Here is a 70,333-nt window from a genome sequence, read left to right as displayed (position 1 = left end):
AAAAATGATGAAATTCCAGAACACCCAAACAGATTCCAGCCCAATCAGGAAATAGTACTTTCTTAATTCTGCATGGTGCACAGACTCAGAGAGAGATTAAAGTGCAAAATTCATTAACTTCAGTTGCAGTTCAAAAAGGTCAAATCATCGTAACCGTTGACTACAGATTCCAATAAAAAAAAATACAGAACACAAAGGTTGATTTAACCAGGACGACAGCTTAAATCAAGGGGCAGCTTACCACAGTCACCCAAAGGGTGAATGTCCATGACGATGTGTGTGGGAGGGAGGGGTGGCGGACAGTTCAGTGTGTGCGTATGAGGGACTGGGACAGCAGTAGTGCCTATGGAAGCAGACATCTTTGCAGATGTAGGTGAAACCCATCAGACGTATTAAACCGATATGTGATGGATGCTTTTGTTTTGATGCTGTCTTTGTGTCATGGTCAGACCTTCATCAGCACTGTGGTATGTGAGATGTCCACTGTCTCCCCACCGCTGCCCTGGGGGGGTAAGTCCGCAGTGGGGGCCAGCCGTTCGGTTAGAGGCCCTGTCCCACAGCTCCTGTGGCAGGGTCTTTAAGAGCACGGAGGCAGGCAGCCCATTACTGCCAGGCCTGAGCAGGGAAGTTGTTGACCTCAGCCAGGTCTTGCACAGCAGACCCTTTGTGGGTGTATGTCAGCTTGACCCTCATTCGCAGTTGTTGCTGGAGAAAAAAGAATATGAAAACAAAATTAAATAATTAATTATTAAACGAAATCAAACTTCACCCATCCTGTCAAATGCCACCTGACAGTATGCACAATTAAGGCAGGCTACATTTGTAAAGGGAAGGTGCATCCATTAGCATACGATGGAAAACGTGTATGGATAGCAGTGCACAAACTGAGGACGTTCTGCACTGTGACCATGCAGGCGATGCAGCAGGAGACCTTACCTTCTGGGGGTTGAGCACTTTAATGACCTGTGTGACAGTGCCCTGCTTGAGTGCGGGGACGACGTTACTGCTGGGAGAGAGGAGCTGCAGCTGGAAAGTCTGACACACACACACACACACACACACACACACAGACAGACAGACACAGACAGCCTGCGTGAGCCTTTCCACAAAGTACACTGCACACTGTAACCAAAGCCCCCAGTCTCAATGCTGCAGCTGTTCTCTATGGAGTCACACCATTCACATCACATTCACTACTACGGCAGTTCCCCCCCCCCCCCCAACACCTCTCCTCACGTTTCTCTGCACTCACTCAGGAGACGGGGCAGACGGGTCTGTTACTGTATTAAAGTAAAGCCGCTCACCTTTGGTACTGCGGCCTGGAACACGAACTCGGTCATCTCTGCCTCAGTGCTGTTGGAGGCATGATTGGTGATAACAGTAATATTTGGATTCAGATTGGACCTTTCAAACGTGAACTCTATTATTAAGCCATTCTTATTGTAAGCTGTCATCGGTGGAATACCTGGAGGAAAAAAAATTCATTCAGTATTTGGTATTAGTCTGGAACTGCTCGCCCCAAAACCAGAACTGAAAATCTTAAAGGAGGAGTTAATTTCATCACAAACACAAGAAGAAATGCTCATGGCCTTGCAAAGGCCATTTCCAGATGTAAACATGATTTTAAAAAACACAGGCAGCACACAGCGGAGTCAGACTCTCACCTGCAGCTACGTCATTAAACAGGGTCTGTGAGGAGAGGCCGTCCAGCAGGAAGGCAGGCTGGGAAACAGACATGGGCGGGGCAGCCACAGGGGGAGGGGCTGGACCCCCTGGGTAGGGTGAGGGGAATGACAGGGGTTTACAGGAAAGGGAAAAGATTACAGGACACCATTTTCATTCAATTTTCTTGAGACAGTGTTTTGCACACATAAGCACTGTACTGCACCATCTTTTTATAATCGGTTACTTCCAAGATGCATGGATGTGTCTCGACTACTGTCATCTTTAGCTGTATATATAATCATCGATTAAACTGACCTTTAGTCATTCAGTGACCTCTATAACTCAGATTATCAATAAGACCATTACCAATTAACACTAATTATCATTAGTTAACAGAAGATGCATGGCTATAAACCGGCTTTTCACAATGCAACGAAGTAAACCTACAAGATCCTTCATAGAAGGAATCTCTTATTTATAAAAGGCAAATACCCATGCAAAGTTCAACACAGACTGCATCACGAGCTGTGGTATTTTACACTTCTGATCCTAGCTTAACCTGTACAGTGTGTGATCCATGCCATGTAGAGGAATAAACACATGTGAAGAAATGACATATCATGCCACAAAGTCTATCTGGACTGGATTAGCCTTGGGCTCTGAACAGGATTAGGCTTTGGCTCTGGACTGGATTAGTTTTGGGCTGTAGACTGGATTAGGCTCGGGCTCTGGACTGGAATATTCTGGCACTCTGGACTGGAATTTGCTGGGGCTCTGGACTGGATTAGGATCAGGCTCTAGACTGGATTAGGCTTGTGCTCGGGCCTACCTGACAGAGACAGATCCCCCAGCAGGTCTAACAGCTCTCCTCCAGCAGAGACAGGCTTTGTGGGCGGGGCCGTCTGGATCACAGGCACTACATCATTCCCTCCGAGGAGATCTAATAGATCATTAACCTGGAACACAAGGGGGAAGGACTGAATACCCCCAATATTTATGCATGCACTTTTATTTTGCAATGATGAATTCTATAAAATAAAATCTAGTAGAGTCTTATTCAAGTATACTTTTTCAAGTCATGCAAATAATTCTGTCCAACCAGCAGGTGTCTCCATTTGTTAAAAATATCTGCTCAGTGCACATTCACATGTTATGCAAATACTGCTTGGCATGAACATACACACCAAGATAAATGACCAATGTCTGGAGGCATTCTGACTCCACAAATCAAATATCGACAGAAAGCAGACCAGGGAGGCCTGATTATGCTTCTCATACCTGGCCAGTGGGCTGTGGGACACTGGGCAAGCTTTTTGAGTCCAGTGCTGAGGGCTCCACCTCCCCATTGGTCTGCGCCGCTTCTGTGGGACCATTGGCGGTGGTCTTCTCCATGATGGGCATTCTCTCAAGTAAGGCAGACCTCCAGAGTGGGAGAGGAGAGACTCAGTCCAGCCACTGCCACTGGGTACTTCAGCTTGTAGCTACCTTTTACTATACAAATGCTGTTGTGGCGTAAAATTCCTTAAACTTTACTTGTAAGGACTGGAGGCCTAATCAAAGCAAAGTGTTCAGCTGAACACATCAATTCACTTGGTACATACAAGAGAGGCCTCTCTGTGGGCAGGTCTCAGGTGAGAGAACATCACATTTGAACATATGGAAGTCCTCTAACACACGAGTATGATCCATCGCCAGATGGATCCTCTCACTGTCCGGCCACTGGGAATCCATGCATAGTGTGCTGTACTTACAAGCTTGTTTGAATGTCAATGAAGAGAGGCAGGAATAACCATCCTATCAGACTGGGGAAAAGCCAGAATGGGTGAAGTGTGAAGACAGCAGTTTGATTTCAGCTCACCTCATGTGATCGTACTTCTTGAACAGGGCATTGTATTCAACCGCTCGTTGCTGCAGCTCCACATCTATGCTGCTGCCATACACTGACACAACCTTCTTGATTCGACTGCAAAGCACAAAGTTCAGCATCAAAGTACAGTTTGGCAAAATGAGGGATACTGCAGATGCAACTTCAAATACAAGTGAGTTCTGCATACACGGTCAAATATGGCACGTGCTGTGCTTCCCTTCTCTGTAACAGGTCTGAAAACTTGTGGTCCTTCTGCTCAAGTCACACACGTTCGTTGGGGCGAGCCGAATGAGCTTACTTAACACCGCTGAAGCGTGTGGACAGCTTCATGATCGCAGTTAGGGCGTATCCCCGAGTCACCGTGGAGGACAAGCTGGACGCCAGAAGACCTTCCAAAACATCCAGGACTTCATCCTCCGTAACCTATCATGCAAAGACAAGCAAGCTTGTGTGTCAGTACAGAGAAATAAGACCAGCCCTTTATCATGTTGTTGTGTGCCTAACTGCGGAAGGTACCTGGATAGGCTCCTCCTCCTCACACTGTCCTGACACCAGCAGGTCTCCATACTCTCCAATGCACCAAGAGCCAACCTGCACCAGCGGTTGCTGAACAAACAAAAAGAAAAGCCCATGACTACACAGTTGTCATTCTACAAAGGCCACAAGTGTGACTTATTCCCTTTTTTAATTTAAATGGGAATTTGTTTTCGGTCATCAACCATAAAGTGCACAACAGACAAGGTAAGGACTTATTCCCTTTTTAGACAGACAGCCGATCTCCCACTAGGCCGAGCAGGCAGATGAAGACACAGACAGACAGTGAAGGCGCACACAGCTCACCTGGGAGACGTCATCCAGCAGGGCCTTGTAGAGTCTCTGCACGGTGTACGCATGCATCTCCATGCTGTTGGTGATCAGCTGGATGAGGTTGGGAACGGAGTCATCTCTCACATAGCTCCCTGCCTGTAGGAACCACAAAGGCCTCATTTAACACAGGACACACTGCACTAAAAATGACATCACAGCCAAGGGAAATACAGCTGATAAATATCTGGAATTTAATTCTGAACGGGCTTCGCACACAAATTATATTATCGTCAGTGCTTAAAGCTAATTTTTAACATCATGAATGTTCAAAAGCATTATCTAATGGAATATGAAGTAAGCAAGTCTTCCAAATAACATGCTTTGCACCATGCACCTGAAGAGGAACTTAACAGGTTTAAAGCATGCTGTAAAACTGTACAGTGCAAACTTTTTAATAAAGTCCTGATATTAATTTGCATACCGTTGTCAGGACCCTCATGACCGTGTCTATGTGCCATCTTTTCGAAGGTGCGTACCTGTGATCAAAGCAAGCGTCAGTTGAATTTACAAAAAACAGAAAAAATTTACAAATATATCAACCCCAAGCTATCCTTCCTTGTGGGACTTTACACCAAGACATTGAAACAGGTTTACAGGTTTATCTTCTTAGGAAAGAAAGTTTATGATTGTGTCTTCAACGCAGTTAGCAAAAGATTCATGCCATCAGAAAATGAGGGTGTCAGCAAAGTCATACTCAGACGATGGATCACTCATTTTTTCATCACACAGCATTTCAATACGCCATTCATTTTTACAGGACGATACATTTCAGCTCACCTTGACTTAAACCTTACACACACAGTATGTCTCTCAACTGCATATGGACAACTTACGTAACAGAAAATCCCTCACAAGGTTACCCATTTTTTCCATTTTTATTTCACATTTTATAATTATGCTAGAAGGCTCTGTGCACTAGTTCAGCCGGTCTTACTTCTCCGCAGCAAGGAAGATTCCGGATGCACAGTCTGCTTTGAATTCTGGGTCACAGGAGTCCAGGAAGTAGAGCAGCTCCTTCATCATCCCGCGAATGTTGTTCCCGTTCACAAGAGCGAAGCTGAGCTCCATGGCTCGCCTGGCGAACAAAGCACCAAAAGTGAGCTTACATTCCGTACTTCCTCATATCAGGTGTCAGACGTGAAAAACATTCGATGCTTCTCGGAAAAGAAGTCCCGCACCTCTTTATTGACACATCCAGGTCTTTCAAACAGTCCACAATGGTGCTCCTGTGTCTCTGCACCGCATTGTGATCTGTCTGTACCGTCTTCAGCAGTGATGTCAGGGCCACGTATCTGAGAGGGAAAGGCACTGACTCATTAGCACCATCTTAAATCCACACTCGGCTCGTCTCCCAGCTAAATATACAGGACGTGACTTTTGCACTGTTTTAACAGTTAACTAGGCAGAGTCAGCTTTGCCATATTCCGCGTTCAAAGATACCATTTGTGTGATTTCAACACACTAACAGAAAAGGACTCACCTAATATTTTTGTCGTTATTCAACAGGAAGCGCCCCAAGATGTTAATTGCTAGGACCTGCAGTGGGGAAAAAGCATTTCTGTTTAAAACAGCTTTCAGCAGCAATTACACGTTACACATTAACAATTACGTTACCAGGAAAATAAGAGCATAGTTAGTAACCACAAACAAATGAGCTGTGCCATGTGTGGGCCCATTTATTCCTATTGGTGTATTCCCATAAATGGAGATAAAAGAATTGCTGACGTACCCTCAGTCCACTTTCTGATTTGATGTCCATTATGGTAAGGACTGTTTCGTAAAGGATTGCATTGCCTACGTTTTTACTCGTCTCTGTGTTGGTTGCGACCTGCAGAAGGTGAAAAAAAAACAAAACGAATGTTTGTAAAACATACTAGACAATGCCCAAATGTATGCAAATTTTGCACAAACACACAGCAAAAACAACAAATGCAAGATTAAACAATGGAGAAAATCTCATGTTTTACCTGTGCAAGGATGTCATTCATTGCCTCACTGCCGTCGTCGTCATTCCTGCCGAGAATTCTGAGCAGCCTCAATATCCGCACCTGAAACAGAGATCAGTGCGCCATCAGCGATGAGCGAATCCTATTAAAGGCCGATGGAAGCACGAAGGCCAGAGGCCAGTGAACGCAGGGCTCGGACCTGCAGGAAAGGGTCGCTGATGCCCGACACGTCGTGCTCCGGGGAGTATCCCGACATTATGAGATTCTTCAGGATTCTGACCAGCTGCGGAACCAGCTGCAGGAGAAAAGAGAGGGAGATGGTCAGCATGGCACTGGAAAACAAGAGGAAAACATGAGCCTTTGTGCTGGAAAACCTCTGTATAACAATTATTTTTAAACTAATGTCAGCACTATAAAAAAAAACCTGCACTAATTTTAACAAATTGCCTGTTAAAGTTTCCATTCCAATTAGTTACTTTCATGTTTTCCTAAAATGTGTTTATTGTCTTTAAGTCCATTAAATAAAAATGACTACATAAACTTAAACCATGAGTGTTTATTATTTTTTGAGATGTTACTTTTTAATGCAAGGAAATCATAAATCCAACGCTCACTGATAATATTTTCTTCAGTAATGATGTTCAAAGCCTTCACTGAAAACGTATTCACTGAAGAGTAAGTCATGTATAAAACATAGGTATTTCACAACACCCTCTGTCAGAGGATGCACCATTTGCATTTCAGAAAGCAGCTATTTCAAGACTTTCGAGACCACAAGAGCAAAAGCTCCCATCCTAATCAACTTATACTCTTTAGGAATTCTCTTTTTAACACAATTTTTTTCACAAACTACTCAACCATCTCCCTGCTGCAGCACTTAACTACGACTCACTGCAGAATTTTAATGAGACATGACTACGATCAGAAATTTGCAATCATATCTACAGTGTATAAAGATGTGGTTCCTTTGGCTGGGATGTCTGTTTCTATTTAGGCATTTGCTTCTATTATGTGTATGCATAGGTATATAACTAATATACACACATACACAGAAAAATGTATGTATACAGATTCTTATTTTTGAATAATTTTCCTTTTTACTGCACATACAGTTCTGTGTCTAATATTGCTAACTGTCCCTTGTGCTAGATGTCAAAACCTGGGGTGATCACACTACAACACTTAAGCTTTTCAACACATTCGCTTCAGCTTTTCGACCCAAATGGTGAAAAACATGAACTATAAATCCAAACTTGGAACAGTTTAATGAGAAATAAACAACAGTGAGGTATACATCATAAAAAATATCCAGATAATCTTAAATAATACCAAAAAATATTTCGAAAGCAATGAAAAAACATGACTGTCATCAATGACCATGGTGAAATGATTCATGTAAAAGCATGCAACCAGCCATGAACCAGAATGCACGCTTACCTTCTCATTCTAACACAATGCAGGAATTGTAACAGACAAATGACAGAGAAAATATGAGGTAATGTTAGGACGTCCCAGAAAGAGATTCACTTCTGTAGATTAAAATAATGTCCACATTATGAATGTGAAGGCTGGGAGCATTGGCATATAGAAATTTGGAATGGAGGTGCTGGACGAAGCCCAGCTGACACAGGACAGGAGAGAGGGGTTCATTGAAAACTGTTCTCCAATTTAAGTGTAAATCCACATGCAGATGCAACCCCAGGCTTTACAAGAAAAAAATACACCTTTAAATGATACTTCTGCAATACGCTAACTAAAAAGAAACGTGTACTCAAACAGTGAATGAAATGCAAATGCGAACTCAAACGCATAAAAATTAGCATCCATTCTATAATCCAATACAATGCAAGATCATTATTGTAAAGACCCTCTCACAATAAAACTTTATTAGCCTGAAGAGGCTAATGAGCCCTACATGAAGAAAGAATGGTGAAGACCTGTGTACAAATAAACCGAGTGTCACACCTTTCTAAAGTGAGAGAGCATGTCTGGACTCCGTTCACACATCTCTGTGAGCAGAACAACGGACGTGTGAAGAACACCTGGAAATAAACACATTAACATGAATCAGATTAGCACTGACTGGAGATTCAAAACCCAACCGGACCTAGTCATTCAGGAGAGAATGTTCATTTTTTCAGCAAGTCTTTTACATTATTTGCCCCAACAAATGATCGAACAGTCTCTTATCACGAAACATCTGACAAATTTATGGAAACAAATATATGTTTTGTACAAATGGAAGTGAGGTGATGCACTTCTGTGGTGCTGGCACAAGTTATGGGATTATGCTCTAAATCCCCAGCAGTGAAGCAGACCATGGAGGTGGTCTCTCCCAAACCCCCACACTGCAACCCGGAGTGAGTGACTCTGATGGCAGAGCATCCTCCGCCTCACCGTGCAATAGGTGATCAGCCAATCAGACACCTGCAGATCAAGATGTGCAGTCGTCCAGCACAATGGCTGCTGAGCAAAAAGTGTTCTGGAGGAAGCGGGTAATGGTCTGCACTCTGAAATTAATGAGGGGATGCTGTAGGGACAACAGCTTACAACTTACAACTGCAACTGGGAAATACTCAATATATGAGGAGTGAAAGGGGTTGTGGGTGATGCTCTCAAAATTCAAAAGTAGGGTGACCCCCCCCCACTCATCCCCTTGCCCATGACTCACCATGGTTCTTCTCACTCAGCAGGTTTTTCGTTGCTGGGAGGAACATCTCCATCAACTCTGGCACCTTCCTGATCACATGAACCGCACAGAGCGCAGCCTGGGCACAGTCAGGAAGAACATGCCCTTATCTACCACACCAGGCTTTACAGAACCATGTCAACTAAATTACAGGACTCTGTGCACTAACTGGAGCTCTAATTTCTAGCAGTAACAAGAACACTACAAGGCATTAATAATTCTTAACTATTCAAAATGATTCTTAATAAAATATAAAAATTGCTTACCAAAAGTAATTAAACCACTTGCATTACTTAAACATTAAACATTGAATAAATCACCCTAGTTCTCACAGGATAACCACAGCAGGTTCAAAGACTTGTTCAAGATATGAGATGCTGTCTGAGGGGAGAGTAGCTACCTTTTTCCTTAGATAAGAGTTTGATGTTTTGAGAAGCTTCTCCACCTCGCCAGCCAGATCACGACACATCTCTGCTGAGCCCATGCAGCCAAGCGTGCACAAGGCCAGGCCCTGGACATACTGAGTGTTGTGGCTTAAATCACTGAGGAACCACACAGAGCGATCAAAAGAGAACGAAAGGGGAGAGAAGGAAGGAGAGAGGGAGAGAGATAGAAAGAGAAGCAACAGCTGGTGACCCAGGTTTTGTGGCAGGTCTGTATCAAAGGTACTGTCAAAATCATATGAGGAGTGCTGCACACAAGCTAATTTTTTTTTTTTTTTGCAGTGATTAAATAATGTCCCTACTCATATCAACACCCCCACTAAGTGCTATGGATATTAACAAGATTCCCACGAGAACATTCAACTGAGAAGATAGTTATATTTTCTTACTTCTTGATGCAATTTGTCATTAGTAGATGGACGTCTTGTCGCTCATCTAACAGTAACATTGCTCCCAAATAGCCTATTCGCTTGTCTGTGAACTTCTGAGATGCAATCAGTTTTAGGCACTCCAACTGTAAAACAGACCCATCACTTTTTAATTATAGGGATAAAAATTTAAAGTACGTCCATAAAAATAGGAGTTACAAAAAATGTGTAAATTCAATAGATGCGAAAGCTCACAAGTCATGCAGGCTTCTCACCTGTCCAAAGTGCGCTGGGTAGCCCAGCATGTGCATATACAGGAGCTTAGCGACATTTCTACAGCGGTACGTGTTGTCCTCCTCTCTGAAAGACGACCGAATGGAGGCGCACTCTTTCTGGATCATTTCCCGCTCCTCCGCCTGGGTGCGAGCGGTCCGGATGGTCCGGATGAGCTCCCGCAGCCTGATCGGAGCTGGCATCCTCTGGACAGGGAAAGACACAGACATTTTTTTTTTTTGGGTATATCTCTTTCACTGGCATATTATTATTCCTGTGCCAGATCTTAAAAAAGTTAAAGTCTCTGAACATCGCAGAGTTCCCAGCCAAGCTGCTTCAATTTCAATTTGGAGTGACGACCGAGTCGTGCTTTTTCACACTAAAGAACTCCAATGCCCTGTCAGTTAATTGTATAATTTCTGTAAATCTTGAATGAGGGAGGGAAAAAAAAGAAAGACTGTAGTAATTCCACTCCAGCCAAGTATCTCCAGAGGCAAGCACGCCTAAGATTTCAAACCACTTTCGTCCGATTAAAGATTCAACGGTGCTTTAGAATTAGCCAAAGCCAGCATTAACTGAGAATGTTACTTTGGAGTTGAACTCAGTATCACCAGCAAATGAAAACCAAATGCTCTAACAAACTGACTCAAAATATACAAGGGGGTACTCCATAAAGACACTTGACAGTAACATGCACTTCCTTCCCAACAACAAGTTTTTAGTCCTGGCCCCTGACCACTGGTACTGAACAAGGGGAACTATTGCAAGCAGAGTCAGCTACCTCATTCACGGTTTTCAACATATGAATGAAAGCCTCATCCCCATTTTAATTCAAGTTTAGCATCATGCTAATACATGACATGTACCTTGGATTGTTTGGGCAGTGCCAAGATTATCACATCATAGTACTGTCCTCAAAAAATGCAGAGGAAACATGGTATGCCTTTTTATAAAAGGAATGAATACATAAATTAACAATCGGTATCAGAGCTTTGTGAACACTAGTAGGTATACTAGTGGGGTAACGGTATTCGTACCAAACTGTTTGGTACAGGATTGCGGTTCGGCATTTGCTGCAAACCCAGTGTTGTTTTAACACCTGTGCGGACCTTTTTATTGAGGGGAACTTAAATTCTAAACTCTGAGTATCAAAGTATCTCTGGCCCGCACCATACGAACTGAGAGCCATTCAAAAAGGTGGTTTGCATTTTTTTTTTTCCATGCCTGAGTCTGGATCCCTTCCAGCACTACGAGAGAACCTTTTGCACATGGAAGAAAGCATATTCTAATTTATTCTCCATCAGCCCATTACATGTCCAAATAGGCAAAAAAGCACACCAAGTGAACAAATGAAATTAGAGCAAATACAGGTTTTGCCTGGTGGTAATGTGCTTTTGTGCAGGACCTGTTGCACAAAACACCAGTCCTCATTTAATCATTTTGGAGGTAACGGAGAATTGGAAATGCAACTAAAGTGTCACAAAGGTATAGCCTAGTCAATCTGTAATCCACAACTATTTAACTATTACTCGTTTGATTTTAAACAAAGATAGCCTAAATGTCAACACAATTGCAATGATTAGTATTTTACAAAAGACAAAAAAGGCAGATTACACTGGAGATGGTTTTCTACCTGCATTCACTAAAAAAGTTGCAAACATTAAGTAATCGCTATTATGGAATTACATTAGACTGGATTCTGCCAATTTGGCAAGCGTTAAAACATTGGCAAATGTAAAAATGCATCTCCACTATGTCTTTGCAACAGATTATCTTACACTTTTCTGTCATTGTAAGCATAGTATTGAGGTGTAGAAGGGGTATAGAGGGGGGCCAGAAGTTATTCTGGGTAACGTAGTGGTCATTACTCGAGCAAAACACAATCTATTAGACATCAGGGCAACATAACATTGATCCACTTTACTTAAATGTTCTTCATAAGCGGTCCACACAAGTTAATGACTGACTGTTTATAAACACCCCATAATATTAGTCGGGGTAAACTAACCAGCGTTAGAGGGTTCTCTGCCTATCGAGCAATAAGGAAGACATCGTTAGTCAACTAATTTACATCGTAGAACTTTGTCTGCCTCACTTTTTAGCTACTACATAAACGTTAATCTATTAATGATAGACTTTATATTTCCAAGAACACAATACATGCCGGGACTGCTAGAAAACGTGTTGTTCGTACATCGGAACCAAAATAGCAAATCTGTCAGCTCAATAGCTTTTTGGCCAACCAGATAATCTGTCAATTTGAACTCTACTCCCAAGAGTTTCTATCGTCCGCACCCTTTGACAGTCATTCTTGCTGAGCGAACGAGTTTAGAGACAACTACTTGCTAATATATACAGGTGGACTGGTTGGCAAGCTGTGTTACGCCAAAACACTGTGTCATATGTTGGATTATCCTACAATAAAATCGGACATTTAGCGCAAATGGGTAAAGCTACAGACAAATGGCCGTTTTCAATCAGGAAGCAGCTAGCTGATCCAAATAAAAGTTAGCTAGCTAGCAAGCTAACGTCATCGCTTGGATATAGTTAGCAAGCCTAGCTCAACAAAGTTACTTAGTTAGCTAACTGCTAAATAAACGGATTAACTCAAATGTACGTTATTTAATTTAGCTAAACGACCACGGTGTTTGGGTAGGAGGCTGCTGGATTAAAAGGCCCACTTTAACAACAAACCTGTTCTCACACACCACTGTGGTGCAGCAGTCTAATTCATCGTTATTTACAGCCTGATCAACTACCAAACTGACTCGCTAGACTAGCTGTTAGGTAGGCCTCCGAGTTGATTCTTATATTGAGTGGGTGTCCACACGGAAACGTATACTATACGTTTAATATCGCGAATCAATGTTTAAAGCTGATAGAAAGCCGAAACCCCGTTTAACCAACAGCCGTTAGCTAACGTTAGAAGCCAGTCGCAGAATATTGGTTAGCTACATCATAACTGGCTAGTGTTCCATCCCAATGCTAGCAAGAGAGCTCGCGACTAAATAAAAAATCAGTACTGTCACTGGACAATATTCTTACAACCAATCTTCAATATGTACATTGAACAATTCCTGGTTAAACTCACCAGCCTCAATAACACCAGGAAGAAACTGGAATTTTCTCTCTTTAACGGAGGGAGGGGGACAAACCTCACATTCAAAATGGCGGCTCTACCGGCCTCAGCACTGCTACCGCAGGCGGAGGATTACAATGTATGTCTCTCCTCCCACCAAACTTCACCGGGCATGTTTGAGGAAACGACACAGTTGAGCTCTAAGCATCGTAGGCTTCTGACTTAACCGTCCACAACGTGACTATCTACCGATAATGTTATGAAAACAAAAACATTCGCTATATTATAAGATTGCTAACGTTACCTAAACCATCTGACGGATATTGAGCAGGGAACTGTTGGAAGTCCCACAACAACCGGTACTGGGACCACACTGCTCTTCTTCATATCAGTGGTCTTGATAGGGACATAGAAAGTACATTGGTCAAATTTTCAGATGATACAAAACTGGGAGGCCCAGCTAATAGTTTGGAATCTACTAAAGTAATCCAAGAAGATGTAAACAAAATTGAGAAGAGGGTGGAAACCTGGATAATTATAATTATATACAGCCAAATGTAAAGTTCTGCATGTGGGGAATAAAAACATTAGGCAGGATTATTTTATTGGAGGAACAAAATTGTACCATGCTCAGACAAAAACTTGGGAGTAATGGTTGATCAAAGCTTTTCAGGTTCTAGGCACTGCTGTAGCAGTAAAAAAAAAAGAACAACAGGATGCTGGGATATATAGCCAAAAGTAAATCCAAGTAAGTTATACCTATTTTATACTATACATTTGTTAGACCATACAACAAGAAAGATATAGAGGCTCTGGAAAAGGTTCAAAGAAGAGCACCACATCGATTCCTGTTATAAAAGATAAAAGCTATGATGGAAGATTTAAGATGCTTAATCTCTTCAAGTTTAGTAAAAGGAGACTTTGGGGTGATTTAAATTAGGCTTTTAAATTCATAAAGGGGATTAACAAAGTGAACTACAAGAGATTCTTCAGGTTGAGTTCTATTAGTAGAACTGGGGGACATAAATGGAAATTAGCAAAAGATAAATTCCGTACAGATTAGGAAGATTTTTTTTCAAGCAGAAAGTAGTCAATGTGTGTTCAAATAGGCCTACATAACGTCAATGACCTGTTCTCATCGTTGTGTTCTGTTGTTCATACTCATTTCTAAGGTGCACACAAACCAATCCCATAAACATGAAACTAGGTCCACAGGCTCCCAAATCTGTATTTTGACCCATTTTATGAGCCATGTAACCAAGTTAGCCTGACCATATAGAAAATGTAAGCAAAATTGCCATTGGCCCCAGTATGTACAGACCCACAGAAAAAAACACTCATCTTCCCACAGAGCACACACCGGAAGAAAAGAAGATAACCAGCTAAAATCAACAAACACATGCACAACAGTTTCACGTAGATTACAAAATAGAAACCCCTCCCCTCATTTGAATTCAACTTGGACAGAAAAATATTGGTCACCAGGGCCCCATGCATCACCTTCCACTGAAGATCCCCTGACCTCTTGGAGAGCGGGAGTTTGTAAAGCACCCTCCACCAAAATCCTGCCATTTACTCTGTCACTGCTGGTAACTCTTCCACTGATGCTCTTTAACATCCCATTGGGCACTGATGTTCCTGACTTTTACCATTGCTGAATACAGGACATTCCCCTTCGTCTACTCAGAACTTCCCTTGCTGAGAGTGGCAAAGGACAGCAGCTTCCCTTCTTCCTCCTCCCAGCCCTCCATATCAGATGATACTTTCAAGTAGGAAAACACTGGTGTCTCCTCCCCTCGTGGCTTATTGAAAAAATCCAGTACTGGGCTAAGCAGTGAGCCCCGCACCTCACACCTCAGTCTCTCCATGAGACTTAATTATATCACTCCAGTCCTTTGCAATAACTGTCGAGGTGTCTTCCAACCTGTGTCCGCTGGCTGTCTCTGGTGGCCAAATGTAACAATTCCTGCTCTCACAAAGCGGCTCTGCATAATTTCTGAGCAGATGCAGGATTTGTGAGCGGTTGAATAATGAAATACCTTCTACCTGAAATGCATTCTAAATTCAGTACATGCCGAGTATAAATTTATGTACATTGTCACAACTTGTTTTAAACAGAACTCTGAGTTAGAATATATGCAATGCAAATAAATGTATAGTTTACAATTTCACAACAGGGCAAGATTACCATCTGAGCAAAAGTAAGACTTCAGCACTGATGATATGGTAACTGATATGATGGTCAAGGAGTAATGTAGTTTGAAAAGCTGACCTTGTTTTGTGACTTAAGGCATACATGTGGACTCACCTGATATGACTTACGTATTTTGATGCAATTCAACCATAATTTCGGGAAGTTACATATCACCACTGAAATGCAAATAAAATGACGTCACAGACTTAAGATATTTCCCTTGGGAAGTTCCATGCAAAATATCATAACAGGTGTACAAAAGTGGCTTTTAAATAAGAACACTAATTAGAACTATTATAACCACTATAACAGAGGCGCACACCCAAAACGCTTCTATAGATTAATTTAGCGGCTGTTCAGCGCTATCATCGCGTAATAGAATAGTAAGGCCTACTTTCAGTTCAAAACACGACCATTTGACCTCCAATCATTTCGCATATATCCCACAATTCCTTTCGGTATCTATGTTGACTTGCCATCTATGTATTCTGTATGTCAGTGGTTTCGGTAATGCACCTCTGCAGTACTCTGGCAGAGCGACAGCAACACTGTTTCGGGGCCACTCGGGGCTGCTCGGCGAAGAACATCTTAGCCCGGGCTGGATATTATCAATCAAACGTTTTTGTGTATAGAATGACCTGGTTTGTCACATCTATGTGGCCCATCACCAACCGAGTATGTAGTCAATTTGTGTTTATTTCACAGTGTCTATTTTAAGGGATTTTCCTCATTTAGCTAGCTAACAAGCTAGCTAAATAACCCCGACTCTTCATAAATGTAACAAGCCGTGTACCATAGCTGCCAAGGACTGGGCAGACAATTTATTAATCGGGTAGCCCATTTTTATTTTGTTCATAGGCACGCTATTTTTAATACTACACTCCCAAAAGGAGTGTAAGTAAATATTGCTATATATCGCTCAGGGAAATCGTCAAATCTGTCGGGGCTAGGAGGAGATTCGATTTTTTCCGGCCGGGGATAATATGTCCAGGCGAAAACAGACCAACCCCTTCAAAGTTAATTGTAGGTATCCCAGGTATTGTAAATGTTTTATTTTTTATCGAATCACCGTTTAGTTTATATGAAAAATAATGAATTAGCAAATTTTCCATGGATCGCTCCATTTAGCCAAGTAGCTTTTCATTATGCTATTCCAACCGGGACTATTGTGATCGAGTTTTCTTTGGGAATATTATAAGCTTTTCAACGCTTGTACTGCCTTAACATTTGCTAGCCTACTTGTAATTTGCAACTCAACTGTAACGACCGTGGTGCCGGTTATCTAGGAGGCTTTGGGAGGTTCGTGAGTCCAGTGACATTTTTGAAGCAATCGTGAAGGCACGCAAATGTGTTAGGCTTTCTTTCAGTGTTCAACTCCAGCATGCCAATTTCATGCCCATTGTCCCAATGATGCTATGTTATTGTCACATCTAATACATAAATATAGCTATCCTGTGGCATATGTCTTATATACAGTGATACATATTGGATAGCTAGAATTGATCGTCACATTTGTGGTACAGTAATGCCTATAGATCTACATAAACCTTTGTATTTGGTCGCACAACAATGTCAGTTGAATTTGATATAGGCTGCCGTGTAATGACAACCTGTTAAATTAGATGAGACTAGATTCAGGAACCTTATTCCTAAATTAACCATTTTATACGTGTTTTAAATTGAAACCATGTACCCGCTTTACATGAGACTCTGACACTGTATATTAAGTGATGTAGCTTGCTAACCAATGTTTTGAAGTTACACTGCCTGCTAATATACTATTCTAGCTAACTACATTGTAACTGGCGGCTTATGCGGATGGGCAGGTAATCTGTAGAAAGCAGGGATACCAGATTTATTTGAACATTCCAAGGTAACGTGAGGTGCCGATTAAAGAAGCAAAAACTGGGACGCTTCTTGGACAAATGAAAAGCTAGTAACATCAACAAGATAATGTCTGAAAAATCCCCTGTCCCTCCTAAAAATAAATAGAATGAAAATAAAAAGATAGGAAAAACAAATATTACCAGGTTGTCACAGGAGCACATCTAGCTATTTGAATCCAAAATGCCTGTTTTTAGTGACAAATTCTAATTTAAACGGGAACCAAACAAAATGAGGTTAATTTGAAAATGTTTAAATTAATTACGTTTACATCGGATAGGAAAATAAAACCCTAGCACTGCTGTCAAACCAATTTTGTCTGTGCAGAAGCCTTTGAAATACAAAAAAATACCCCTGTTATGCCTCTGCCAGGATCACACCTCATTTACCTGCAAGTAGTGAGGAACATACTATCATTTCCTTTATTTTGAGGACTCAGGTTAGCACATTTGGATTACAAATCACTCTGTGGGAAATATTGTTACTTATGGGTGAGTATATGGACTCAGTTGCTCGCATTTTGCTGACTGTTGTTTATAAAGTACTTAAGGTTAAGCACGTCAGGAGGACCAAGGTGGGTCAGTTTGGAAGAAGCTGTATTAACGAGTGTAGCTGCATGATTTGACACATTCTATTCATCACAGCAACCTCACTACCACATCTAATCAATTGCTGATATGTACATAACTCCCATGGGAAAGCCTTCCCAAAGGGTTGGTATTTGTGCTTCAACAGCAATGTAAGTATAACTTATAACCAATTAGGCCTACATTTGTATGCACACTCTTTTTTGGTTGATTGTTTCACTCATCACTTTTGATTGGATTGGGCGACAAGAATAATTGTCAAGAGCATGACAAGAAGCATTGTCACCCAATCATTGCATAAAATAAGCAAAAATAACTGGTTTTCAGGAGAAGGCATGACCAAATACTGAAGTACCAAGCTGTGAAGTGCTGCCATTTTTTTTACAGATAATCACAAGGTGCTCCTTGTTCCTCATTTCCTTTGCTTATGTCAACAGAAAAAGAAAGAATGCAAGTTAGGACGTGGCCAAGAAGGATGTGCAGTCTGGATTTGACAGTTATTTTGGGTGAAATCACTAAGTGATGTGACTGAAGCGAGACAAAAGGGGGTGACTACAGCTGCTGAGTAGCAGAGATGATGAAAATGATGGGCTCTCTACTCATTTCACAGTGGGCAAGAGCAGTGGCGAGTTTGAAAGGGGACCTTCCTAAGAATCCTAATCAGCAGTTTGACAGCATCACTCAGAGCAATTGCAAAACCTCTAATGTGGATCATATATTGGCCATATGTCTGTATATTTCAGTTCGGACAGCCTATAAATTGCTGAGTAGGCTGAAAGGGAGAGAAAGCAGCAGGAAGAGGAGAAATTTAATGGTCACTTTCTTGAGGCCAGTAAAGAGGAGGCTGTTTAAGGTGCAGACAGGGCAATGCAAGTGGATGCATATAAGAATCCCCTCAAGTATGACTCCTTAGGACTTCCTTCTGAGAGCCCCTCCATGCAACTATGAAAGATGGCGGCTGGTGCTAGCTAGTTTCTGACTTGAGCATTTCTGGCTCAACTTCTGTGGAACAAAAATGTATTTTCTTGGCTTGGAACTCTGCAGTGGATGTTTCCAATTTATGCATATCCAATCAAAAGCAATATTCAGCTAATCCAGCTATTGGCCTGGATGTCTAGCTATTTAGCTTGCTAACCAGGCACAGCAAGAGCGCAACTTTGTCAAAAGGGACCAAGTTAACCTATTCATTTATCCCTTTGTCAAAGGGGATTAAGTTAATACAATATCTATTCTTTCGAATCCATCTATGAAAGCCATTTAACAAATATATTTGAAAAAACAATTTTCAGTGTGAGACATTAGTTTGTAAAGCTACTGACTGATTATGGAAAGAGTTTTGCTTATGGTATCTGTTCAAAGGAATAGAACCTTGATTTTTCTACTTGAAATAATACCTATCCTCCTGTGATGTGTTAATGCAAATGCCAGCAGCCATTTCTTGAATGAGCAATTTCACTCCCCAAATATGAGGGATTCTGTCTAGTTTAGGGTGTACTATTTGTCCAGCAGAATGACAGTGAAGAAATGGATACCTGCAAGAAAAAGCTTGGTGCAGGGTTATTGTTTTTTGGGTTTTTTTTCCAGAATATAAAAGGAACACTGGTTAATGCAGTTTGTTGCTGATTGAAAAGTGGAGAGACACTGAATAATGCAGGGCATCTTACAAACCAGCTGTCAATTGTAAAATTTTCATTATGTGGAGTGTCACTGTGATATCACATGCAATGTTAAAGGTACAACACAGCCATCTTAATCATCTCTTGAAAACTGCTGATTTTGGTCGCTAACAGCTTGGCTTGCAACACTGCCTTTGCTTGTGACGTTCCCTGCATTTACATTTATGCCATTTAAGTATCAACTATACACACTATTTACACACAATCCATTTACAGAAAAAAAGTCAGGCCAAGTACCTCGCCCAGGGGTACAGCAGCAGTACACCACCTGGGAATCAAAGCTACCAGATTGACGTTGCACGCCCAGGTCCCTAACCACTGCGCGCTACACTGCTGCTCTTGCTATGAGAAAATAACTAGCCTATATTTTACTGTGGATTGTGTGGGCGTCACCACGTGTGGCCATCAGTGCATCGGTTTCTAGCACTATCTGTGCATACACAATTTCATCCAATAGGTCCACACGTAATCTTCAGAAGTGAACAACTGTCCTTCAAATTCCTCTTCTAAACCAAATGTAAAAACTGCATTGTATGCTGCACATATACTTGGGCATACACAATGTATACTGCACTAGTTTGGTTTACACCACCACTTGAACTCTATACCACCTACACTATTCTCCTCTCTTTGATTAACATTATGGTTTTACTAGCTACTGGAATTGCTTTTACATTTTTACATAGTGGATCCATAGAACATTAAACCGTGTTGGGCATAAGGGGCACAGCCTATCAGTTGCTGGTTTCATTTGTGGACGTGTTGAGGAAGTGACACCTACGCTCACATGCCACCCAGTACTGGAACATAGGATGACACAGGTTCATTTACTGTGAACTTGTGAAAGATGGACATTCATTTTGAAAATGGCTAATTGGAAGTAGCCTGCTGCACTCAAAGTTTGTGAAGCCAGCTGCTGTGAACCGGTTGGTTGAACGATTAATGTTTTGCTAGTTTTGTCAGTTCTCATATTGATACAAGAGTAGGCTTTGAGCCCTCAGGGATCTGAGGTCTAAAAACTGTCTGTTTTGGAATGCAGAAACCTTTTGCAAATCTGTTGCGATGGAAACTGCTCAATGAAATAGAATGTTTAAACTATGAAATATATCGAAACCTCTGACTCTGTTAGCAGTGGTGTAAGTTAGCATTAAGTTAGCATGTAGCATTAAACCACTTACATGCCATATTTCTTTTGACACCATCTTGAATGTCTTGTAAATGTGTAATGTAGGCTATGTGTCTCTTGCCAACTCCAGACATGGTTTTGATTGTACTGTAGCAGCATATGTAGTAGCATGCATGCTTTGTTAAAGGTATAGGCTAATCTGTGCTGGGAGGTTTTCTGGTTTTTGATAAATTCAGTCAAAGCCAGTAACAGCAATGGAAACATCTTTATTCCAGAGCTGCAGTTGGTAGCTTGAAATCAGTTTTATATGTGGAAATTCTTAATAGTCTCCAAAGCCAAATGTCAAATTAGCCAACTTCAATGCCACAGTTCAGTACAAAGATATTTTTTGTTTTTTTACATTAGAGATCATGCTTAGTTCCTTGATTCTGTTCCTTGCATAATTTGAAATTGTAGCAGTAAAATCCACACTGGTAGTACGACACCATGCCTTGGGCTAGTACTGAGTACTGAAACAGCCATTTAGACCCCTGCTCTTCACTGGAGAGTGGAGGGCTCCACAGAGGAGCAAACTTTCAGGAGAAGTAATATCACTCAATCAAGTGGGTAATGAGTTTGGGACAGGAATCATTTGTTCCCTCATTTCTCTGCGGGTAAAAATCAACACCGAATAGAAGACTGAGCCCCCATCGTTTTCACAATAATGTTTTCTGGCATGTCAGAATGGGGGTCCGAGTTCTATTGATTGGAGCGTCATTTTTTCTTTGTTTTGTTTTTACAACCAGCCCCCCCCCCCCCCCCCCCACACACAAACCACCTTCATTTGTCTGTTTCCCCACGAGTTTGCCTCTTTGTCTTGTCTCAGTGAGACTGCGTCGCCTCCTGCCTACAGACACACACACTCTGAGATAGCGTCTGAGTGACAGACAGAGAGAGGGGGGCGAGCGAGACAGATGTACAGACAGTGGGGGAGGGGCTTTTCTCACATCACTCACTGTGGCAGTGTTCTGTTCAGCCGGCTTGTCACAGCGGTTCGTAGTTTGGCACTCAGAAATGATCTTCTGGTTGAAAGGAGCCCTTTTGTGGCCATGAGAAATACATTGAAATTGCTTTATTTAATGCACGTCTGTTAAGTGTAACAAAAGAACCGTCGAGCCCAGTGAAATGGCGAGAGAAGGCCTCTCCCATCACGCCTGTATCTGCACAGTATTTCCATACTCTCAGGGCCATTACTGAAGGTTATAACGAGTCTCTGCCAAACGTGGCGTCACTGAACGGGCAAAGCACAATTTGATTGAGTCTTGATGAGGAGCAAGAGGAAGTGCATGTGACTGCATAAGAGTGAAGTCTCTGTCATTTTAGGTTCAGATTTTACCAAGCAGAATAAAAGGTGTGAAATACTGTGGGCTCACTTAGGGAGCAGGGCCAAAGCTTCCCCTTGGCTGGACATAGCAGCACTGGCCCGCAGAGCACAGAGATACTTGTGTGGGTGTGTCATTAGCTCTGAGGAAGAGAGTAGCAGGTCTGAGAACTATGAAAGGACAACTAAGAAAACTGTCTACATATAGGCTAATAAAGGATAAAGTCCAGCGATTCCATCACAGAGGGTAGGACAGTTAACCCCATAATTAGGATATTTATATATCCCTATTCATTACTCTGGACCCCAAAAAAAGTGCTTTCCCCCAGGGACATATAGAGTACAGACATGGATCAGGTGCAATATGAATTTAAACAAGTGTATCATTGTGGAGTTTTAATTTCTGATGAGTTCTTTGGTGTTCCTGACTGTACAGGCTCAGAATCAAATGCCTTTTCTTCCTGCTGAGTGTCTAAGATAAGGATCTGAGGTAGTGTATGATAGCTCAGTACTATAGTTATACCAGCGCATGATTTTTTTAGACACAGTATTATAGATGCAGTTCTTATTAGTAGTTTGCGTGTGTGTGTGGGGGGGCGGGGGGGTCGCTTGTTTGGATTACAGAATGCCTTCCTCTCTGAGTACACGCACACACCTACACTGTGCTGTACCAGACAAACAGAGAAGCAGAGCTTTGAAACGCACCGTAGACTGTGGCGAGTGATGCCGATATCCTTCTTGTGGTTTGTTTGGCTGGGTTTGCTGGCAGCGCTTTGGTCCCTGAGGGGAACAGACAGGGCAGAGCCTGGGGAAACAGGAAGAGAGCGAGGAAGGGGCCAGGAGAGAGCCATTTTACCATGTCTGCAGGAGAGCAGTCTCCACAGGGGAACGGCTGAGAGGGCTAACAGGCCTGCGCTGGATCTCTGGCTTACAGGCAGGAAACCTACAGGAGCGAAGAAGGGTTGCAGCATGCCAATCAATAACAGCGTGTGTGTGTATGGGGTGTAAGTGTGTGTGTGCATGTATGTGGGGTGTGCATGCATGTGTGTGTGTGTGGGGGGGGGGGGGGGGGGTGTGAGTATGTGTGCGTGTGTGTCTGGGGTTTGTGTGTGTGCGTGCATGTGTGTGCGTGTTTGTGCGATGTTTCACTTCTGTGGGGTTTGGTGTCTGGGTGCATATGTCAAATTGCTCAATGTACTGACCTAACATCATAGGACTTATGCAAGCATACCTACGCCTCAAAGCGTTTTCTATGCGTGTTGGCACTGCAGTTTCTGTGCTTCAGTTGGTGAGTCTGGGCTCATTCCGTCATATCTTTAGTCTGAGTGTTAAGTGCTGAGCCAGCAGCGTCTGTGCTGTATAATATTCATGCAATTGTGGTGCAGCAGGCTCCACACTGCAGCAGCACAGCAGCTCTTAAACTCGTTTGAGACTCACATTCACGTCTGGGTCCTCTGAGGCCCGCGGGGCTAATTGAAAGCTTCCATCAGTACTAGTGGGAGCTGGCTTTGCCTCCTGGCTTTCGCCCACGTTAAGCTCAGAGCATGCAATCTGTCCAGCGTGCCAATCATGCTGACCGCCTCCCCTCTGGCCTCAGGGCTGTTCCCCTCCGTGGGGCTGGAAAGCCCTGAGCTCGCTATGGAGATGGAAGGCAGGGACGACTACGCCGAAGACAGCGAGTGCCACAGCAACAATTCCCAAGAGGCCGAAGAGCAGGACAGCGTGACAGGTAGCTAAGCTCAGAGTCTTGATTTAATTGATTAATTTGCCTTCATCAGTACATCAGGCATCGGCCAAAACTTCTGTTTGGGTCATATTAACGCATGTCAAATGAAATTTTTTTCTATCATATGTACTTTTGAAGAATTTTTGCCATCAGTATTTTCATTTTAATTTTAAATTGAGCCAGGGTCAGTACCTTTCCCAGTGAGGATAGTTCTGCACTTGAACCACAGTAACAGGCCACCTGTGTCTCTGTAGAAGACAGTGACAGCTACCTGGACAACCCTGGTGAGGACTCGTCCTCCAGCACCTCAGCAGACGACAACATGACGGGCACTAAGAGTGGCCAGTGCCCCCTGCAGGAGGGGGACGTGAAGGAGGTGAGCACAGCCAGGGGACCCTGCGTGGGGCTGGAGTCTGCGTCTCCTTAAACAGCCAAAATGACCTTTCTGCCTGCTTCCTGTCACCCTTCACATGTTTTATTTGTAACCTCACTTTGCACACTTGATTCCTGCACTGCTGTTCTTAACTCAGATCAGTACCTAGTGCCATATTCACCTGGTCACTGAAGCGGGAGGGAAGGACTCATACTGTCCTCTGTTCTGTCCTCCTCTTCAGTCTGGTCCAGAACTGTCAGTAGAAGCGGTTTTCTTCTGATAGAGCTATCGACAAATGACCAGCAAATCAGAACATAGAACAAAAAAGGGAAACAAATTAATTTTATTGATGTCCGAGAACATTCTTAAATCGTTTCAGTCCTCTCCAAAGCACTGTTCTGCATGGCAACAGGTGCTGAGACGCATGGGTGCATGTTAGGGCATTTCATTTGCTTGTCACAGCGCTGACCAGCTTCAAAGAGCAGTTCTATATCCTCAGTCATTTGTAATCCTGGTGCTCAGCATGTGTGGGGCCAAAGGGAGATAACAGAGCAGAAGCATGCCTCTGTAATGCAGGAGAGATGCTGTACTCACTGGATGCAGGCGGAAAAGCGAGCTCTGACAGTGTGCTAGCGTTGGACCATCAGTGTGCTGTGGCCTAACATCAGGCAGCTGTGTAAAATGGTGCCTGTGGTGTCCTGCAGGAGAGCGAGGAGTGGGGAGACCTGGCCAACGGCTACTTGTGTCCTCTGTGTACGCTGGAGTTCAGCAGCCCTGAGCAGCTCATAGCACACGTGTACCAGGTAAGCACCTTTCCAGCTGCGCAATGTACGCCATCTGTCAGGATACCACTGTTTTATGTACGTATTCGTATGTGGTACAGAGCAGTGCGGAGAAGGTGCAGATTAGGCCTAAAGAGAGGGAGGTCACCGTGTGAACAGCGCGCTCTCCTTCCTCCTCCTCAGCACACGGCGATGGTGGGCGGCAGCAAGAGCTACGTGTGCCCCGTGTGCGGACGGGCGCTCAGCTCGCCGGGCTCCCTCGGGCGCCACCTCCTCATCCACTCCGCGGACCGCCTGTCCAACTGCGCCGTGTGCGGGGCGCGCTTCACCGACACCAGCAACTTCAACAGGTGTGTCCCGAACACGCGGGACCCTCTGCAGTCACACGCACACTTCACACCTAACAGACAGAAATAAAAATCTTTATTTCACTGTGGTTTGGGTGGCAGTGGTCAGGCTTGGCAGAACAGTGAACAGTCGCATATCGCTGGTTAATTCTTTGAGGGATTCATTTTTTTTTGTCAAAGCGACTTACAAGGCCTTTGTGGCAAATAATGAGGGTAGCTATGGTGACCAGAGCATAGAAATAGAAATTCAGCACAAAGTTGACTAGACTCAGCCACTACACAACTGTGAGAGAAGGACAGATACTAAGCGATGAAACTAAACACAAGGGTTTTTGTACTAATGGATATTACACTAAAGCACAATTGGCTTATTGAATTGGCTTAAGTCAATGAATATTCCTGTCTCTCCTGCACTTCCTGTGTAGATGAATATGCCCGTCTCTCCTGCACTTCCTGTGTAGATGAATATTCCCGTCTCACCTGCACTTACTGTGTAGATGAATATGCCCGTCTCTCCTGCGCTTCCTGTGTAGATGAATATTCCTGTCTCTCCTGCGCTTCCTGTGTAGATGAATATTCCTGTCTCTCCTGTGCTTCCTGTGTAGATGAATGTTCCCGTCTCTCCTGCGCTTCCTGTGTAGATGAATGTTCCCGTCTCTCCTGCGCTTCCTGTGTAGATGAATATTCCTGTCTCTCCTGCGCTTCCTGTGTAGATGAATATTCCCGTCTCTCCTGCGCTTCCTGTGTAGATGAATGTTCCCGTCTCTCCTGCGCTTCCTGTGTAGATGAATATTCCCGTCTCTCCTGCGCTTCCTGTGTAGATGAATATTCCTGTCTCTCCTGCGCTTCCTGTGTAGATGAATATGCCCGTCTCTCCTGCGCTTCCTGTGTAGATGAATATTCCCGTCTCTCCTGCGCTTCCTGTGTAGATGAATATTCCCGTCTCTCCTGCGCTTCCTGTGTAGATGAATATTCCCGTCTCTCCTGCGCTTCCTGTGTAGATGAATATTTCCGTCTCTCCTGCGCTTCCTGTGTAGATGAATGTTCCCGTCTCTCCTGCGCTTCCTGTGTAGATGAATATTCCCGTCTCTCCTGCGCTTCCTGTGTAGATGAATATTCCCGTCTCTCCTGCGCTTCCTGTGTAGGGAGAAGCTGCAGGAGGTCCTCGGCACCGGCAGCCTGGAGAACAGCGGCAGTGAGGATGCGTGCCCCATGTCGCAGTCCCTCTGCGGCGCCTCCATGCCCGATTCCAGCCCGGGCCCTGCGCTCCCCTCGCTGCCCGACAGCCTGCTGTCCTCTGCACCCTCCCTCCCGTCCCTCCCCGACTCCCTGAGCCCCTCCAGCGCCGGCCTGCCCCCGCTGCCCGACATCCTCAGCCCCATGCCCGTGTACCCGGCCGGGGTGCTGCTGGTGTGCAACAGCTGCGTGGCCTACCAGCAGCTGGTGGAGGCGCAGTCGCCGTCCATGCGCAAGTGGGCGGCCCGGCGCAAGAACGAGCCGGTGGAGGCGCGCATGCAGCGGCTGGAGCGCGAGCGCACCGCCAAGAAGAGCAAGCGGGCGTGCGAGTCGGCCGAGGAGCGGGAGCTGCGGCGGCTGCGGGACCGCGAGGCCAAGCGGCTGCAGCGCATGCAGGAGACGGAGGAGCAGCGCGCCCGCCGGCTGCAGCGCGACCGCGAGGCCATGCGCCTCAAGCGCGCCAACGAGACGCCCGAGAAGCGGCAGGCGCGGCTGGTCCGCGAGCGCGAGGCCAAGCGGCTCAAGCGGCGGCTGGAGAAGATCGACCCGTCGCTGCGCACGCAGATCGAGCACGACCCCGCCGCCATGGCCGCCCTCACCGCCGACATGAGCCTCTTCCAGTTCCCCTGCCCCATGCCCTGCCCCGCCCTGGACAGCAGCCTCTTCATGAAGCTGCCGTAGCCGCCGACGCCGTCGCCCTCGGCGCGCACAGCCCCTAAGGAAGGCCGCACGAGTCTTCAGACTGGACCAGCCGAGCCACGATGCAACCCCCCTGCCCCGACGCTGGAGGCGCTCGTGCGCGACTATTCCTGCCTGGTCTACACTGCTCGACTACAGACACCTTGCCCATCCAGACAAAACATGACTCCTATATTAATGACAACAAACAATGTGAACTTGTAACAAAACAAAGACAGGGTAAAGACCTTATGGATTCTGTTATAAAGAAGCATGTTTTAAAGACATTATGCTGTTTGTTTGTATTGGACTGATGGACCTACAGGCCTGACACTCCCCCGCAATGGACAGCAACTCATCCCCGTTGTGGGAGAATCGGTTTGCACACGGACCTACAGGTGGTGCGAGAGGGAAACGCCCACTCTCTTCACCTCCCCCTGCTGTCCGAATCTGCCAGTTCATTGGCTGTTCCTCCCGTACGCTGCCAACGTGAGTCACCTGCCAGCTCATATCCACTGAATCTTCTACCTCGCATTTGGGCCCTGGCACCGGGCCCTGGCAGTGCCCGTTCTGCCCCCTGGCCTCGTTTTTGACTCCCTCGCACCCAGACAGGCCCATGGGACATTGGCTGTTCGGGCACACACACAGACACACACACACACAAGTTCACTTTACAATCAAGGCTGCGTCAACTCCCACCTCCTCTTCCCAAACTACCTAGCTCACCCATCCCAGGATGCCCTTACTTAAGGTAGAGACTACCCTCTCCTTTGCTAATATTCAGTGAATCTCTATGTGGCGCTCTAAGAGAGGATGAATTTAGTGATTTTGAATGTTTTTAGTTTATAACACCCACACACCACCTCAGCTCTTTCTGTACACTACAGAAAAAACAGCAAGACCTGCGTTTCTGGTTCTGGGAGGGGGGGGAGGAAAAATGCAATTCCTCGAAACCCCCGCTAGCCTCTCCTAACCTGACCATTCTGTTATCTTCTCCATAAGCCTTGGAGCTCACTGCCTTTACCGGTCACATTGACCCTTCTGAATCCAGTTTGCACATAGTGTACCCACTGCATACAGCCTCCGGTTCTGCCGAGTCTTTCATCTGGATAGAGGAAGTCTATCACTCTGGCATTCATCACATTGCAGAGGAGGCCCGTTAAAATGCAATTTTCTTCTGCTGCTCTTAATACTGGTTATTACCTCGGTAAGCTCAGTCGGGGCCAACGTCTAAGAATGCCGTTTTAGGTGATGGCATTGCCTTCATCACAAGGTTATCGTTATAGTTCTCCCATGCCACTTTATCAGAGAAACTGTTCAGCCTGAGATAATCACTCCTGGTCGTCACGATTGGGGGGTTATTGGCTTTCAACTGCTGAGGACTTCTTTAGACGTCCTTTGATTGGCTGTAATTTTTTTTTTTGTTGTTTGTTTGTTTGTTACTAAAGGGTTATTCTCAATATGGTATGTTTGTAAATGTAGCTCAGTTGAAATGCATCTTGACCATTTAGCTTGAATGAAGCTTAAATGCAACAAAACACAACAAACGTTGAAAAATACATGGGAAATGAGACTGAAACTGTCCCAGGTAATTAGAATTATTATTCTTTTTTAGTTAATTTTACATTTTTATTTTTTATAGCAAAGTTGATACCTCGGGTAGGTTCTAACTGTTATGCAACAGGAGTTTTATTCAAACCCATGGAAAAATCTACTTTAACTATGCAGATAGTGATTTAAGAAATGGACACGAATACAATGAATTGTGCAACTCAGGCAATGCAGCATGGAGGACCTTTGAGTACTTAACTCAGCACCCTGGTGCAAGATGAGCTATTAGGGTGACTCTTCTTCCTATGCTACAACCATAATCATATCAAAGGTGTGGTTATGGCAAACTCTGTCTCCCCACGGGCCCAGTTTTAAGTATTTGTGTTGGGTAAGATACGTGCACAACCTTCATCACATGCAACAGAATTGCACATCCACATTTACCAAACCTGCATTCCGCCTAAGTGAAACGTGATAAAACTGCAGGCTGATGGAGTTTTCTGGGTAGTCTTAAAAGCATATGCATTTCTAATGCAAGACTGCAAACACTGAGGGGAATATGCAAATACATGCATATGAACTACCTCACATGATCTCACATGGCTGCAAATTCATAAAAGATTATCAATTGCATATTTTTAATTGCCTGGGGAAAGCACTCTTAACTTTCAAGCACGAGAGCATTGCCACGGCTGCTGTATTTGTTGGGAAATATGGTTAGCATTGAAGAGAACACATTTGAAAATTGTTTACTACGTGACCTTTTAAGAGATCTCGGGGGGGGGGGGGGGGGGAGGTAAAAACCTATGGGCTCCCAAGTTATGCAATACTGGACGAGAGAAAACATCAGACGATGCCACACAAAATCACCATTCCAACTACATGGGACTGCCTCACCATTCTACGGGGCCTTGCGTCTGGCTCATACCTCAGTGAAGTTTACAATGGAGCTCACATCTCATGGGAAGTTTCCGTTGAGTTGTCCCCTGTCCTGAAATTAAGATGTGTTATCAACACATTCGCAAGAGTGTCTCTGTTAATTGCAGTAATAATGTTAAAGCTCAGATTTGCAGATTTGTTCATTTACGTGGTTTCCTTTAGTAAATACTGTACCAAATCAAAAATTTGTGTGGACACATTTTTATAGCATCAGTTAAATTCCCTCCCAAGTCTCCTAGAACATATCTGCTCCAGTTCTAGGGCGTATCCAGTGTTAGAATACAATTGAAGAGACAACAGGGCCTCTGAATAAAGAACTACTGTAACACATACTCCGTTAAAAATGTCAGTTCTGAAAACTACCAGTACACCTTCAAAATGTTTTTGCCTTTTTGTTTTGCTTATTTAGAATATACATATATATAAATTATATATATATATACACACACCAACTACTGTACATTTCAAGATCTGTGAAATCATTGTGACAAGGCTATTGAGTCAATGTGTTATACTTCTCAAACAATTGTGTAAATTTAACGATTTTATTTGAAATGCCACAGAGCATTTTATGCATTTGCAAAGAAAAAAACTCTATGAAGACTTTTAGTGCTGGAGTGGCTGTCAGCGTAACCTGGAGTTACAGTCTGGTGTAGGTTGATACTGCATGTCGTAAACTGCATTTGTTCTAGGATTGTTACATATGAGCTAGTGTTCTGCTATTATATTGCCTGCCTGTTTTTGTTAGAATTCAAAAAATGGGGGATTTTACAATATTGCTTAAATTCAGTCATTTTGTTACTTTATCTGGATACTATTTTACTATTCATGTTTACAAAAGAAAAGTGGCCAATACAAATGGAGAAAATATGAAGGGAGAACATTATTTATGATAGATCCGTCGCGTCACGTGTTGTGAATAGCCCCAAGCGGGGAACCACTCTGTTACTGGATTAACAGATGTATAGATTATAACGAAGGCGAGAATAGAATGTGAGAATAAACTAACATTTTCTCTAATGTTCAGTGCTCTCTGTGGCTCCGGGTCTCCTTCCTTTCTAGTTTAACCTCCCAACTAGAGCCCATTTCCACATAGGAACATGCCATGTTGAAAACCACTGGGTTCCTCAATTCCACACATGGCACTGTGTCCTAGCAGGGCAAGACAATGGAACAACCTGCAACTTGCATATTGTCAGAATCATCCCAAAACAGACCACAGCTGAATAAAAACAGCCTTTAGACGGGGACACGGTATGCAACAGGATATGATGACAAAGGTGAATGGTAAATAAGACGCTATATTTTTTCCCTTTGTCATAAAAGTCCTGTCTTTGAGGCTAGCATTGAAGGCTCTTTCATAAATGAATTCTGACCACTTGGAAAGCTACATAAAATGGTGCTGTGAGAACGCGTCTCTTTTGTTGGTTTCCCCTGGAAAAAGGCATCTTGAAACATTTATATTGATATTAATGTAGTGCTTATTCTGCCCATCAGAATAAGACTAGTCTATTTTATAAATTATATAGCAAATTATAGAACAAGTGGCGATATTATAAAGCACACGGGCATCACACACACAAGCACACACACACGTATGCACACATGGTAGAGAAGAGAAATACTACACCAGAAGATTAAGCATATATATATTATATTATACTGTGTTTACTTAAACATGATAAATGCAATATTTCATAAGAAGTTAGCTGTAACAGTAAAAATACAATATTTTGTGTCCTTAAGTACATTGTGTTAAAACAGCAACAAAAAAACAATTCAGCTCTAAGTTCACAAAAAAGTACAAATATACAGTACAAATCTAATTTATTCAAAACGAGTACAAATAAAACAAAATATAGTTATTAATGCTTTTGAAAGTTCAGGTAGGTGTACGGTACTTTAGAAAAAGGGAGCACTTTGGGTTCACAACTATAAGGCTTCCGATAAGAATTAATACATATTGGTACAGCCATAAGATATTAAAACTTGCTATACAATGTTTACACAACCTGGATTATATTTGAGGATTCATATTACATATACATCATTGCATATATTTTGCAGTTTTTATGCATTAAAGATGTCCTTTCTTATCAGTGTATTACACATCACATAAAAGCAGTGTCACATAGTGCCAAAAGTACAAGTTTAATCTGATATTACAAATGATTAATTTAAAACTCTCATGATATAGTCAAACACCGTTAACCAAACTTTAGCTGCCCCATCACCCCATTTCAACTGGGTTATATGCAAACTTTCCTCTGAGCCATTTCTAAATTGAACAAATGCTGTTTGTTTCCACAAGATCTACTAATATGCAAAGCAGCACATTTACCATCACTACTGGGAAGAGTCCGCTCTTTGTCACACAAACGCAAGACTGGACATTATGTTTACATTAAACAGGGTATATGTAAATACCTTTTTCTGAAATGGCAACAAAACAAAAAAAAATTGGCAGGAAATGTCTTTTTCTTCAACTGGTTTCCTATTTCTCAGTCTGAAACCATTCCTGGCACTCTGCGGACAAAACCTCCTCTACCATTTCCCAGAAAACAAAAATGAAAAAAAAAAAAAAGTAGGCAAAATACTAGTCACTGTGAAAATACCCAATCACCCCCTCCCCCCCAAAAAAAAAAAAACTATCCAAAAACTAACTTAAGTTTTAACTTTTGAGTGTGAACACACCATTTGTTCCATGACTGAACAGTTGGCCACATTTTTACCCCCCATTTCAAAACTTCACAACCATTGTCCATTAAATCTTGTGGAAACAAAAGTGCAGAGACCGAACGCACCTCAGCCAACACCTTCACTTTCCCTTATGCATATACTCTATCAGCCAGCTATATAAAATGCTAAAACTTTCATACAATATAAAAACAAAGGAAACGTTGCTTAATGAAGGACTCTTGTAATATATTGAGGGGGAAGAACAAAAAAAAAAAAGAAACACCTGCCAATCATTCACATGTATGTTGTGGTTCGTAAGGCATTATTGACAAGCTTGATAATATTTTTTTTAAGAAACGTCCTAAGCATGCGCTCATGCACATGCTCACCTGCTGGTTGTCTTTTCGATGGTTCTATACATGATCTTATGGAAAAACCCCTACAAATGACCACCAGTTTGTTTTATCACTACAAGTCTAAGGAAATTAAGTGTTTGATGAAAAATAAGAATCCAAGATCACCCTTAGACGCCCGGTCTGCACAAGCTGTGTGTCTTTACGGTGCTCTGTGCACAAGCAGAGAAGTAGCAATAGCCCACAGTCTGCAGCTATCATGTAGTATTAGAGCTAGATATTCCACTCATTAGCCTGAGGCCATGGTCAGCCAGTTACCTCTCCAAGAAAACTAAAGAAGAGAGCACACAGCTAAAGCAATGACAATGGTTGAGGGTCGCTGAGGTTACAGGTTCAAATCCCGGATTGGGTACTGCTGTTGCACCCTTGAGCAAGGTACCGAAATGTAACCCACAGCACAGCTCCTGAACCCAGAATTTTGACTGACCGGTACAGTGCAGGATTTTCACCGTCACCAGCAGTAACCAGCTGCCTGTGACACACACCAGATGGTGCTTGCCCATCTGCCACCAGAGACCTGCTGAATGAAACAACTGTGTAGTCATTTCGTTTCTGTGGCTAGCTTCTCAGTTGCTTCCTGGAAAAGTACCTGTTTGACCGTTGAATCAATAAGTATAGCACTTGAATGGCCAAGAAGGTCAGGTTTCCTGGGGGAAATATGCTAGGAAAAACCCAAGGAAAACACATTTAGTCAGACAACGTCTGGTACTAATTCTATCAAACATTATACTGGGCAATAATACTATGGACAACATAGCTGAAAAAGTGTGTTAAGACTGGCTATTCACATAGAGAGGTTTGAGGACAAGATTAAATTATGAAAGGTAAAATTAGAATCAATCCTCCTGACGTCAGCAATGTCTTAGTAAGTGTTCCCATCAAATCCTACTGGTTCTTGGCATATAAGATCGATGACTTCAGCTACAGAAGGAAAGCAGACACATCCCCGATAAAAATCACTGCTACTTTTAGCCATTTCAAAAATGTAGGCTATCAGTCTTCTTTTTCTACTGCGCATGCTGTACCGAGATCATTTTGGCAGCCCTTGCAATCGACTAAAAGCTGGTTTCATTTTTCCGCAAATAATCTGGAAAATTCAATTCATTCAGCTTCAACCAAGTGCAGTCACCAATCAGAGCAGAGAGTAGACCGCAGCAGACATATACCAGCACTAAGGGGCTAAGTGGATGGAAATACTAAAGAGCTAAAAATTCAAAAAAAATTTAAAAATTTTTAAAAAAAGAGACAGCACTAATTCTGAGAGCCATTTGAAGGCTGATATGATTTGGAGGTGCAAGACCAAAAACCGTTAATTCCTGCTCTCCTCAATGTGCATTCATTTTCCACGCATGCAAAGGAACAATACCGACCTGAGTACTTGGACTGTTCAAGATAAGCATCTTGGGAAGCAAAAGAGGCCAGAAAAATAAACTTCAGTTTGAAGGGGAGAGGGCAGCTCACATCAACTTTGATGTTAAAAAGCCTTTTAAATTACAAGCAGGCAATGCACTTCTTTAAACTGCCGCATTGTGTCTGAATATGGCAAGAGGAAAGATATTGTGAACGTTATATCTGAGACAGGCAGTAAGAGCAAGTTGATTATGTGATGAGGTAACAGAACATTAAAGAAAGCTCGTGCTAAATCTGTAATGGATTTAAAGAACCAGTACCCCAAAAGGCCCACGACAGAGGTGCCTAGGAATGAAATAAATAGGATTTAGTTGGTGCACAATGATTGCATCGCATAACTTTGTATATAAAAATCAATTTTATCAGTTAGTCTGGATGGACAAAGTACAGTGGGATACTTCAGGTCTCACACTGCATAGCATACACCAAAACTTTAAGCAGATACTGTATTGTATGAGGAAAACATTAGCATAACTCTTGTTTTAAAGTAGGACATCTTAAATTATTTGAGTACCACCTTGTCAAAAGTACAAGCCACCAAAAGATTTAAACTGTGGCCAGCCTGTACTAATAACCCTGTATGAACTAGCGCCTACAGTGATTATGTTTATATGCCAAGAATGGTTCATCAAAATGAAAACATGAATAACCAATGACCACTTTCAGGTCAGCAACTTACGAATGACAAACTTCAGGTTTGTAACTGACAAACTCGCCAGAAAACATATATCCCATGGCTAGCATTGCAACAGGTCTGAGTTTGTCTGAGTGATGACTGGAATCCAATCTTATATAGCCTAATTGTAAACCAGTCTGTTTACACCGCACACATTTTACACATATATAACAACTGCAGAAACATTTAGCATTTCCACATTACCACACTTCAAGAATTTGATGAAAAACCATGATAAATAATGCTGACTTTTTTCTTTGCTATTAGAGGTCTTATTTGACACTGAACGCACCAGACCGATGCTGGTGTTTATCGTTTGTAATTTGGAAAGTGACTGAGGACAGTAACTACAGGCAGATGAGCCAGACAGAGACAATGCTGCAAAGGACAGAGAAGGTAAAAAATAAAAAGTAAAGAGAAAATTGGAATATGCAGATTCATACCAATATTGTTGGGAATGTGCAGGAACGTCAATTCTGAACCTAATTGCACTTGTTCTTAATTGTCTTACAGTAACCATAAAAGAAAGATCTGCATTAGAAAACAGCACATACAGCATTTCTTCTTCTTTTTTTAACCGTAAACAGTGTGCAACAGACATCAGTTTCTTAAAAAAAAGATTCTCATGCTAAATCAGTCAAAAAAGTGTGTGCCAGCTAACGTTTACTGTGTGACACACAAAACAAGCTTTAGCACCACTCACAGATCACTTCCACAGAAAAGGATTTTTTAAAATTGTTTCAAAACATATCAAACTATAAAGGAATGCAATAAATTATCACCGTTAATAAGGGGCCATTAAGGTTTCTGCTAGACATGCTTGCATGTAAGACTATAGTTCATTCCAAGGATCTTTGGAATGCCATAAGAGAGCTTTGATTGCCTTTATCTTTTAAACAGGAAAACCTCCTAAAACTCAACCCAACACTTCAAAGGGAAAGTGTCAGCTGCATATTCTGATTAAAAGACCAGTTTAAAAAACTGCATCTCTTAAAAATAAAAAATAAAAAAAAACAAGGCTGGGCAAAGACTGCACAGCTTTAGCTTTATTGACCAGTACTGCAGTTGCTGTCCATATTTGAACATTACCAAAAACAACAAGTTGAGTAAACCTTACCAAGCCTTGTTCCCAAGAGTAACTATTGCTATGATAATTGTAATTAAGCATCCAGGAAATGAAAAGATTTATCAGTGGTGTTCTTCTCCACAAAGTTTCCAACCACATGTGAGTCATGACACTACAGTCAGTGTTTCCAAATGGTACTTGGATCTTAAGGACATAATTCCAAATCCAGCACGCAGATAATCACCCCTAGCCCCAGATCCTTGAAGATGGTTTGAAGAGATGGATGACTTCAGTGGAGGCCTAATCCTGCACACATGACAAAGATGTAACAAGAGCAAACAACCCAAAAACAGTGCCAGACACATTTAGGCCAGCTACTGTGAAGAAGAACAGACTAGTGTCCAACAGCCAGGACAAATGCACAAAAGAATCCTCACCTGACTAACTTCAAAAAGACCAACTCAAAGCAAAGAATTTGTAGGGCAAGTGGCAAATTTGCCAAAAAAAAAAGCTCTGTGTTCCATCTTTGGGTTTAGGTTAGTCCTACTGAAGTTACCTTGGTAAGGATTATTTTCGTGATGGTAAACAGTCAGCAGCTAAGCTGAGAAATGAGGTATTGAAGGCCCTGCCTCCACTCACTCTTGGTGGGTACATTGTGATTTGTGAACATACTGCAGTGAGTTCTATATAAAGGGTAACAACCGATGTGTTAATGGAATGCAGGAACAGTAAAGAAACAAACAGAAAGATGAGGCACATCATACACAGACTGTAAACACTGGTGTTAGGGGAGGGCATAAGTCTGTTGGTACTGATTCACCACAATTGAAACCATGTGTGCCCCGTGCCAAGCAGGGAACTACTTTAGCAGAGTCACACTTTGAGGAGTAGCACAGAAGAAGCAAGTGCAATAAGCAGCAGCATAACATCTAATCTGAGAGATGTGCCCAAAAACCATTACATACCGAGAGCCTTTTGGCAAAGGAAAATTATTTAAAGGAAAGAAAATGTGGAAAAAAATATGGAATCAATATCTAACACAATGACCAATGATTTGCAAGATTAAAAAATAAGGTTTTTCTGGAGAATTCCCCCACATAGTTTATAGCACAAGAGGTGCAGTGATTTTATCACTTCACCAGAATCAGTGTCTGACAGACTACTCTATCTTCACCCCAGTGCAGCCACACATTCTGTTCAGTCTTGGGTTTGTGTGTGTGATTTTGGTCAAAGGTGAGGAGATTCTCTTCAACGCCATAATTACCTCAGATCAGACTGGAACCCATCCACTGGACAGCACACAGATTGTGGAGGCTTTGGTTAATACTGTAACCACTGCTAATGGTCCTCAACTGTCCATTAAGCAGAGGTCAAGCAGGGGCCCACGCTTACATTTTTCAGGGCTCTTGTGAACAACTCATAACCAAACCTGTTACCAAAGAACCAAACTTTGGTTACCTTGCGTGTTATTTTCTTGTCATGATAACACCTTGTGTAGTCAACTGAACTCCAGCCCAGGCCGGCCTGACCACAGAAGATTCTGAACTGTTATCATGACATATTCATAGAGAGATTCTAACCTTCATGAGTGTGCAAAATCCCAAATATTCTGAAGCTACCGTTTTTGCCTGTCATTTTCTGCTCATTTAACGCATTCACTCTTCAGACAGCCTCCTCCTGCGGTTGCTACTGCTGTTGCTACTTTCCCGCATTAGAGCGCCCCTCGATGGACAACTTGACCTCCTGAGGGATGAAGGAGGGTCGTGAGGAGCCTGATGAAGAAAGATGGGCCTCTTCCTCATCCATGGTCCCATATCTTTGGAAGCTAGGGACTGACCAGTGCCTCTGAGCTCCGATTATCGATGACGACAGCCCCCTCATCGCAGCCACTGTTCGGGGGCTGCCTTCCGTGTGCAAATAGTTGCTGCTCAGGCTTCTGGTGTGCTCTGCTGAAGTCCTGTCTGGGCGGGAGGGTGTGTCCCCATGACCCCCGCCCCTTACCTGCATGGGTTCCTCCTCCTCCTCCCCGCGTTCCCTCTCCCGGTGGCTGCTCTCTGCTCTACACTGTGCTGGTGGCCTTAAATGTTGGGGAGCGGGTGGCCCCATGGACTGGGTGATCACACTGGTGGTAGAACTGACTTTGGTGGGTGTCCTGGATGATTGCTGCTGCTGTTGAAGCAGTGGTTTCTCCTGCCGTTGTGGTTGTTGTAAAGCAATAGACACACAGACATCCCCAACTTGCAAGTGGTGACAGGCCAGCCCGTATAACTTGGCTGTGCCTTCGGGACTGCATGAGGACCAGCCCTGTCCAAAGACAAAAAAAGGGTGCTCGGGGGGAACGTCAATGGTCACCTTGTTCTGCTGCTCCCCGACAGTGAAGTGCAGGGTCATGAGGCCCGGCTTCTGCTGGCTTTTACGGATGTCCACCACCATGCTGGAGTCGATCTTCAGGCCGCCGCTCACCTCTGCGCTCCTCACAAAGTCCTGGGTCTGCAAGTCCTCCACCCGCTTCAGCTCCCCAGTGGCCAGCTGAATGATGGCTCCCTTCATGAAGTGCGAGGGATTCTGGGTGAGGGACGGAGGAGCCTGGCTTTGGACTGGAACAGGGAGAGCAAGAGGGACTGGGACTGGGACAGCAGGGCCAGGCTGCACCTGCAGCTGCTGGTGTGCCAGCTCCACTGGGGCCCTGTCAGGGGGGTGCATTTGGGCTGGAGAATCGAAAGCTTTTGAGTGCTTCACCGGCATGACTGCTGCAGTGGTGACCACATCATTGGTTAGGCTTGCGTAATGCTGCTGCTGCTTGTAGTCCAGGGGGACGAGAACTGGCTGCCCATTGGCCAGCATCACGGCATGGCGGGCAGGCTGTGCCAGCTGCTGATGGATCGCTACTCTTGGGTCACCGGCTCCTGCTGGGTGTGCCTCATACAAAGGCTTGCCTAGACCCACCATGTTCTCCACACAGGCCGCTGGCAGGGCCTGCCAACTCCTCTGGGAACTCTGGGACAAGTTCAGGGGGCCCAGTGGTTCCTCTTTATGGCCCCCACTCATACCTTGGTTAGGAGAAGTTAGACGTCCAACCACTTGCTGAACCTTGAGGATGAAGATAGGAAGTGGTCAGTTAGCCAATTGTGCCCTTTCTTGCAACATTTCCTGAGTAACACTCCATAAAATAAACATTTTCTTAAGTAGAAACTTTACACTTATATGACATTTTCTACTCAATGTCAGAAGTCAGAGTGAAATAAGTAGAGGGTACAATGCATTGAGACAAATGTAAAACTTTTTTTTTATTTATTATTATGCCAAATTACAATTTGATTTCAAAATAAATTTCTGTCCACCAGTGTTAACAGTCTATGGGACTGTCTCTTCCACCATGGGGCACGTGGCATCCAGTCAATCTTATAGAAATGAGGGGATGGATTTTAAAATATGAGACCACAACCCAATTTAACAACATAGCCAGAAAGCTAATTTTGCTTTATTGTTGTGGGCAGTCTCACAAGCTAACTGGCTAGCAGCCAGTCAGAAACAACTTAGTAACGCTGTGTTGTATAATGAGTGTTGCGCTACAGCGTAATTAAGCACAGTGTTGAAGAGGATGTACGTCCTGATTATTCACACAGCTTTATGTATTTTTAATGACATGCAGTGCAGTACCTGGAACGGAAAATCAAACGGCAGCCTATATTACATTTTGCCATTCTCTGAAAAACCATGTGGCAACAATTAATTTAATGCAGGAAAATGACAAGGCAGACGTGATTTGCGATTGTGCAACGCAAAGTTGTTTAACACTATAATGTTCCTCCCCACACACAACGCTTTTGCACAATGATAAATACTAACAAATACTCAAATGAATGCAAGAGATTAAACCTCACAGTGCAATGCATAACTGTTTCAATTTTTCTCATACTCAGTGAGAGACACAAATAGACTTCTGCAAAGCGCCCACTCTAGACGGTCCCCCGGTCCCCTTAACCACACTCTGGTTTCCGCTCAGCTTTGGGTGGACCACAAGTCAGACAGCAATCTCCGTTCCTTCCCAGCAGTGTCTGGATTGCCCAACCATCAACACACAACACACACCCCGGTCAATGAGGAAGGAAGTGGAATGGAGCACGGAGATGAACCTGGCCGTGTAACTCCATGGGCAGAGCCAAAGGAAGTCTTTCACTCTGCTTGCGAGAATATTCTACACCCACATCTGTCATTTTAGGAAGCAATAAAAAAAAAACGAATTCCACTAGACTGCTCACCAGGAAAAGCAAAACCATTACCATCAACTCAGGAGATCCAAACCCTGATACAAGTCTGCTTGAACAAAGGCTCTCGATACATTTAAGCAGAGGAACAGCCTTTGTTTGCGTACTTATGGCTACTACAGTAGAGATTGTGAAACCTCATTTGTGACAGTGGCAGCTTGAAAACAGATTTTTTAATGCCACATAAACATTGTGCAGACATACAATCCTGCATTCAGCAATCTACACATGTTTTTAATTGACTGTGCACTACTAAAACATGACAAAAACAGGAAATTAAATCAGGAAGAGAACTGTGCCTTTCAGTAACTAAGCGAGTGATGGTCTCTGATTCGCCGTGGACACTGTCACTCACCTCCAGGTCCGTGTCCGGAGTGCTGCGGCGGCCTGGCGAGCCCCTTTCCTCGTATCTGCGGGCCCCGAGGGGCCTGTCCTGCGGGCTGTCTGCTGCACTGGAGCCGGGCGCAACATGTGCTGGCCGCACACCCCTGGGGGAGTACACAGAGTCCTGCAGCAGCTCCCTCCCTCCCCTTCCCTCCTCTCCGCCGTTGACTTCCTGGGTGCCGCGTGCCTCTCTGTAGGCGGTTGCCGTGGATACCGAGACAGCTCTGGAGCCGGGGTGGTGGTAGAAGGCCGTTACACCCCTGGGGCTGACCTCGCCAGCAGCCAGCCCACCCCCAGGGCCCAGGTGCTGCTGGGCTGCGGCCTGCTCCGGGGCCAGCACCAGCGGAACGCTGCCGGCCGCGGCCACTTTGGCGAAGGCGTGGGCCGAGGTCGGAGGCTGAGAGGCAGGGGAGACCACGCCCTCCTGAATGACCGAGGGGTAGGGAACCAGGTGGGAGACATGGGGGCCCTGTGGGATGGCAGACTGCTGGGAGATCAGGGAGCTGGGGACAAAGCCGGGTGGAACAGCATAAGGAACCGCATAAGGGGAACTCACAAACTGCAGGGATGAGTGGGGGATCTGGGCGTATCCAAGAGGGGAATAGGGGATCCCAGGATGCTGCAGGAGTGGGGAGGGGACAGTGTAGGCAGGAGAGATGTGGCTTAACACCGGGTGAAGGTTGGTAGGGGAGTAGGTGACTGAGGGGAGGGCTACTTTATAGAGCATGCTGTACTGGTCAACGGGAACACTGATGCCATCAGCATTTTCTGCACTGTACTGCAGGCTGGACTGGACCCGCATCCACTCCCCAGGAGTTGTGCCTCCCCCCTGGCTTTCACTACAGGTAGCGATCGAACTGTGAGTGGGAGTGCCTTCATCCCCTCCACTCGCACCCGCACCCCCTCCTCCCCCCGTGCCACTGCTGGTGCTGCTGACTGGCAGGTCTCGCTTTTTGGGTGGCAAGCACTCCTGGTTGCGCTCATGCGTGGGCTTCATGGTAGTCCCGGACGGTGTTTGTGGGGGGGAGTGGGGGTTCCGTCTCACTGCAGTGTGCAGAGGGCAAAGTTTGCCAGCTGGGAGGATGGAGACTGTGCCACTGGAACTAGCTCTGGAAAGTTCCTGCTGATGTCAACCGCCACACCTGGAGAGAGAGACACCGTGACGCTCGTATATATAATAGATAATATTAAAAGGTAATATTACAATAACAGAATATAACAAAATAACAACAGAATTTCTAACAGTAATATTATAATACACTGCAAAGGATTTCCAATTCTATTCTTTGTCTCTTTGCCTTTCCCCATACTTTTTACTTCATTTAAAAACCACACTGATAGAGGAAACCATTGTGTGTCCTACTAGGCCTACTTGTCAAACATCTTCTCTGACCGACAATATTAGCGTAAAAGTATATCATTTTTCCAATTTGAGCATACAGTATAGCTAATTTATTTTATCCTAACTTTGTTCGTGTTTATTAAAGGTGTGTAATTGTGGAAATCACTGTATATACCTTGCCAAAAAGAAAGGTAAAGCAGGCCAACTAGATGGGCAAACTTTGTAGTGCATCCGAGTTTTAAATTAGCTAGTAAAATGACATGTTACGCGTTTGGAGAAACCGTCTTTACATATAACAGAGTCTATCCAAAGAGGCAAGCTGAACTGGTTCTCTTTCTTGGGATAACCTACTTTATGAACCGCTTGATAATGTTAGCAATTACCAACATCGCAGCATCAGTTCGCTAGCTATGTAGGTTAATGTTTGTTAACAAGCGTTATGTTCCAGCTTTATACAGTTCCAAGTAAATTAACTACTGAACTACTAACGCCAACATCACGCTTTATATTGAACAGTGAGGCAACACTAGTTAACTGAAACGAATCCAGATTTGACGAAAAACGCTTAATTTAGCTCTTGCTGGCCAACATTTACTGCACCACTAACATTAACGCTACGTGGTTTGCAGCTCACTGATTAAATTCTCATGAACTAATGTAGGTTGTGGGTAGGTGGTTAGCAATGTAGCTTTAAAATGTAAAGAAAGTACTTTATGTGGTTTAAACCATTATAAAAATGTATTTATTTTTATACATCATAGACCACATATTAAACCACGTTAACAGCCAGGGGAAAATGCATCGAGGAACATCGATGTAAGCTTAGTCATTTGCTAGTTTGCAGCTTCGAAATAGATCATCACTTGTTTTCTTTGGCTGGCTAATGCTAGTGTGGTTGCTAACAAGTCTAATTGTATCACTGATGCACAGAATAAATTTTAACTTACCTCTCCATGTCATTGTGGTGCTGTACCCAGTGTTTTGTGGTCCTTTGGGACTTGATATGATTACTTTTTTAACAAATCAGACATAGATGTTAATTTGTGCCCATTTCACAGCCTATTACGTGAAAACCTAGTGGCGCCCCTGGATGACGTCAGTGTATTGAGCTTCCTGTAGGATTTTGGGGGGATTGGGGGTGATAATCCTGTGATAATCACTGGACTGTGTAAATCTTACCATATTTAAATTTAATTTAAATAATGCAAATAAATGTAACAGCACCCCTTCAACTGACGATTCTGATTGCATTCACCTCAGTGGCAATGTGGGGAATTCCAAGCTGCCTGAATAAGGTCATAAACGCGGATCAATTCTGCGCTACACTTGTGCAGCTTCAGTAAAAATAACTTTTTTTTTTTACGGGAAATTCCAAATGCAAAATGAAATCCATTCTTATTCAATTCGTATAACAGCCAGACTTGTGTTGCCAAACTAGGTTAAGTCAATAAAAATAATTAAGGTGCCATTATGTCACAAATATACCACACATGCTTGGGCTTTCCCTCGTTAATGTAGAAACCAAAAGTACATTTTCCTTTATTTGAAAAATAAGCATACAAATCTCAGATTATATATAAAGAAAAACCAAGGAGAATATGATATATAGCGCGTACCATGCTTAAAAACGACAGGGTTGTCGTTTTAGCCATTATGACATGGCCCTGTAGGACACCGCGGATAACCGCGTGCCAAATAATTAATATAGGCTACTGTGGACTAACTGGATCGCGGCTCCCTTTTACTCTCAACCACACACACTAGTCGGCGCATAGCGCAGAATTGATCCTTGCCTTGTCGTATTGCGTTGGGCGTCATAACTGCATTTGCGGAAGAATATTTTAACAGCGAAGCAGGTAATGTAATGCATCGGTGTTTTTTTCTATATTAACCTAATGGTCATCTAGCGTTAGTTAATGAGAACTGCTTTTTCATGGTTTGTCTGAAGAAATAAGCTTTTGTAGAAAGCTAACGATTGCCAAGTAACTCACTAGCCAATTTAGCTTTGCTGCTGGGAAGATGTTTACCATTTTTGAGTTTAGAAAAGCACTTCCTGCTTGAGCAGACGCATTGTTATTAGACAATGTAGCTAGTCCTAATGGACAAAGGTTTCATTTGTTTCTAAGGCCAGTTAGTGAATGTGCTCCGTGTTTTGTCGTTCTTATGAAACATGTGCTGTATTAGCAAGCTAGCATGCAGTATTTAGTTTAACGTTACCAGATAGTTGATAGCTTGTCAGCTAGCTTAGGCTAATTAGCCAAGTAGCCGTTAGATAGCTAGGTATCTAGTTGCCCTATGTACCTGGCTTGTTGAAAACCTAACGTTAAATCAAAAACTATTCGAAGAAAAAATTAATTAAATTTACATTTCTTTGATAACGTGTTTGTTATTGTAATTGTGTTATCATTCATTGTGTGTGTGTGTGTGGTACCATGAAAAAAAGAATGTAGGTAGCCGGCAATTAAGCAGGCTACCTACATTTTAGCTAGCTGACATTGTCTTAATTATTTGAAAGTTTAACAGATAACTATAAAATCTTCTTATTTTATTTGTAGGTCTGACTGTCATTTTTTGCATTAGGTTTGTACCTGTTGAATGAAGGCAGTGTCTTTTCCACAGTGAGCTTTCCATTATGCTCGGCGTTGGATTCAAAGCAGAGAGACTTCGAGTCAATCTTCGGCTGGTCATCAACCGCCTTAAACTCCTTGAAAAGAAGAAAAGTGAGGATCTTTTCAAAGCTACAGTTTGAGCATTGTTTTTGAGTTTTTTTCTTGTGCATTTATTTAAAAATAATGGCAATGAAGAACCAGTGCAATATTGTGAACAATTGTATGGCTTCAGCTATAAAATCAGGTCTTCAACACGCTTTGACGGTTGTGAGCAGTACATTGCCGAAGATCTAACAATGCTGTCAATCTGAGTTTTTACAAACGCTTGTGTTTTCTCGCAGCTGAGCTCGCTCAGAAAGCACGGAAAGAAATTGCGGATTACCTGTCAGCAGGTAAGGATGAGCGAGCTCGAATCCGTGTGGAGCACATAATCAGGGAGGACTACCTGGTGGAGGCCATGGAGATTCTGGAACTCTACTGTGACCTGCTGCTTGCTCGCTTTGGCCTCATCCAATCAATGAAGTGAGTGTGTGACGTCTGACGTTACAATAAGTTCTCACTTGTACCTTTAATGAACTAGTGAACCTAACATAATTCCAATTTACATTCAATGTACGTGTCATATTTCTAGACCTGTCATTTTGCTACGGTTACCCGTCTCAGTTTGGGAATGTACATATGATCAAGTATGTTCTCTGAAGTATGTTGCTAGCCCCAGCTTCTTAACCCACAGGGGTCCACCCTCTGACCCATGCAGTCATTATGCCTAAGGAGTACAGTTCATGCACAGTTAGAAATGGCAGAATTCAGACTCCCATTCCACCAGTGCTGAGGAGTCACTTTTACAAGATGAGGCAGGGAAAACTCAGCCAACTGTAACCAGAGACACCGGTGCATTACCCTGTGGACATCCCTGCCAGCCTGACTGATCTGTTCAGGACTCAGTACTGAGCCATGGGGCACATCACTGGATTATGGACTAGCATTTTAACTGGATGCAATACAATGAGGCCCCACTCATTCTTTCCTAGCCTTATTTAGACCAGCTTGATTTCTCATTTCATCCTCAGAGAGCTCGACCCTGGTCTACAGGAAGCAGTGTCCACTCTAATCTGGGCAGCCCCTCGCCTGCAGTCTGAAGTCTCTGAGCTGAAAATTGTGAGTAGGCTATTGTGCTATATATTACATAACGGATAAATATTCTCCATATTTGCATAATTTGTAAATCTCAGAAAGAAAAAACAATTCTGCAAATTATTGGTTGTCTGGATGCTGATGTTATGTTTAGGAATGCAATTGCGTTGTGTCAACTGGGATGGGCTGACAGTTTGCTCTTTAACCAGGTGTCTGACCAGCTGTGTGCCAAATATAGCAAGGAGTATGGCAAGCTATGTAGGACAAACCAGATTGGAACTGTCAATGACAGGGTAGGTTTTGAGAATTTGTGTTGTACTTTGCAGTTAGTTGTAAAACTGAAGCGGTTTGATCTTAAAGACTGTGTACTTTGCACAAAGTACCTCTGTGACTGTCTCCACTTTCTCTTGAAGCTGATGCACAAGCTGAGCGTAGAGGCCCCTCCCAAGATCCTGGTGGAGCGCTACCTCATTGAGATTGCCAAGAACTACAATGTGCCGTACGAGCCAGACGCCATGGTCAGGGTGAGAAGGGCAGACTGCCTCCGTTTCTGTAGACGTGCTGCACGTGTTACCTTTCTGATGTCTATGTTTTTTTTTCCTGTAACGTTCTGTTTTTACCACAGCCTGAGGTGTGCCCAGGTGAGGAGGCTGACCTCATAGACGTGGACAGTGACAGCAGGAAGCCAGGCGGTGGAAGTGGGGGTGGTGGAGGGTTCACGGCACCATCTGCAGCTATGCCAATGCCAATGCCCATGCCCATGCCCACACCCTCTGCCTTCAACTATCCACCTGCCAAAGGATCAGTAAGAATGCCTTTCTTCTCCACAGGACCACAATGTATGGGTTCAGACACTAAGGACTTCAATAAATCCCTCCAATTCTGATTGATTGTGTCAAGTGACCGCTTGTAAAATGTATTTTTTTGTTCCAGGAGCCCTTCAATGGCCCTGTGGGCAACTTTGATGGCTTTAACAACCCCCAGCCTCAAGTGAGAGGAGGGCAGCCACCCCAGCTGCCCAGCTACCCCCCTGAATATGTGTCTGTAAGTGAAAGTGCCCCCCTGCCCCCAGACAGGTGGACAGCCAGCCCATTCACCTTTCAGGAATGAGACGTTTGGCATCATTCCTCTGTTTGCTTGTTTGTTTTCACATTTCTCTAACTGGTTCAAGAACAGACCCAAATTTATGTTCGGACATGGTTCATGGATTATAAGACCTGTGAACTACTAACCATTGTACTCTCCTGGGTTTGTCATGGTTTTATTTACAGTATGTTATTTTATTATTTGTCAGATTAGTTTTTTTTCCCCATAAGCTATGCTTTTGCGGATAAGTTTCTTTGCTTTTCGTTAATCTAATCATGCAGCAATGGTAATACTAACTGATATATTTCTGCTGGTGACCTGAGGGCTGGCCAGTAGTAATATATGAATTACCTGACCTTTGACTGGATTTTGTTACATATCTGGATATTTGGAGAGTAAAATGTACAAAATGTACAACATGAAAATTGACTTGCCTTGACAGACAGTGCAGTTGACTTGACAAATGTGACAAGCTTTAACATATTTCTGCCTTTTCAGTTTGACGAACCCTCTGTTCACTCCCAGGAATCTGGTAAGTTCATCATCTCTATATCATGCATTACATATTTTTGATGAGGTTAGAAGGAATTTCCATTCTGAGTTATGTTTAAGCACTGACATTTAACTGTGGATGTCAAGCACATGCTGTACCCTGTGCAGAGTAACCCGTTAAAACATATCGTGTGTCTCCACAGGACCTGGTCCCTCCTCCCAGATATATGACAACACTGCCCTCCCTGAGCTTCCCTCAGTTCCCGACACACTCCCTGCTTCCTCCTTTGGTGGAAATACTGCACCCTCTGATGACATTGATTTTGATGACTTGTCTCGGCGCTTTGAGGAACTGAAGAAGAAGACTTAATCCTCCAGCCAATCTCTCAACTCAGTTTAGGCTGCAAACTCTTGCAGTAAATATTCCCTCACTTATTCTAACAGATATCTATGTTACCTTACCTCATTTGAACACAAAAAGGCATCTTTCTGATTGCAGGGGAGGTTTTTAATGAATTAAGATGAGCTTTTCTTCAGAACAATTTTATTCACAGAACTTTAGGAACATTTGAGGTACAATGAGAAGGAAAAACCTACTGTGGGTCTCAATGTACCTATTTAGAAAATTAAGCTGCTTCTACACTATCATCAAACAGGAACCTTTTCTATGAGCACTTTGGATGCATAATGGCCTTTTTAATAGAATTTGCTCCAATGTATAATGCTAATGCTATATGTAGCGTAGTTGTAAAGCTAAGTCAGCATGCCTAGTGACTTCAAAAGGCGGTCGATAACTGTGATGCAGACAAACACACTTGTGAAAAGTGAAAAGCTGGCCAGATCTGTCTGTGTGTGAAAAAGGACACGCACTGTGGGGACCTTGTGAAAAACATGACACCCCAAATGGAGGCTACTTCCACCCTGTGGGTGTTTTAGAGCAGAGAGTGTGAATCCCAATTGACTCAATATTTCAATTTAAGCTTCTGGTGTTTTCCCACCATTTAAACATTTCATCAGTTTTGAGTGTCATTTTTAGGGCCCGATGGCAGTACAAACTGGGTGCCATACATGTATATACACACACATGCACACGTGTTTTAAGGGAGTTCTATTAGTCAGTGTCAGATCTCCCTGGCCTCATCTCAGCAAGTGAGTCACTGGACACCCAGACTGGAAAAGCGTGTTTTTCTGCCCAACTCCAGTGGTAATGTGATATGTATAATCAGATATGGGATTCTTTGGCTCAGATGTGCTCAGGTGACACTATTGCATAGCTTGCATTCTTTTACACTGAACTGGTCACATTGTAAAGCTGCTAACATACATTACCTTACAGGGGAGATAGGTACAGTACAGTCAGACAGGGTGTTGAATGCCAAAACATCGCAGAGTGTTTGATTAATGATACAGTTGCTATATTAATTTGAAATTTATTTGCCCCTTTTTGGTGTCTTTTGGTTAATGATCACGCTTATATTATACACAATTTGAGTTTTTAAAAGTTGTAAAAAAATTTAAAAAATCAGCCAATCTGATGCTCATTGAATATAAGTGTATTACACATGGACTACACATCAGATAACAGCACTAGCACATTGTGCAATCTGAGCATACTGTCAGAAACCAGAACATTTTATTTGATAATAGACTAACCGCCCTAGTTAGAATGATATGGTATCTGATTAATACAAGATTAATCCTTAACATAACCCATCGGTGGCCTTGGCAGTTCAGATTTGGACCTGTGACTATTTTGTCAGCTTTTTCTCATTTTCCATAATATTATTTTCCTGGAAGTTGAGCAACTTCTATTTTTAAAAATATTGTACAACTCAATTCAGATTAATATTACTTTGCTTGATTTTTTTGCTCTTTTGGGTTTTCAAACAGTTTGGTGACTTAAAATTTTCATTTTATTTGTGCTATTGTGAGCATAATGGTTTGTGGTTGCTCTGTTACTCTGTGCTGCAAATTGAGTGACCAGATTATAGTCCTGTGCTTTAGATCTGTTTAGTGAGTCTGAGTTTTAAACAACACTCCTGAGAAGCTGTTACTAATGTAATCTTCATATGGTCCACCTTTTGAAGTGTTACGTTTAAATGTTTGATACTAAATATAAGCTCTGTAGTAAAAACACATTGTCACAGAAAACTGACATTGTCTAATAAGATGTTCTTCTCCTGGGTGTAATAAAGGAAATATTTATAAGTATTGACGTTTCTGGCACATTTTTCTTCACGCATGATGCTACTGTGGTGTATAGCTTTTGTGATTTATCACAGTGTCAGTTAAGTTCTAATACTGGCACTTTCATAAATTCATCATTTACCTAAGACCTTTGACTAAATCTGATCCTTATGTAATTATCTTTAACATTTTTAAAATGTATTTTATTTCTAATCACTGACCTCTCATCCCTAAATCTAATCAAGGTTTGAAAGAACTATGACTGACCATTTGCTTTCATCATCAGTGCCACTAGAGGGCAGGCTATATATACACACAAGTTGAAGCTGTATTTCAGGGCAGGAGAGTGAGATTGCCAGCCTACATGTCTCATCTGTATCATTTAATAGGCCTTAAATTGTGTGCCTCAAGTTTTTTTGGATATTAGCTCTTTACTGAGACATTTTAATAGTGCTAATCTTTTTTTGTAATTAGGTGGTCATGTCTCTCACATGTAGAACATTTGCTACCTTTGTGACAGTTTAACAGTAATGGGTGGAACAGCAGTTTTGTGTATGATTGAGAGGGTGTGTAGGGATGAAAATAAGTTCCTTAAATTGCAAAATATTGGAGAGGCAGACCACATCACATACATCTAATGGAGAATAGTGTATTTGTTCTATCTGTAACATCACCAGGTGAACAAGGATTGCCAATCATCATACCTGATATTAAGCAGACTAGTAGACCGATTTGTTCTGAATGTCAGTGACATTGTCCAGCTGAATCATGGAAATGCAGGACCTGGATGCAGGATACATACAAAAAGAAGGTAAGGTGTACATTTTTTGCATCTGTGACCCTTATATCATAGACAAAAATGACACAAAAGTTTAATTTTTAAATGAAAATGGAAATCTTGTAAGCTCATTGGGGGGGGGGGGGGGGGGGGGGCATTGTTTTGTTATTTAAATGTCTTGGTTCATACTGGTGTTCATGATGTCTATCTTAACAGGTGCTCCAGGACCTGTAGAATTTGTCATATTTAAAAAAATAATAAAGACCACCCGCCATATTATAAAATGCATGGGATTTATTCCTACATCAGCTTCACCCTTCTACCCTCCATTGTAAATATATGGTACTGCATGTGGTGAAAATGATGTAGGAATAGAAACCATAATCAACAAAGTAAAGTATCCTTTTTGAATTATACATCTTTGTGGCTTGAGGCATTTGATTTTATAGATAAAAAAAATGTATTTCAAGTGAAAGGGATTAGATAACATACAGACCCTGACTCAGTTCATTTTAAAAGAGGAAATCTACTGTTTAAATTGAATCTTGTTTTATGACCAGCCTTCATTTGCTCTGTTTGGGCTTCATTTTAATTGAATTCAACATTAGTTTGGAGGAGTCCCAAATGGAGCATTAATCCATAAAGCAATATTCCACCCCATATGGTAGGAGATCAATACAAATGATTTCAATTTCAAGGTAACTACCTTGGCATTTGATAAATATTTAGTAGGCTAATTTAATAATCTAATGACAGCTAGCCCTGCTGAGCTCTGTCAGTGGGTGGACATTTTCTTATGATTATGAGGATGACAGAATAGAATGAACTCAGATTCAGAAAAGTACCATAATTGTGGTATTGGAGAACCATTTTAAGGGTGGAACAAAATCACACAAAATACATCATCACAACTTCATTACATATAACGTTTGAGGACATGATCTTGAATTCTAGAACATAAATCTTGCTGGACACACACCATGTACACTATAATGATTTGAACAATGATCAAAAGATGTTTACACTGACTTTCTTGTAATAATGGCCTAGATTCATTAAACATTTGCCCTTTGAGTTAAAACTGAATGAAAATCAGCGATGTTTTCTTCATAGCCGCAGTTTGGCGAGTTCGGTTCAGCAATCACTAAAACTATTTTGCCAAACTAAGTTTGACAAGAAAAAGTGTAACACATTTACTTGTAAGTCAAAGTTATAAACAGATGTTGATTTAACAGACTTATGATACAGGATGTGGGGGTTTCTCAATCAGTGATCAATCTACAACACTAAAATTAACCTAGACACCTCAATGCCCACTCCAACTTCAAGGATCCAGGTCAAGGAGAAATGTCCTGCTAACTGGGTATGGTCAGGAACATTGCATGAAACTAGTTTGCCAGAAACATATTCAAGAATATATTACTCTCAAACGTTTTCCTTCCAGCAGATACAAGGTCCACAGTTGTTATAAAAAATGTTCACCTTTCATATTTCATAAGGCCAAATTTTTTTCTTCCCTATGGCAAACTTCTTTCTCAACCAGGCAATGCTAGAACTCAAATTATCTTCGTAAAAATAGTTCAGTGCCTGGGGAAAAAAAGAATCTGACTGTCCATACCCCACTGCTGGGGCACTCCATACCCAAAACGATATAGTTCCGCATATTTTATATATGACAAGAAACATATTATTTTTCACACTGGTTTTGGCTGCCAAGTATTACAGCATAGGCATAGCTTCCCATCAAATGTCTGAATGTGCTCACATAATCACCATCAAATTACTTTCTACTTTTCATGGCAGTTGAGCTGAGGCTAATTGGGGAACTGCAGGCTTCCAGGTATAATTTTAATACACAACTTACCTCTACTTTTCCTTTCATCTGAGGAACCATGAAAGATACTGTGCCATTTACTATGTGCCTTTTAAGATCAAGTTTCAGATAAAGCATGAGCTTGCTTTAGCATGCCAATGAACATTTTTAACTGCATTTTAACCAGCCATATCTGCTAGCCTCTACACCTTTGTATTAGTATTCTTCAATCATTTAACATATTCTTCTAATACTTATAATTTTTAAACAATACATGCCAGGACTATGCTTGCTTTTGTGTGGTTAAAGACATGCTTCTTAAAATGGCTGCAACAACCTCTCCTAACAAATGCCTCAAACCAGTAACTAAAGCCTGCTAAAATTACAAACAGGTTATCCCAATTAAGCAATTGCTTTCACGCTTGGCCTTTGGTGACAGAGATTCAACTACCAATTAAAAAACTAACAAAGGGTTCTTAAGGGAAGCATGTCCATGGAAAAGGACCTGTCATTTTAAACATAAATTAATCCAAAAATGTCCACAATACACAGTACATAACTTTGGATAAGAGAGCCTGGTGTGTAATAATGTAGTGGTTTGATCAATGATCATATCTTGCTTGTGTTTATGATAGCTGTAATATCTGACAGTGCTGACATTCTCATAATTCCTGTACAGATAACGGTAAAATAATGTTCAATAAAGGTAATATCTTTAAATCATGAATACAGTTTTCTGAAATAAAGTTCCATCTGGTTCCATCCGTCTGTTACAGTTCCATCTGGTTATGGGTGTGCGCTGTTAACTGAGTAAGAATACAGAAGTATGTTGACCTTAAAGGATTTCATTCAACTCCTCCAACTCATTTTCAAATTCTGAAGTGTTATTGATGCAAAAGATACATTAGCATTCAATGTCAATATAAGATCCCTGCATAGCTCCTCAAAACTGAAGAATACATGTATTATGGGTGCTGTTTGGTCGCTTTCCAACTAAAATCCTTGGAATCAGTTTAGTCACGTCTTATGGTCTACTATAGAATCCTGACTATGTCAGTGGTAATAATGCTGTATTAATAATAAACTGTATTACCAACAGGAGAAGGTGGTTATGCCCATTTGGTTCCACAACAGCAACTTCTCTGCTGGATCCAGTGCCTGCAGCCCACTTGCACCAGCTGCAGATGAAATGAATCATTCCTGCAACATTCAGATGGGCTCTATGAAAACAAAGGTACCCATGGTCAAACTCTATAACTATGTTTACAATTTACAAATTTCACAATCGCGTTGCACAGCAACCTAGTCCAGATGATATTCCATGCCGGGGACTACATCATTCACTTACAAAATTCAGCTCTAAATAGAATTAATTCAATGGTAACAAAAATGCCTTCAATATTATTGTGATCCTCAAAAATTAGCAAAATAAAATTTCTGTTTTATATATTCTGAGTGTATTCTGACCTGGCTCCACTTAGGACACTTTGCTGCTCATTGGTTGGTCCCAGCCCCCTTCATGCATGAGTGACAGTTGCACTGAGATTCATGTCTCAGCCACAGCTGTTGTCTTCTGATGGTGCCATCGGGGCTGCATGTCACTTCCACTCCTCTGCCAGCACACACACAGACACACACACACACACATGCACACAGGCATGCACACACACGCACACGCACACACACGCACACGCACACGCACACACACACACACACACAGAGTCACAGTCACTCTCACATACATTCCCCTGAACTATAAAACACAGTCCTATGCCATTTCCTGGCCAATGTATATCCCAGCAGTGACCAGACCAGACCACAACTTCCCCTCCCCTCTGCTGCTTCGGTACACTGTTCTACTCTGATTGTTCAAATATTGAGTCACAAGACCAAGGATATATCACTGTTCATTTATCACTATTTCTCTCTTAGGGGTTCCAGTGAAAGTCAGTCCTCGGGCTTTTTGTCGGCTTATGTTGAAAATGTGTTTGTTCTGCAGCATACAAAATAATGCGTAATTATATGACATACAAGCTGTGGCTGATGGGCTTTCAGAAACTCTCTGGCCTTTCCCTCAGCGGTTCAACATGTGACGAGCAGTAAAGACAGGCGGAGGCTAGACAGGCCGGCATAATCCGCGGGATACAAGCCGAGGTCTGGGGTGATCACAGGGTATGGCTCCAGGGGAATTTAGCCAGCAGGGACAGACGGCTCTGTGAGGTCATCCACAAGGACGTGTCTCTGTTACAGCACCTGATGGGACATAGCTCTGTGTGTGTGTGGGTTTGCCCTCGCTGTCTCTTCCTTTCACTCCTGCCCTGGACATGTCTGTACACATCGTGCTAAGAAGACCGAAGCTCATTCTCCCTGCCCACTTGCACACATCCATCTTCTTAAGTGTGGAATAGCACATACATCAGCATGTGCAGAATTACATGCAGATTAATAGACAAGCAATATTTTATGTATAATTAAACTGTATAATTAAACTTAAATTGTAGCTTACCTGCAGACGAAATAAATTCAGTGCCGCATTTCAAGATTGCTATCGTGCACGAGACAGAGATTCCTATTTCCAACATAATTTGATTTAAAGCAGTTCTGTAGTCTATATTGCTGCAGTACATGTGAAAATTGCTGCAGTAGGTGTGCAACCTGTTCTCATTCTTTGAATGTGAAAGTGTGTGACACTGTACAGATGTACAGAGAAGCGTTGCAGTGCTTTGGGGTTGGAACAGTACAGTCTGGAGTCTACAGTCTTCCTCGGGTGCCTAGCTCTCACAGGAGTGAACAGTGTCTGACACACACGCATCCGCTCCAGGGGTCCTGGCAACTATACAGACTCCGTGAAGGGAAAGTCCATTCATGTACAGCAGCCTCATCACAGGTACTGAACTGTGCTAGTGGATCAGAGCCTGGGCATACAAAAATACTGTGTAATAAATAATGTTAATACTTAATTAGCACCTTTCGTGGATCTCAGAATGCATTACCGACTCATTCACCGATTCAGTCATCACCCATGTGTTGCACCAAATATGGCAGCCATTTTATAAAATTCATCACACACTAACTGATGCACACAAAAAAAACAGTTTGAAAATAAACATCCTAATGACCTTGTGTCAAATCTCCCAAGACACAATTCTAATATAAGCCCTACATCCTGTGTCATGACTGTGGAGGCCGTATTTTGGGCTGGAGTACTAAAGCACTTGGAGACATTATGTGGTTTATGGAGGTGGTTGATGTGGTTCAGCCATTACCTGTGATTGCTTTTCTTTATCACTGCTTTTCTGCTGTTCGTTCAGCTGTGCTCTACTGCCACAGGCTGTGAAATACTCCTTTGTAATATTAAACAATAGAAAGCAGGGCTGTTACAAGAATCTCAACAATACCTTGCAGCAGAGTTGCCAGGTTGTTACTGGAATGCATTTCCTCAACCCACACAAAGCACCTGCCAAAATTGAATTCAAATTAATATGAAATGGATGAAAAGGTGGCTGGAAATGGCCCCATACAATATACCCATGACCTTTGAAGCTGTCAAATTTTTTCAAATTAGGACAGACCTGGCAGCACTAGTTAAAGGACAGCACATACATTTCAGAGTAACTATAAGGGTATTTTCAGTTGGACAGCATCTGTGTTTGCATACAAATGTGTGTGTGTGTGTGTGTGTGTGTGTGTGTAAAGAGAGCAGAAATTAGGCTATGAAAGCTCAGGAATAGCTGATCTGGCATGTCTGTGAACTGTATTTCCAGAAGAATCTGTTTCACTGTATGATCTATTGACAGTCATTTATTATGGCCATTCAACATTCAAACTCCAAAAATTATTTAATTCTTAGTTTTTCTCTGGCGGTCATAATAGATTCAATTAATCATTTGTATTTAACGTATCTTTTATGAAGTCTAAGAGGAAATAAATAGAAGCATGAAGAATAATAGAAGCATGAAGTACGGTTTGTGGGTTTACTGCGGTGCTGAGAGATGTGGGAATTGTGTTAATTGGTAAATAAGAGAAGTCAGAGCAAGTTGCAAAAAGAAAATCACACCAATCCAGAAGTGCATTTCAAAAGAGCAAAAATATCTCATTGCAGCAGCTGAAAGCTTTGAGTTCAGTGTTTTTTCCCCCAAGGTGAGGAATAACCAATAAAAGGCAAAGGACACGTCCACAGTAGATCACAGAAAAGGAAAAAAAAAATTGGTACTTTTCCAGTTTTTGTTCAGTAAAAGTTTTGTAGATCATGTGATGTCTAAAAAGTGCTATGATGTTGTGCAAGCATTTCAGTTTAGGTGACTGTCACCGGGAGGTGCTTAGTTATTTGAGATGCAGAAACCCTGGTTCTGGGGAGCATCTGAGCATAGTTTTGTTCCAAGTATATACTGTACATTAAGTAAGTTTGTATGTGATGAAATATGTGAAATCCAGTATGCCCTTCAGTCCTAAGCAGAAAGGCTTAAGAAACAGGGCTTCCTGGGTAGGGCACAGTCATTGAATCCTCGAGCAAGGTACTAACTGAATTGCTTCAGTAGAAATATCCAGCTGTATAAATGGATTGTACATTAATAAATATAAGTGGTATAATGTTTAATCAACAATTTAATAGATTTGTTGTTGAAAATGTGTTTGTTTGGAATACTGGATTCAAGTAAATATGATAAAATTGTAAATGATTCTCATTCATTTGAGTTAATTAAATTACTTATTAATACAAACGAGTATTCAAATGTATGCATAGAATTGTTTAATTTGGGGATAGAAATAATTAAGAACAAAATGATCAGTAGAACTGTGGCAGCTACTCAAATTTGTCAATACAGCAGATATGACTGGTGACAGGTGATGCTTCAATTAAGAATTTTTTTATTCAAACTCATATTGAGAATTTCATTTTATAAATATATGCGTAGAATAAATGATGGCAAAACCAGTTCTAATCTATTGCAAAACGTGTCCATAAACCAAATATGAATTGAAAATAATTATACATGAGAAAGAACAAAAAAGGACATTCAGTGAAGCAAAGAAAAAGAACAGCAGAAATAGCCTAACACTCACCAGCTGCATCCAAGAGCAGCACACATTCAGCCTTCTTATTGGATAGAATCTAAAATTAGGGACAAAACCCTCAGTCTGTACAATATCCATGATTGGACAGTTTAAGTGGTGTAGAGCATTTAGTTCTCTGTGTACACAGTATTATTGTCATTTCACCAGGCCCACAACCACACATAGACCTACCTTGGGTTGTTTTTCTGTCCTCATCTCCTTCAGTCCAAAATTGGAATCTTTCTATGTCATTTCCTCTTATGACCCTCCACCACACAATGATCAGTTGCAGAGACGCTGCCAGGAATTATTTTTCCAAAATATTAGCACCATCTCTGACTGGATGAAATCACACTTCTAAAGTATGGTGTTAGTTACAAACTTCTCTAAGTTGAGAATGAAACCCATCCTCAAACCTTGATACAGGTATTGAGAAGAAAGCACATCAAGGAGCCATCACATCACACCAGCTGTTCTGTGGGAAACAAGTGAAAGGGAAACAAGTTACAGCATGCGAGTTCCACACACTGGAGTTCTGTGATTTTGAGAAAGGTTATACATTAAGGAATCAGCCCTCTGATTAGACTCCAGCATACGATAAGTGATAACTTCACCACTGTTGAAACTGGCCTCAGATTCTTACTGGTTTGATCTATTGTCAGTATGGACTCATCAGTGGTCTTTAAGCAACCTTCGCCAAATAGAACAGTGAAGTCTCTGTAATGAGACTTCACCAGTAACGCTGCCATATTCCTGTTCCACCTCATTAGAGTATAATCTAGCATGTTCCATCTGATGGTATTCCTGTCAAACACAAAACAAAAACATGTCATTTTTGTAGACATCTTATTGCCTGTACAGAAGAGGAATGAGGATTATGCTTGAATGGTCTTTATTTAAAATAATTGTGGTCACAATCAATTTAATAAAGCAATGCTGGTATTTTCCAGCACAGTGTCTATAATGTCAACCACAACAATACAGTATCGACTCAGAACACACATTAAGTCCAAGTTCACAGCTTTGAGAAGTACGAAAAATAAAGGAACATTTTTCAGAAATTTAGTTAACAATATTGTTAAGTTCATCTAAATGTGTTTTGCTTTTAAGGTTTACAACCTTTGTCTTGACACCCCATGTCTACAGGGTCAAAATAACCCTCCTTCACTGGACCCTCTATGATAAAGCCCCTGCATTGAATTGTAAACCCTAAACCAGTTCAATTTTTTCCATGTGGAATCCTGTTACTCATAAATAAATGGGTGAATAACTGTTTTCCTACTTCAAAGTCCAGAGAGACTCTATTTATTCAGGCAACTCCACTCGTTTTTACATTTTAATTGATTTTTTTTTTGTTGCTGTAATGGATCTGTGACACTTTTTTGGCACTTTGATTATGACTTCTGATTTAATTACTGCATGGTTAAAAAAATACATATAAGACAATTACATTTATTTAGCAAACGCTTTTATCCGAAGTGACGTACAATCTCTGGATCCTGACGGTGAAACATTTTTAATAAAAATATAACATGTTTTTTGCAATAGTAGGGTCACTCCAGGAAAATTTATGGAATTTCATCTTGGAAAAATTATATTTCAGATATTTTTATTGCTGTTAAACCCAGGATAGTGTCATATTTGGCCCTGAGGACAACACGTAGGTTAAGCTGATAATCTCCAATAAAACATTCAGCCAGTGAATTCTAAAGTATATTATTTTTGAAGTATATTATTTATTTTAATTGGCACATACGTATCTTTTAATTTAAATGTAAACAAATACAAATTATATTTGTCCAATTTTCTTCACAATTGTCATTTATAAGATTAACAGTTAAGATTTCAAAGTTTAACTGCACTAACACTTAGGTAGATATCTTATAGCCTCAGAAATTTCAGCCCAGAGTTAATAAAATGTAATTGTAAAATCCTAACCTATTCAATAACTATAATAATTTGGTTTCATCTTACTCTGAAATAAGCCATTCCTTCATTGCTGCTGTACCGAGCAGCGCCATTTTCAACCTTTGAAAAATATCAATATTTAACCCAATTAAACTGAGGTGTCTTCAAAGAGCCTTCAAAATTTTCATTCAGCCTTGTCTTGTGGGAAAAGTCATATAGATACAGTATCATAAAATAAATAAAATGAATAATGGTCAGAAAGCACTATAGTGGGTCGAGGTATGCTCAAGATACCATGTAAAAATTTCAGACTGAGACCATAAAGCTATATCCTTCAGGCTGTATCAACACCAGCAACAAGTCCAGTTTCTCTCCACTACCATGAAGCAGCCCAAGGTAAGCAATGTGAAATAAATTGATGTCTCAATAAATCTCATTTTTAAGACAAATGTCACAATAAGACACTTGAATATTGTAAGAACAATCCCTGGAGTGGTGCCTGCCTGGTGCCTGAAGTGCCACACAATGTAGCGCTGGCCTTACAGACACGGGGTGCATGAAATCAAATGTGACGGGACTGAAACCAGCAGCAGGCTGCCGTAGCCTTGGCTCCTCTCCCCAGGGGGCGGGGCTCAGTCCCTGTGGAAGAGAAGCACCACCCCCTTCCTGAAGCGCTGGTCCCTCACGCTGTAGATGATGACGTTGCAGCAGCTGTTGGCCGTCAGGATCCAGAAAGCGAAGAAGGAGAAAGTGCACCAGGTGTAGCCCACCACGTTGCCCAGCACGAACACGGCGATGGGCGAGAAGGAGGCCGTGAAGGCGAACGTCAGGATGCCGATGGTCTTGGCAGCTTTGATGTCCGAGAAGGAGGGCCTGTGCGGGCACCCGCCGCCGCCGCCGCCGTCCACGCCCAGGCTGCCCTCCGACAGCAGCTTGCGCTTGCGGGTGTAGCGGCGGATGGAGGTGAAGGACAGGATGTTGACCGCCAGGGTCCCGCCCAGCAGCGTGAAGTCGAAGGCGGGGAAGAGCAGGAGGACGCTCCCGTCCCCGTCCAGCAGGGGGACGTAGTTGCACATGCGGCTGCACTCGTTGTACTCCAGGGTGAAGCTGTCGCTGAGGATGAGGGGCGCCAGGGCCAGGAGGAAGCTGCCGGCCCAGGAGAGGAGGATGAGGAGGAGGACCCGGTGCCGCGTCACCACCGAGTCCTTGTGCAGCGGCCGCAGGACGGCCACGCTGCGCTCCACCGTCATCAGGAAGATGGTGCTGATGGAGACGAAGGTGCAGCCGGCGAACACGGGGCCGATCAGCCAGCAGGGCTGCCAGGGGCCCCACAGGCCCCCCGCCGAAGTGAGGGACCCGCCCTGGTACCAGGAAGGCGGTGTGCTGGTCACCATCAGCGAGACCTCGGTGTAGATGGAGAAGGGCACGACTAGCATGCCCACCATCATGTCTGCCAAGGCCAGTGATACTGCGGCAGACAAATCCATGTTTATACACGGGCTGTCTGCACACAACATCTGGACAATGTAATACTCAGAATCCATTGCTACGGTTTTCAAAGGCTTCGCTGTGAATCATCATCTTCTATTCACTTTCCCTTTCTGCCTTCCCAGCTTAATTACACACATGCATCACCTCAAAGGCATAACAATGACCACTTTTCAATAATTCTTCGTAACATACAGCTTTTGCATCCTAGCTCTTCTTGTAAGAATACTTTAAGGCTTTCCATTTTCCAAATCATAAATTCACCCTGAAAGCAGTACGGGTGAATAGCTCTGTGTTATTTAACCGTAAATAAGTTAGGATGTTTTGAAGGTTCATGGATGATTACAGTTCCAAGAAAAGTAGACATAGTTTTTAGATTAAAATTCTACATAATACCAACATACAGAAGGAAATATGTTAAATTAAAAACAGAGGTGGGATTTAATCCTTTTACATAATGATAACATCAGCTTATAGCTCCCACCATCAAATTCTATGACCTTCGTAACAAAAAAATGGTGAACAATTTAATGTTTTTCAACTTCTGAAAAGAAAACATGTCAAATATAGAAATAATTTAAGGAATCATCTCACCTGGGCATTACTACATAGCACCACATTGTAATAGTTTAATCTATTAGCTAGAGATAATTATTATACTTTTCATGATACATGTATGAACATCTCCATTCTTTCAATTTCTTGGACGAGGAATCAAAAAGCCATTCAATAAATATCATCAAATGGCAGATAATCTCAGAACTTGACTAAATTAAATCATTAAAATATTTCAGATAATAACCCCAGTAATTACTGCTAGAATTAGCTTTAAATCAGCAGTGAATTTAGTGTTATATGTATAAGATTACTAGACGTAACCAAGTATTTAGCAATGTCCGTGACTAATCCAAATGAGTGCTTCACATGAGTTTGCATGAGTAAATTAGCATGTGTGTGTTTTGTGTGTGTGTGTGTGTGTGAGAATGTACATACAAATGTTTATGTGTAAAAAAATTAAAAAAACTTGTGAATGCATGGGGCGTGTGAATGCATGGGTGTTTACCTTTGAGGTATCCCTGAGGTGTGCGGAACAGGCGTGTCTGTACGAAGACGGTGAGCGTGACCACATTGCCGGTGACGATGGCGAAGGAGAGGCTGACCATGAACACGACGGCCAGCGTGCGGTTCAGCAGGCCGCCGCAGCAGAAGGCGCACAGCGGAGTCTGGGACCGCCTCTCCCAGGGCCCGGCGAAGGCCGCCGCCGTCAGGTTGAGGCCGCTCGTGACGCCCGTCAGTGACTCGGACCCCCACGGCACGCTCAGGTTCCCCCGGAGGTCAGACATGCTGGAGGCCCAGGCCCGGAAGGGGTGGAGTTCAACGGCCCTACAACCAGCAGTCTGGTTAGCGGGTTTTTCCCTGTGGAGACAGGAGGACACACAAAGACCACTTCCTTTAGTTAAGTTAGCCCAGGAGGATGATTTGCCCTTCACCTGCAGTCTGCTATTCTTGAGAGTGACACTGTCATCCTCTGCTACTGTTCGTCACTCCGGACGAGACCATCTGCCAAATGATTGCAATTTGTAATAATAATCTGTCAATATTGATGATGATCCAATATTGGCTCAGCTGTACGTATTAGTTCCTGTGGTTCATTTCTGTCGAGAGGCTTAATAAACTAGGATTAGCTGTTCGAGCATTCATTTCAAATGTTATAACTGCCAATATTTGTACAGTGCTGGCAACTCACTGGTAAATTTCTTCTAATAGAGTTAAAGCCTAAATTCAATTTCCGCGTATTTCATAGTGCCCATCCTGTGCATCACGGTGAGGCTAACACTTTTTCACAGGAACTTCACAGGAACATGTGTGTCTAGCATGGCCAAAAAGTCCTGAGCCAGGTTTTGTTAGCTGCTTTTTCTAAAAACTAGCTTTCAATTTGGCAGATAATTCTCTTGGCTGGAACACTGAACTGACAGAAGGCTATTCTTTGTCCTTTTTGTGAAACCCATAAGAACGCTCTGTACTGCAGTGAAACATCCAAAGACAACCTGAACATCACAGGTACAAACCGCAAATGCAGTGTGTCTCAAATGACTATTTTACTAAACTATAAAATACATAAGATTACATGCTGTGTTAATGGTGATATAAATGTACACATATGGCAAATCATATTAATCTCTTTGTGAGGATGTGAATTAGATTTGCAGCTAAAATAATTAAACCAAACTGATAATTTTAATCTTAATCTCACACCCTTACCTAGCAACAATTCCTTTTAAAATATATATATTTTTTGTTGTTATTTTTCCCCGGGCATAGTGTAGTAGCATATTACAGATGTCAAGAAAGAGGAGATTAGTTCTTAATTGTAGTACCATTATCTTACTAAATTCCTGGAAACTAGTGAAGTAAACTGGTGTAATGAATTACATTTCAAGTACACCATAAGCTGAACACACTTGATTATTTGTAGATGCTTGGCATATCTAAACAAGCAATTTCCAGGATTTTACTGTTGTTTTCATAGAACTGTATATAAAACAGTTGTAAAACAGAGGGAGACATAAAAAGTAATAAAAAATGAAAATTACAGATACAATTGTTGGGTTTAATTTTTTCCCCACAAAATCCTTTCGTGCTAGTGCCATGTAATATTGAGATACTGCAGCCTATTTTAAAAACCAGATGAAATCTTTGTATTATTGCGAGTCTGGGACCCTGAATAGATATTTAAAATCAAAAACATCTTATCTTAGGTTATTATAAAATTTGTAGCATGAAGGCTTCTTGTCTATGTAATTTTTTTGTGTACATAACCTCCTAAGACCCAGCCATTTATTTTTGTCCCTGTAGGGGGCATAAGCCTCTGGCAATAATCTAAAGAAACACATTGTATATTCTGGTATGCTGAAACCTACATTCCAAGAGCTATTCAATAAAAACAGATATAAATAATATTTTTCAAAAATATTTTCACTGCAATGATTTTGTCATCCAGGACACTTGTGTTGTCAGGGAAAGATACTTCCTGCCAGGTCACAGGACAAAATGCTAGCAGGGGACTCCACACTTCAGAAACCATCATTTCTGCAAGGCTTAAATGGCTGCATTGATTTCCCACGCTCAGTTGCTGATGAGAACAGTGGCCACTGGTAAACAGGGATGCTGCCCGCAACCCTGGGCCCCTTAAAAACATACTGATGAAATTGACACTCCACACGATCAGTCCAGAGATGTTTGGGTCCAGTCCAGCCTGGGGCTGCCTGAATCACTGGAACTTTTCGCCGGCATTTGTGGCCTCCCTGCTGGAAAGGCCTGTTGATAACACTGGTCCATAAACAGAGAGCAAGAGCCTCTCCTTGCTGACAGTCTTGGGATGAGGAATTAGGCTGGGAAGGCCACAGAGGGCAGAGTCAGGGAGCTGCAGCTCAGGCAGGGCGTCTGTCATGGGGGATGATGAACGGGGCTGCTCCCTGTGCCCAGGAGCCGTTGGCATCATTTCTCTTGAGCTGGCTCGTATGACGCAGCCCCGCTCCCCAGCCACAACACAGGGACAGTGACAGAGTGACATCACACAATGATGGCCTCCTCTCGGTAGCACAAATACTCTAGAGCTTCTTTTTGTTGATCAGATGCGTTATCTCGCTCTCTCTTTTGATCATTTTTTCCATTCCAAGTTTTTCCAATCTTGACTACCCTCTTCCTGTCTTTCTGTTTCACTCTCGCATGTTTAATCTACCCACCTTTCAACATATTCTCCCCTTCTCCATTTCATAAGGAATATGATTTCTTTCTGCTTCTGCATGTTATATGCTTAAAAGAAATTATCAACTGAAACAGATGAGGTTTTTAGTGAGGTTATTCTCATGTTCTCTGGAGTTTGCAATGATTAAATGCATCAGACATATATTTCTGATATAATTATAATACTATTAATGGAAAGGAATAATAATCACTTTTTTAGATTCTGCAATAAAAGTATAATCTCCAGGAAGAAAGTCTTGCAAACTGGGATAACCCTAAGACTTGTCATAAGCTGTGTTAACCCTATGACTCTTTTCCACCATCCTCAATTAAACAAACAAACAAACAAAAATCACTTGGTTATTTAAATACTATATTGGACTAATTGTTCAACATAACATAACAAAACAAAATATAAACAAAATAATTAAAATGATTGCAAATATGACTGAAAAACATTTAAACAGAAACATTGATTATGCAAACATAATAAGGTATCTGTGAATAGTGAACAGCAATATAATAATAATACAAACATGTTTTTAATAAGAACAACGGCTATATGAAAATTTTTCAAGACAAATATTTTTCCTGTCCCCATGTTCCTTGTATATATTTTCAAAAGCATATTAAAAATAATTTATATTCCTTAGGGACACCCTAACCAACACCACTGACATGGTTTAAAATCGTAATTATGATTACTTTTCAAACCTAGATGGTTAAATTACAAGATTTCTGACACTCTCCAACACCTTTGGTATTGTTGCACAGATACACAGTTTAAATTCATACTACACAGAGATAACCTATGTATCTACATGCAGAAGTAAATAGAATAGAATGCAGAATGCAAAATAGTTGTTCTTAAGTTCATTAAAAAGTTGTTGAAAAAAAAGTTCTTAAAATGTTCTAAATGTACCCGGAGATAACCCCATAACTTTCTGATTATTCAGTCCATTTGTTTTATTTGTTCACTGCTAGTTCTACTTATAGAAACACTAAGGGATTATAGTTGGAATTCAAAATGATTTTCCCTAAATTAACAAAGAAAAAAAAAATAGCTCTTTGTCCTTACATACATGCCACTGATTGTAAAAATCCACACAGATGGCTCTCACCTGGATGTTACTGAAGTGCAGGGGAGTCCATTTTCAGTTCAAGTGATGTTACAAAGGCATGGGCTCATCCCGTGGTCATCAGTGTCCCTTTGTGAGCATGATACCACTGCGAGACATCCAGTTTCACTGGAAAAATTGGAGTCTAATCCTCGAATGCATCACATTCAAAACCACAAAGAAAAAACAGCGATTACCTGGGAGAGGGTTAGCATCCCTACTCCACTGTAGCTCTCAACTTCAATAATGCTCTTCTGATTCCTGTCGGTCTTCTGCTCTTACACTCCCCCTCTCCATCTCCATCCACCCCCCCCACCCCCCCGCCCTCACGACAGAGAGTTCAAATGCCCCAAAGCTACAGCCTCGTCTTTTCTCTCTCTATCTCTCTCTCTCTCTCCCTTACTCCCCCTCCCTCTCTTTTTTGCACTTCACGTCTCTCCTGTCCGACCTGTCACACCTCAAATAGTTTTCTCAGATGCCCAGCCCCCCCCCTTCCCTGTCATTTATTTTTAACCCTTTCAATCCCAGCATCTTTTCACAGGCATCAGATCCAATCCATTCTCACCTCACTTCACTCAGACAAACTGTTCTTTCACGCTCTTCGCTTACATCCCTCTGCTCTCCAATCAGCCCCTTCTCTCACCTCCCAGTCCTTGCTTGTTATTCCTCGTTTAGTCCCCTCTCTGTTCTCTCTATTCACTCCTTCATTCTTCCACCCATCACCTCTTCACCTAAGCGTAGCAGTGTTTTAAAAAAAAAAACAGCCCTGTGATGCTCTCATTGCGTGTGCACAGGCGTGCCAGAGCTCCCTCTGGATACATTACTTCCAGACCAGCAACAGGGGATCACTGGTTCTTGTTCTCACTGCTTGTTCATGCATCACAAATGCTCTTCTGGTTAGCGCTTTCTGTAAATAGAGCATATTGCATTTTCCTTTCCCCCATCAAGGAAAACAGAGTTAGATCCACTTTCTATGTTCTTCATTCTGCTCATGACAAAAAAAACCCAAAACAAACAAACAAACAAAAAAAACACAGGCACACACGCACGCACGCACGCACACACGAACACACGCACACACACCCATACACACACACAGACTTGCATTTGCACTGTGTCTGATTAATTGTTATCATAGCTAGTTTCACACAGGAAATATTGCCGGCAGTATGTCACAGACTGTGGCCTTATGGTCTGACAGCTTCACCCTCAAATAATCTTTTGGGTCACCCACTGCCCCTCCAATCTCCAGGCCCAAAAATGTTCACATAATTTTCCCCTCAGCCTTCAAAACATTTCCCACATATCCTGTACATAATTATGGAACGTATGTCTCTACAGATTTCTTTGTTATTATATATGCAGATGCTAAATTAATATTTATGTTAACTGTTTCCATTACTTTTAACTCAATGCTTTGATTTCAAGTCATTCTTCATTCTCATAAATAATGCAAAAGACCTTACCTGCATTTATTTTATTTATAATCCTGAGAAATTTTTACATATTTTGTCTGCAGTTCACCTTTGACTACAGAAATTGTAAAACATAGAAACTAGACAAGCACATTTCCATCAGGAAATTATGATAAACCATTATAATCTAAATCATGTGTATGTTTACTTCTGTAATCTAATGTCACTCTTATAATCACCTTATGAATACTTTTTTTTAAGATTACATTTTTAAAAAAAATCTATTTTTCTCATTTGGGAACACGTCAATCCCAATCATATTGTTCATTCTGTAATCACTCAGCAATCATGTTGGGGTGAGCAACGTGCTGACTTCTCCGAATGTACTTGTGCTAGGCAAGGGGAACTGGCAAGCACAGCCAGAGAGGGGACTGCTGGGTAAAAGAAGGTCGAGCACACGCACACTACGTCGTTAAAGCAGAACGTGCTATGATGGATGCCGCAAAAACTAAAAATATATTCTTGGCAGTTTTGGCAAAAAATAAATACATGAAAATAAAAATAAAAATAATTGAAAACACAAATCAATCAAACCCTTAATATTAAAACAGCACTGAACCTCAATAAAAGCTGCATGGTTCACATGGTTCACAAAATAGGGCTCATTTTCATCCACAAACCCGTTGTTTGGGTCACAATTTCTGGCATGCTAATTTCAATTTTGTGTTTTATGTTGTACAGGAAGATAACAATGCAACAAGGAATTGACTGTTGCTCCATAAAACTTGAATGAATGAGTTAATTAACTAATTAATTTGGAAAACGGCAAGAACAAAGTCTGTGCTCATTACAATCTAATGTTTAAATTTACCATGTCTTAAAAACACAGTTTCACATTTGGATTACATTTTTACAACTCATGCAGGTTTTTGAATGGTTTTGAAAGTTATTTGTGTTAGATCTGAAAAATACAGTAAAAAGCTGAAGACAGGAAAAGACACTGCATGGACAAGCTCAATTGCTCTTTCATAAAAAGCAAAAAGAACCAGAGACTGGCTTCACATCCTTTGAATTCTAACTGCTGGATCAATGACAGTGATTGATAATGTATAGAATTTAAGGCTATATTACATAAAATAGTAGTGCACCTGTAGCTGGTAAACAGTACATGGTGCATTGACTACATTTAAAATGTACTAGGAGGGCTGAATGCCATTTTTTAACAGTGGAAGGTGGAACAGAGAAGGTCCAGAGGGCCCCATGATGTTTTGCAGAGTTGAGGACATGTAATGAAATCAAATAAATTTTATTTGCATAGCGCTTTTTACAGAAAACCGTCACAAAAACAATTTAAAGAGCAGCGGGAAAAGCACAAATGCCAGGCCTGAAAACCCAAATACCAAGCACATGAGATATTTAAAAAAACTCCCCAGTGGGGAGAGAAGCCCTCAAAGGTGACAACAGAGGGGGAGCCCATCCTCCGCTGGCCGGCCTGGTGCTAACTCGGGGAAAAAATGGATGTAACAGAAATGTAATAAGGGATCTATCACAGAAAGTAAATTGGGTAGCGCAGGTTACAGGTGAGGTAATAAACTAGCTGGAAAAGTTAAAATCCAAATGAAGAGAAGTATATAGTGCAGTTTAGAGGGGCTTTGCCATAATGTGGCTCTCAAGCTGATAATGATATCTTGTGTGATATAAATCACGGTCCTCAAAGGCAACAGCAGCATTGTACTCCAAAGCAACCCCAGACCTCTCAGCCTGATAATGTGCTGCTCCTGTCCACCCTACTGATTAGACTTTATGAATGAGGCACACATTAATCCACCTGGGATGTGGTCCTCAGAACCCAAGGCATTATTTCCAATTGATTATTAATATTCCTGCACAACTGTTGACTCAGGAGATGATTAAAAAGCTTTGAATATGCCTTTCTCAGAGACTGCAGACCTCGTTCTGGAAGTGATTGTTCAATGAAAGGTTTCTAATGATGCCAAGTCAATGCTTTTTTCTTTCTTTTTCTTTCATCTCATTTAATAACACACAACCAGCAAACTTGGAAAAACTCCAGATATAAATGGAGAGTATTCTGATAAGAGCATATGACTGAAACATCAATGAGATCTTCCTGCTGGCCAGAGCTTCCAAACAACAGGAAGGACCCTACCATAGAATATCATACACACGCCAGCTCGGTCCTGAATGACCAGATCAGGATAACACATCATGGCAGAACACATTCCGTCAGAAACTGGATTGTGTGCCTAAATGTGATGTTGAGAGGCAAAGCATACTAAAGTTTAATTTACTCTTGTCATGATTACAGTTGGAGAATGTTGTGCAAACAAAAGGATTGGCATAATAACTACAATGTACAAGTGGATTGATTGCAGTTTTAATGAAATAGAAAACGTTGTTGTACAATCTGGTTTTCAGTTACCTGAAGTGTTCCTCCTTGCTTTGGACCACAAATCCTCGAATACCCCTATACCAGCCATTATAACACTAGAAGATAATCATAAATATCTAAATATCTAGAATCACACACAAAAACTGCCTGGACTAGTAAAAAATTGAACTATCCCTTGAAGGCTAGTTCTACATCTCTAGCAGTAACAGTATAACAGCATAACAGTATAACCTGAAATATCAACTCTGGTCCACTACAGATGCAAGTACTCTGCAATGATATTGGTAAACATGGAGTAGCCACACAAGTCTCAAGGATCTGGCAGACTTTTTTTGTAAATGAAACATTGACCTCAACATTCAGTCTTCAATTGAGGCATGTTGTAGATGGCTTAGTAAAACAGCCGTAGGTGTACTTATGACAGAGTAATCATATCTCCCTGTTACAAAAGGTTTCAGCGGATTAATCTCCACATATCTCATATGAAGAATCTGAATATTTTACAGTGGCTGAGAATAGACTCACCATTACAATTCATACATTTATGATCAAAATATCAGCAGTTACTGTTGACTCTACATAATGCTGCAAACGTTATTGCTTTTCCAGTTGAGAATCCACAAACCATAAGACTAGCATTTATGATAAAACTACAGAAAAACCATTACTGCATAAAACTATTCCTGACTATAGATTACTGGCTATATGTATGCCACGTGTATATTGAATACCAGGTGTATTAAAGATGAATATAACTTTTTTGGTTCATATGCTATAGTATAAAACACCAATAAAGAGTGCAGATTTTTAATTCCCAATTCTTTCGATGACATCAGAAATGCAAAATGTACATTTCTTCCCAGGTGAGGGCCTAATCTATTCTTTAATACTTCCTTGACAAACCTTGATAAAGGATATATTAATCAATATAACCGGAAATTCTCCCCGCTTGGGCCCTCAGGCGTTGACAACTTACGGCTATTTTTATTCAATAAATTACATTTGAGCAGTGAAGGGTGCTCGGGAGCAGGAGGGAGAGGGGTGCCATCACGTATGATAGGTGTTGGCAAACACATCTGGTGACATGCTTCCTGAAGGACTCTAACAGTTTCCATAAAAAGGTCTCTGAAGATCACACTCCTATTCACAGTACCTCTCTGAGTTGATGCTTCTTTATTGATTCTGACACAAAGTGGTAC

At 42.1% G+C, this 70,333-nt stretch overlaps 5 protein-coding genes and 1 long non-coding RNA gene across 19 annotated transcripts in view; 2 read left to right on the top strand and 4 right to left on the bottom strand.

The window, feature by feature from the left end:
• The window catches only part of ap1g1 (adaptor related protein complex 1 subunit gamma 1), a 16,319-nt gene extending 2,757 nt beyond the window's left edge, over positions 1-13,562 (bottom strand). Inside the window, exons 1-24 of one of the 3 annotated variants that reach the window (XM_035396091.1) lie at positions 13,502-13,562; positions 10,121-10,324; positions 9,867-9,991; positions 9,435-9,576; positions 9,017-9,113; positions 8,311-8,387; positions 7,783-7,791; positions 6,545-6,640; positions 6,367-6,447; positions 6,129-6,227; positions 5,880-5,935; positions 5,578-5,691; positions 5,334-5,474; positions 4,821-4,875; positions 4,373-4,495; positions 4,049-4,138; positions 3,831-3,955; positions 3,524-3,628; positions 2,944-3,085; positions 2,495-2,621; positions 1,665-1,772; positions 1,305-1,465; positions 937-1,035; positions 1-705 (exon numbers count right to left, since the gene is read on the bottom strand). The exon at positions 1-705 is cut by the window's left edge and continues 2,757 nt beyond it. In XM_035396091.1, the coding sequence (XP_035251982.1) occupies positions 604-705; positions 937-1,035; positions 1,305-1,465; positions 1,665-1,772; positions 2,495-2,621; positions 2,944-3,085; positions 3,524-3,628; positions 3,831-3,955; positions 4,049-4,138; positions 4,373-4,495; positions 4,821-4,875; positions 5,334-5,474; positions 5,578-5,691; positions 5,880-5,935; positions 6,129-6,227; positions 6,367-6,447; positions 6,545-6,640; positions 7,783-7,791; positions 8,311-8,387; positions 9,017-9,113; positions 9,435-9,576; positions 9,867-9,991; positions 10,121-10,321 (2,475 nt within the window). In that variant the 5' untranslated portion in view covers positions 10,322-10,324; positions 13,502-13,562 and the 3' untranslated portion in view covers positions 1-603. Of the gene's footprint in view, positions 706-936; positions 1,036-1,304; positions 1,466-1,664; positions 1,773-2,494; positions 2,622-2,943; positions 3,086-3,523; positions 3,629-3,830; positions 3,956-4,048; positions 4,139-4,372; positions 4,496-4,820; positions 4,876-5,333; positions 5,475-5,577; positions 5,692-5,879; positions 5,936-6,128; positions 6,228-6,366; positions 6,448-6,544; positions 6,641-7,782; positions 7,792-8,310; positions 8,388-9,016; positions 9,114-9,434; positions 9,577-9,866; positions 9,992-10,120; positions 10,325-13,209; positions 13,387-13,501 lie in introns of those variants that run through there. The other 2 variants (XM_035396090.1, XM_035396092.1) reach the window with 2 other exon arrangements.
• An 803-nt stretch (positions 13,563-14,365) lies between these two features.
• On the bottom strand, positions 14,366-22,795 carry LOC118215211. Of its 2 annotated transcripts, none has more exons than XR_004762791.1 (3): positions 22,730-22,795; positions 15,506-15,567; positions 14,366-15,243 (listed from the first exon to the last, which is right to left on the bottom strand). It is a non-coding gene; the product is annotated as an uncharacterized LOC118215211 (long non-coding RNA). The 2 variants fall into 2 exon arrangements; XR_004762792.1 differs by lacking the exon at positions 22,730-22,795 and adding an exon at positions 15,786-15,828.
• On the top strand, positions 15,899-30,676 carry LOC118215209 (zinc finger protein 821). Of its 5 annotated transcripts, none has more exons than XM_035395725.1 (6): positions 15,899-16,066; positions 23,622-23,753; positions 24,005-24,126; positions 24,828-24,926; positions 25,089-25,255; positions 26,398-30,676. In XM_035395725.1, the coding sequence occupies exons 2-6, from the start codon at positions 23,663-23,665 to the stop codon at positions 27,167-27,169; spliced, it is 1,251 nt and encodes a 416-aa protein (XP_035251616.1). In that variant the 5' UTR covers positions 15,899-16,066; positions 23,622-23,662; the 3' UTR covers positions 27,170-30,676. The 5 variants fall into 5 exon arrangements, with proteins under 5 accessions (XP_035251616.1, XP_035251613.1, XP_035251615.1 ...); XM_035395722.1 differs by having other exon boundaries at positions 15,899-16,414; XM_035395724.1 differs by having other exon boundaries at positions 15,899-16,427.
• Positions 30,677-31,304: 628 nt separating this feature from the next.
• Positions 31,305-43,134, bottom strand: atxn1l (ataxin 1-like). 2 transcript variants are annotated; one of them, XR_004762790.1, is made up of 4 exons: positions 42,842-43,134; positions 40,524-41,694; positions 37,165-38,990; positions 31,305-36,206 (listed from the first exon to the last, which is right to left on the bottom strand). XR_004762790.1 is itself a non-coding variant. In XM_035395721.1 (3 exons), exons 2-3 carry the CDS (start codon positions 41,547-41,549, stop codon positions 37,599-37,601), a joined length of 2,418 nt encoding a protein of 805 aa, XP_035251612.1. In that variant the 5' UTR covers positions 41,550-41,694; positions 42,842-43,134; the 3' UTR covers positions 31,305-37,598. The 2 variants fall into 2 exon arrangements, 1 of the variants encoding a protein (XP_035251612.1); XM_035395721.1 differs by having other exon boundaries at positions 31,305-38,990.
• A 468-nt stretch (positions 43,135-43,602) lies between these two features.
• LOC118215532 (IST1 homolog) lies at positions 43,603-49,426 on the top strand. 6 transcript variants are annotated; one of them, XM_035396423.1, is made up of 10 exons: positions 43,603-43,750; positions 44,514-44,614; positions 44,845-45,025; positions 45,574-45,661; positions 45,847-45,930; positions 46,051-46,161; positions 46,263-46,442; positions 46,571-46,681; positions 47,222-47,255; positions 47,419-49,426. In XM_035396423.1, the coding sequence occupies exons 2-10, from the start codon at positions 44,527-44,529 to the stop codon at positions 47,583-47,585; spliced, it is 1,044 nt and encodes a 347-aa protein (XP_035252314.1). In that variant the 5' UTR covers positions 43,603-43,750; positions 44,514-44,526; the 3' UTR covers positions 47,586-49,426. The 6 variants fall into 6 exon arrangements, with proteins under 6 accessions (XP_035252314.1, XP_035252316.1, XP_035252315.1 ...); XM_035396425.1 differs by having other exon boundaries at positions 43,615-43,750; positions 44,475-44,614; XM_035396424.1 differs by having other exon boundaries at positions 43,626-43,750; positions 44,450-44,614.
• Positions 49,427-59,588: 10,162 nt separating this feature from the next.
• On the bottom strand, positions 59,589-65,518 carry LOC118215782 (beta-2 adrenergic receptor-like). Its single transcript, XM_035396779.1, has 3 exons — positions 65,313-65,518; positions 61,508-61,860; positions 59,589-60,424 (listed from the first exon to the last, which is right to left on the bottom strand). Exons 2-3 carry the CDS (start codon positions 61,785-61,787, stop codon positions 59,589-59,591), a joined length of 1,116 nt encoding a protein of 371 aa, XP_035252670.1. The 5' UTR covers positions 61,788-61,860; positions 65,313-65,518.
• Between the last annotated feature and the right edge of the window lie 4,815 nt (positions 65,519-70,333).

The sequence above is a fragment of the Anguilla anguilla genome, chromosome 16 (assembly GCF_013347855.1).
Source record: "Anguilla anguilla isolate fAngAng1 chromosome 16, fAngAng1.pri, whole genome shotgun sequence".
Lineage (NCBI taxonomy): Eukaryota > Metazoa > Chordata > Actinopteri > Anguilliformes > Anguillidae > Anguilla > Anguilla anguilla.
This window is presented reverse-complemented; position numbering and strand designations above follow the sequence as displayed.

Coding starts and splice junctions, on each gene's coding strand:
- LOC118215209 (XM_035395722.1), top strand. CDS start 16,375: ATGTCCAGGCGAAAACAGACCAACCCCTTCAAAGTTAATT. Junction 24,927..25,088: donor TCATAGCACACGTGTACCAG/GTAAGCACCTTT, acceptor CCTCCTCCTCAG/CACACGGCGATGGTGGGCGG. Junction 25,256..26,397: donor GACACCAGCAACTTCAACAG/GTGTGTCCCGAA, acceptor CTTCCTGTGTAG/GGAGAAGCTGCAGGAGGTCC.
- LOC118215532 (XM_035396422.1), top strand. CDS start 43,811: ATGAGAACTGCTTTTTCATG. Junction 45,931..46,050: donor TTGGAACTGTCAATGACAGG/GTAGGTTTTGAG, acceptor TTTCTCTTGAAG/CTGATGCACAAGCTGAGCGT. Junction 46,682..47,221: donor ACCCCCCTGAATATGTGTCT/GTAAGTGAAAGT, acceptor CTGCCTTTTCAG/TTTGACGAACCCTCTGTTCA.
- LOC118215782 (XM_035396779.1), bottom strand. CDS start 61,787: ATGTCTGACCTCCGGGGGAACCTGAGCGTGCCGTGGGGGTCCGAGTCA. Junction 60,425..61,507: donor ACCTCAGGGATACCTCAAAG/GTAAACACCCAT, acceptor TGTCTGCCGCAG/TATCACTGGCCTTGGCAGAC.
- atxn1l (XM_035395721.1), bottom strand. CDS start 41,549: ATGAAGCCCACGCATGAGCGCAACCAGGAGTGCTTGCCACCCAAAAAG. Junction 38,991..40,523: donor CTCCGGACACGGACCTGGAG/GTGAGTGACAGT, acceptor TTCATCCTCAAG/GTTCAGCAAGTGGTTGGACG.